The 68714-nt window shown below is 41.9% G+C and overlaps 15 protein-coding genes and 3 pseudogenes across 15 annotated transcripts; 10 read left to right on the top strand and 8 right to left on the bottom strand.

Annotated features, from left to right (window-relative positions):
• The first annotated feature begins 11429 nt into the window (after positions 1 to 11429).
• Positions 11430 to 11900, top strand: LOC136129682 (histone H2B type 1-L-like). The gene has a single exon (XM_065885996.1). The coding sequence runs from the start codon at positions 11433 to 11435 to the stop codon at positions 11898 to 11900; it is 468 nt and encodes a 155-aa protein (XP_065742068.1). The 5' UTR covers positions 11430 to 11432.
• A 6806-nt stretch (positions 11901 to 18706) lies between these two features.
• On the bottom strand, positions 18707 to 19018 carry LOC136129343 (histone H4). The gene has a single exon (XM_065885567.1). The coding sequence runs from the start codon at positions 19016 to 19018 to the stop codon at positions 18707 to 18709; it is 312 nt and encodes a 103-aa protein (XP_065741639.1).
• Positions 19019 to 21848: 2830 nt separating this feature from the next.
• On the top strand, positions 21849 to 22484 carry LOC136129204 (histone H1.4-like). The gene has a single exon (XM_065885369.1). The coding sequence runs from the start codon at positions 21849 to 21851 to the stop codon at positions 22482 to 22484; it is 636 nt and encodes a 211-aa protein (XP_065741441.1).
• Positions 22485 to 22712: 228 nt separating this feature from the next.
• On the bottom strand, positions 22713 to 23127 carry LOC136129131 (histone H3.1-like; annotated as a pseudogene).
• Positions 23128 to 25882: 2755 nt separating this feature from the next.
• LOC136128986 (histone H2A type 1) lies at positions 25883 to 26275 on the bottom strand. Its single transcript, XM_065885054.1, has one exon. It carries the CDS (start codon positions 26273 to 26275, stop codon positions 25883 to 25885), a length of 393 nt encoding a protein of 130 aa, XP_065741126.1.
• Positions 26276 to 26592: 317 nt separating this feature from the next.
• LOC136128798 (histone H2B type 1-C/E/F/G/I-like) lies at positions 26593 to 26973 on the top strand. Its single transcript, XM_065884713.1, has one exon. The coding sequence runs from the start codon at positions 26593 to 26595 to the stop codon at positions 26971 to 26973; it is 381 nt and encodes a 126-aa protein (XP_065740785.1).
• Positions 26974 to 31344: 4371 nt separating this feature from the next.
• LOC136128794 (histone H2B type 1-C/E/F/G/I-like) lies at positions 31345 to 31725 on the bottom strand. Its single transcript, XM_065884710.1, has one exon. The coding sequence runs from the start codon at positions 31723 to 31725 to the stop codon at positions 31345 to 31347; it is 381 nt and encodes a 126-aa protein (XP_065740782.1).
• Positions 31726 to 32051: 326 nt separating this feature from the next.
• Positions 32052 to 32444, top strand: LOC136129006 (histone H2A type 1-B). The gene has a single exon (XM_065885086.1). The coding sequence runs from the start codon at positions 32052 to 32054 to the stop codon at positions 32442 to 32444; it is 393 nt and encodes a 130-aa protein (XP_065741158.1).
• A 935-nt stretch (positions 32445 to 33379) lies between these two features.
• LOC136129123 (histone H3.1) lies at positions 33380 to 33790 on the top strand. Its single transcript, XM_065885234.1, has one exon. The coding sequence runs from the start codon at positions 33380 to 33382 to the stop codon at positions 33788 to 33790; it is 411 nt and encodes a 136-aa protein (XP_065741306.1).
• A 5308-nt stretch (positions 33791 to 39098) lies between these two features.
• On the top strand, positions 39099 to 39410 carry LOC136129344 (histone H4). Its single transcript, XM_065885568.1, has one exon. The coding sequence runs from the start codon at positions 39099 to 39101 to the stop codon at positions 39408 to 39410; it is 312 nt and encodes a 103-aa protein (XP_065741640.1).
• A 2818-nt stretch (positions 39411 to 42228) lies between these two features.
• On the bottom strand, positions 42229 to 42606 carry LOC136128825 (H2B.U histone 2-like; annotated as a pseudogene).
• Positions 42607 to 44022: 1416 nt separating this feature from the next.
• LOC136129140 (histone H3.1) lies at positions 44023 to 44433 on the top strand. The gene has a single exon (XM_065885255.1). The coding sequence runs from the start codon at positions 44023 to 44025 to the stop codon at positions 44431 to 44433; it is 411 nt and encodes a 136-aa protein (XP_065741327.1).
• A 3762-nt stretch (positions 44434 to 48195) lies between these two features.
• Positions 48196 to 48569, top strand: LOC136129316 (histone H4). The gene has a single exon (XM_065885530.1). The coding sequence runs from the start codon at positions 48198 to 48200 to the stop codon at positions 48507 to 48509; it is 312 nt and encodes a 103-aa protein (XP_065741602.1). The 5' UTR covers positions 48196 to 48197; the 3' UTR covers positions 48510 to 48569.
• A 5199-nt stretch (positions 48570 to 53768) lies between these two features.
• Positions 53769 to 54080, bottom strand: LOC136129345 (histone H4). The gene has a single exon (XM_065885569.1). The coding sequence runs from the start codon at positions 54078 to 54080 to the stop codon at positions 53769 to 53771; it is 312 nt and encodes a 103-aa protein (XP_065741641.1).
• A 4659-nt stretch (positions 54081 to 58739) lies between these two features.
• On the top strand, positions 58740 to 59545 carry LOC136129143 (histone H1.3). Its single transcript, XM_065885259.1, has one exon. The coding sequence runs from the start codon at positions 58789 to 58791 to the stop codon at positions 59452 to 59454; it is 666 nt and encodes a 221-aa protein (XP_065741331.1). The 5' UTR covers positions 58740 to 58788; the 3' UTR covers positions 59455 to 59545.
• Positions 59546 to 59740: 195 nt separating this feature from the next.
• On the bottom strand, positions 59741 to 60126 carry LOC136128989 (histone H2A type 1-like; annotated as a pseudogene).
• Positions 60127 to 66595: 6469 nt separating this feature from the next.
• Positions 66596 to 67058, bottom strand: LOC136129105 (histone H3.1). The gene has a single exon (XM_065885201.1). The coding sequence runs from the start codon at positions 67056 to 67058 to the stop codon at positions 66648 to 66650; it is 411 nt and encodes a 136-aa protein (XP_065741273.1). The 3' UTR covers positions 66596 to 66647.
• Positions 67059 to 68095: 1037 nt separating this feature from the next.
• LOC136128813 (histone H2B type 1-L-like) lies at positions 68096 to 68476 on the top strand. The gene has a single exon (XM_065884738.1). It carries the CDS (start codon positions 68096 to 68098, stop codon positions 68474 to 68476), a length of 381 nt encoding a protein of 126 aa, XP_065740810.1.
• Positions 68477 to 68714: the final 238 nt, after the last annotated feature.

Genomic DNA, 68714 nt, shown 5'->3' with positions numbered 1-68714 from the left:
TTTCCTTTTAATTCTTTTTTAAGAGTTTTTATTAGGAATGATTTATGAAGTTTTGTCATCTGATGAAATAATGTCCTTTTACTCCTTTAACCTTTTGCAGTAAAGTACATGTAGATTTTCTAATGTTAATCTATGCTTCCAGTCCTAGGACAAATCTTATTTGGTCATGTTGTATTATTATCTTAAATAATGGCTGGATAAATTTTAATATTTTACATGGATTTTAAAAATCTCTACTATTCATATTTAAATCATTCTATGATTTTCTCTTTTGGGTTTACCTTCATCAGATTTTGTCCTTAAGGTTATGGTAGCTTCATAAACTTCACTGTAGGGCTCTCCTTTATTATTTACTCCTTTATAATAAATTATCCCCAAACTGAGCAGCTTAAATCAATGGACATTTATTATCTCATTCAGTTTCTGTGATCAGGAATCCAGAAGTGACTTAGCTGGGTGGTTATGACTCAGGGTCTCTCAGGAGGTTGAAGTCAAGATGTAAGCATAGGCTGCAGTCATCTGGAGCATAGGCTCCAGACTGTAGCTGGAGGATTCCCTTCCAAGATGGCTTGAATGCCATCTTGGATGCCAGACAAGTTCCTAGTGGCTGGTGGCAGGAGGAACTCAGCTCCTTGCCACATGGACCTCTCTGGAGGGCTAAATGGCGCTTCAAAACACGTTAGCTGTTATCCCACAGAAAGAGAAATTATATAGAGAAAGAGAGTGCCAGGAATGCCTTCTGCGACCTAGTTTTGAACATCACACACTGACGCTTCTGCCACTTTCTATTCTTTAGAAGCAAGTCACTTAAACCTAGCATATATTCAGAAGGGGAATTAGAATCCACTTTTGAGGTAAGGATATTTTAAAAATTTGTGGACATACTTTAAAACCACCACATCATTCTTTTTATGCTTTAAATACTTGAATGTAAAAAGTATTTGTGCTTTAAAGATTAGATAGAAATAAGTTGTAAAATCACCTGAACTTAATACCTTTATGCTTGGTAGATTTTTAGGAATTCCAGCAACCTAGACTATAATAGACCACTATCCACAGAGACAAAGTCAATAAAACTCCCACATGATGTCCTGATGGACTTTTCTCTGAGATGGTAAAGGACAAAATAGCGGCCTCTGCAGTTAAATAAAACATTATCTCAGCACATAGCAGGTATTTTTTTTTTTTTTTTTTTTTTTTTGCGTTAAGCGGGCCTCTCACTTCTGTGGCCTCTCCCGTTGCGGAGCACAGGCTCCGGACGCGCAGGCTCAGCGGCCATGGCTCACGGGCCCAGCCGCTCCGCAGCAATGTGGGATCCTCGCGGACCGGGGAACGAACCCATGTACCTTGCATCGGCAGGCGGACTCTCAACCACTGAGCCACCAGGGAAGCCCAGCAGGTACTTTTTAAAATATTGAATGAATTGAATTAACTCATCTGAGAAATCCTAAACTGCAATCAGGAAAGCAAATCTCTGGTGCACGAATATTTTGGAATGTCCAACAAACTAATACGTTTGGTCTTTTTGGAAAAGAAAACAAATTAAAGAAGAAAATAAATATAGTAAAAAATTAAAATTTCAGAAAATACTGTGGTATATGAAAATAGGAGAAAATAGGGCTTCCCTGGTGGCGCAATGGTTTGGAGTCTGCCTGCTGGTTCAGGGGACACGGGTTCGAGCCCTGGTCCGGGAAGATCCCACATGCCAAGGAGAAACTAGGCCCATGCGCCACAACTGCTGAGTCTGCGTTCTACAGCCCGCAAGCCACAACTGCTGAAGCCCGCTCGCTTAGAGCTGGTGCTCCGCAGCGGGAGAAGCCACCGCAATGAGAAGCCCGTGCACGGCAAGGAAGACCCAACACAGCCAAAAATAAATAAATTAAAATAAAAAAGAAAATAGGAGAAAATAATAATATAGAAAATGGTAATGAAATTTAAAATTGACAAGAAATTAAAGGTAACATAAAAAATTTATTTAAAATATAGGAGTGAAGATTGATGATGAGTAAAAAAAATACAATGTTTAAAGTGTAAGGTAACAGATTAAGAGTTAGCAGAAACTCCATAAAAGAAGAAACTAAAGTGAAGAAATCAGTTATGAAGGTTTATAAGGAGATTCTTTTTTTTTTTTTTTTTTTTTGTGGTACGCGGGCCTCTCACTGTTGTGGCCTCTCCCGTTGCGGAGCACAGGCTCCGGACGCGTAGGCCCAGCGGCCATGGCTCACGGACCTAGCCGCTCCGCGTCATGTGGGATCTTCCCGGACCGGGGCACGAACCCGCGTCCCCTGCATCGGCAGGTGGACTCTCAACCACTGCACCACCAGGGAAGCCCTATAAGGAGATTCTTGATGTGTGTCAAAATGTCCTAGCAAATTGTGCCATGGCAGTAGTTAGCGTATTTATTTATAAATCAATTTATTTAAGAGATAGTCATTGAATGTGTCTGGGCTAGTCACTGGCATGGGCACTGGAGATACAAAGAGAAATAAGGTTGTCCTTGACTTCCAGGAGCCCTCAGTTTTGTAAGATCGTCAAGGAAGGTTACAGTTAACTGCTTTCATTTCCCTTTATCTTTCACTAAGGCCCAAACAAGTGTTTATCACTCTTTGGAAGTCTGCAGTTAGGTGAATAGACTTAGGCTCAAGTGGGAACTACCAAATTCATTAAATTAAGGCAAAAAAAATCATCCCAATTTTTGAGTGATAAAAAAATATAGTAATATTAATACCATTGTGGGGCTTCCCTGGTGGCGCAGTGGATAAGACTCCACGCTCCCAATGCAGGGGGACTGGGTTCGATCTCTGGTCAAGGAACTAGGTCCCACATGCATGCCGCAACTAAGGAGCCAGCAAGTCACAACTAAGAAGCCCACCTGCCGCAACTAAGACCTGGTATAACCAAATAAATATTAAAAACTGCATATAAAAATAATAATAATACCATTTTGACATAGTGCAGAGCTAAGAACAGTCCATAAGGCTGCACTCACACATCTGACACCAACTTCAGGGGTCAGAGGTCTCTCCAAAATTACCCTCAGATTAGATAATTTATTAGAAGGACTCACAGAATTCACTAAAAGCTATTATACTCAACGTTAGGGTTTATTATAGCAAAAGAACACAAAGCAAAATCAGCAAAGGGAAGAGACACATGGAGCAGAATCTAGGAGGGTTCCAAACTCAGAACTTCCGGTAACCCTTTCCCAGTGGAGTCATGGAGTGTTAACAACACCTTCCTGCAACAATGTGTGACAACACAATATGTATCGCCAACTAGGGAAACTCACCCAAGCCTTGGTGTCCAGACTGGATCTTTAGTATCCAGTTCCTCTGTATCTAGTACAGATATGGCATGGCCCAAAGCACCCAACATAAATGATCCTATTACACTATCCAGTGTAGCTCAATGCCTCCTGGTAAACAAAGATAATTCTTATCATGCAGGACATTCCAAGGGCCTACAGATCACATTCCATCAAAGGGCAAAGGCCATACCTCCTTGGAGAAGGTTAATTCTGAACAAAGTCATAAGAAAAACTATATTTTTACAATTTTGAATTAGATATCTATCGACTGTAACTTGAGTTCTACAACTATTTGCTTTTTACGATTGTTCTCTCACATATTTCTGCATACTTAGATCAACTGTGAACCCAGAAATTATAAGGAGATTTCTTTTGGAAGACTAATTTTTGTACTTTATTCAGATGAACAACTTCAGCAGTCTTCTCGATTCATACTCCCAACTTCCCTCCAAACCCTAGCTGCAGGAAAAGAAGACTTAGGAGAGGTAGAGTTCAACTTTGGGAAAAGTTTGGGGAAAGTTTCATGTTGGTGGCATGGGCATTTAGTGCTAAATAGAAGAAAAGGCTCCTTTACATGAAAAGCAGCATTTGAGTGGCTCTTCCTTTCATAAACCATGAAATTTGCCATCATGCACAGGGAACAGGAATTGTAGAAAACTAAAGGAGTCATGCTTTAGAATTTTGTTTAAAAGTTTTAACAGTGAATGTTAAGCTGTATTTCATAAATACAAAACAATATCACAGCCAAATTATAGCTATTTTTTTTTAGGAAAGAAGGAGGAGGAGCATGGGGAAAAGAAGAAAGGTGAGAGAAAATGAGGAGTCAGAAAAAGAATGGAAGAAGCAAACTACTACAAAAGGGAGGGAAAGGGCCTAGCGACCAAAGAGAAGCCTATAAAAGACTGTGATAGGAGAGAGGCAGAGGGTGGACAGGCTTAGTCATGTGTTTCAGCTGGGTATAATACCTGTTACATAACTGAAATATTCTCCACATTTCTCGGGTTTTAGGTTGAGTGGATTAATTAAAATGGTATCATATCTGGGAGACTTTCTCTGACCAGCAGATGTAAAATGGTACCTCCCTATCCCATTTTTTACTTTTCTCCATTCATTCTTCTTTGTTATACTTAGTACTTATTGACATAAGTTTGTTTATTATTTGTTTCCCCTCCCCATTCTCAAGATTGTAAGCTCATTGGAGCAGGGTTAGTCTTTTTTGCTACTGACTCCCTAATGCCTTGACTGTTTCAGACACAGTAGGCTCTCAGTAACCATTTGCAGCACGACATAATTAATTACTTAATTAAAATACACATACGTCTGCAACAACAGGAATAGAGGCCAGATCTGTTTGTTGAAATGGTTCAATTGAATGAGTGACTCTTCTGGGTCTCACTTTCTTCATCTATACAAGGAGAATAATAATAATGCATTACTTCTTAGAGTTATATTAAGGATTGAGATAATTTGTGTAAAGCTCTTAAAACAGTTATAGTCATTTCATAAGCACTTAGCAGTTGTTAGCAATTGTTATATTTTCCTTAATCTCTGAATTAAATGAAAATCAGAGTGACTAATTCTCTTCAGGTCAAAAACTAAAGGGGGAGAATATAAGCTTTTGAACTATTTGAATTCCACCCCAGTAAGGGTAGTTGGGAGATTTGAAACAAAGACTACATTATTGAGAAATATCTCTTGACTGAGCATGGTTTGAGTCATTACCTGTTGATGCTAATAATGACTAAAGTGTAGGTAACACTGGAGCAGAGATTCCTCATAGCACATTATACAAGCATATGTAAACAGAACCCTCTTCTTTGTATAGCAGATATTAATGTTGATGGCAAAATGGCACCTAATATATAAACCTTTTTTATTTCTTCAATCAGGGGAGAGATATGAGTGCAGAGAAGAAATGAATGCAAACAGTAACTGAAAATGAGAACCTGGCCGTAGAAGTTACGAAGAATGATGTCTGACCTGCCTGAGATGATAGATTAGTGTGTATATCCCACCAAAATCCTACCCATCCTGATTTGCTGCACAGTGACCTATCAAAAGGAGATCACTACCCGAGTGGAAGAGCCTAAACAAGGTGTTTTAGCTTTTTCATTTTATTTTTATTTACATTATAGAAACAGAATTTACTTCTGTTACAGGCGTAATTACTGGGAACTCATTATTTACCGTGGACTACCTTTGCTGGGGGAAGTCTGAAAGGATAGCAAAACATTTGTAAATGAGACGCTATATTTAATAAACTCTATGGATAATTGAAATTCCGCTTTCATTGTTGATTCAAATTCTTCTCCTAAGGTCTTCCCTTTCTGGACAGGCAATTTATTTATATTTCAGTTTATTTTCTGGCATTAAGTTCTGAGTGGGTAAGACCTAAGAACTGTTTTGGCTCTGTTAACGATCTCGAAGGTAAAAACTTAGTTTAGCTAAGCTGACATTTAAGAGGTCACCTTCAACATCTGAATTAAGGGGAACACATTACTTCTCACCTGAAGGATTTTTTTTCTTTTTTTTTGGCCGCGCCTCGCGGCTTGCGGGATCTTAGTTCCCCAATCAGGGACTGAACGCGCGCCCTCGGCAGTGAAAGCTCGAAGCTCTAACCATTGGACTGCCAGGGAATTCCCTTGAGGGAATTTTAAAAACAGATTGCTGGGCCCCACCTCACAGTTTCTGTTTCACTAGACCTGGAGTAGGATCCAGTAATTTGCATTTCTAAATTATGAAGGTGGTGCTGATGCTGCTGGTCGGGGATCACACCTAGAGAACTGTGCTTTAAATTACGACTTGGGATGTCCCTGAAATGATACTACCAAACAGCCGCACAAAACTGAAAAATCACCTTGAGATTTAAACTGGAAGTGTCAAGTCCTGAAAATTGGCACCTCCTTCCGGTACAGCCACGCAAGGGTGGAAAGAATAACGTTGCGTTCCACGACCGGCCTCTGTCGGCTCCCGCCCGTAGCCACGCCCCCCCACGCAGGGTTTGTCCAAGGGCCGTCCCGCCTCGCCGCTCCACGCCGGCTCCCTCATTGGATCGTCTCACCCAACCTCACGTTCTGCGGCTTCTCCCAGAGCTCCACGTTACGCATACGCCACGTTACGTCACTTCGGCTCCCCCCCACCTCCCCGCCGCCCCGGGGGTCTCCAGTAAGCTGCAGGCTTCCGCCAGCCGCTTGCGCGCGCGAGATTTCGCGTGGCAGCCACCTGCTGATGCGCAGGCTTTGCCAACCCAGCTTTTCCCCGCTGGATACTGGAGAGTCCCAACAGTCCATGAGGACACGCGCAGATTAAAACGGGGAACCGAGCAGTTTGAAGACCGAGAAACAGGGCAGCAGCCCTCCGGTAGTTTTTTTCTCCTCTCTCGACTTTTTCTGAGCTGACGCTCTCCCTCATAACTAATCCCCAGGACACCTTCCTTACACCACCCCTATTTATTATCAACACATTTCTAGGGCACTTTGTGTGAGGATTAAGTGCGTGTATATGTATGTGTGTGTGAATTATTATTACTTCGCACTTGAATAACTATATGTGTTTTAAATTTCATCTTGAGTTGCACGAGGGGCCTACGTTTATTAGGCTACGGTAGACACAGACCCTACGGCCCACAGTACTTTTAGAGGCTCACGAAAATATTTTAATTTCTTCTAAAATCAGAATTAAAAATGAACTTTTAGGTCGATGAAAACGTTCTGTGTAATACTAATATTTTAGTGTTTATATAATTTTAATAATGTTATTATTTTTCTTATAATTTTTACGGAGGAGAGGGCCCAGGAAGGCAAAAGTGCATAGGGCCCGCAAAACATAATGCAGCCCTGGGCGCAGTTTGCGCACAACCATCTCCCAGTTATTTACTTAAAAAATTTTTTTTCTTTTGGCATACACCTAGACACATTTTCAAGTGCTTTCCAGATGTTAACTCCTTTAATACTCGTAACACACCTATGAACTATTGTTATCCCAATTTTACCCAGATAGACTGAGTCACTTAGAGCTTAAAATAATTTATCCAATGTCATCTAATTAATAAATGGCACAGGGGATTCTGACCCAAGCAGCTTAGCTCCAGGGTCCCTGCTCTAAATCATTGCACTAGAGACATTATCTCTTGGTAACTCTAAGCAATCCGAATCAATCATAGCAGGTAAAATTTAAAGCAAACTAGCCAGGCTACTTTGAGCCCTCTTCTTGCCTTTGCCTACGAAGATTTGAACAAATGCTTAATATAGTTTCTGACAGCTCAAGGTCTGATGATCCTAGCCTCTCTTAGGTTCCCTGCCCCACTATTTCTTTTTTCTTTCTTTTCTTTTTCATTTGTTTTATTTTGTTTCGGAGAATCATCTTCACTATTTTTGCTCATTAACATGAATTTTACAGTGCTTTACCAAAAATACAGTGCTGTTTTGTGGCATAACATTGAATTTTTAGCTTATTTTTGAGTTTATGAACATTTTAGCATATTGAGTCATCACAAAACAAACATAGTGTAGTGTATATCTCTTAATTTGAGTGAATCTTGTTTTGTATCCTCAAATCGCATTTCATAGTTTTATTCATACAGATGTGGAATATTTTTTCCTGGACTTAGAACCCTTAGAAAGTGTTGTTCTGTTGTAAATGATTTCTGGTTTTTCTGTTTCAGTTCCAGAAAGGCCATGAATTTTTATGTGGTGCTCATGTAGCAACCAACGCTCTTAAGCTCTGTAAGGTCTAATTGTTTGTTCATAGATTTTCATGAATTTTTACAATGACATATTATTGTCAGACAATAAAGATAACATCTTTTCTTGTTGCATCCTTACCCTTCTTACTTGTACTTGTCTCATGGTATTGGCCAGACCCTTGGTGCCATGTTGAATAGGAGTAGTACCACCAAACTTTTGTCTTTCTTTTGACTCTTTGGGAATCATTCTAAAATTACACTATTAAATGTTGTGCTCACTGTAGCTACTCCTTATGAAGTAAGTAGCTACTCCTTATTCTTCTAGTTTGGTAAAAATGTTTATAAAGGCGGAGTGTCATATTCTAACAAATATTTTCCCAGTATCTATGCAAATGATAACAGTTTTTCTCTATTAATTTCTTACACTGGCAGATTTGATGTTAACCTTTTCCTCCATCCTTGGAATAAACCCTATATGATATACTATTTTTTTTTAATAATATGGTCTCTTGGTTTCCATTTGCTTGCATTTCAAATAGAGCTTTTTTTAAAAAAAATGAATTTCATGAGTAAAGTGAGACTATAATTTTCTCTTGTCTCTCTCTTCCTTTCTCCCTTTGTTTTAGGTCTGTGTTGTTCCTGTCCAGTTTAGGTAAGTGTACACAATTGCAAAAGAAAAAAAAGGAGAGCTATTTTTCTATTGAAATGGCTTCTGTAAAATAGGGATTATCAATTACTTAAATTCATTAATACCTGTAAAACCCAGTTATGCTTGATATCATTTAGATTGAAGAGTACAGGAGAGTTTTTTTTTAACTGCCTGTCATATTTCCATAATCATAACTTGTTTATTCAACCCATTACTTAATTTTTTTCTTGAAAATTATCCTTTTCTGTTAAGTTTAATTTTTTGTAAAAGTTATTCATAGCATTCTTGTGGTTCTTTATATCTCTTTTTTGGTAACTACTTTCCCTTTTCTATTTCTATGATTTATTCACACACACACTCTCTTCTTTTTTCCTCATTAGTTTTTCTAGATGTTTGTCTATTGTTGTAAGGTTTTTCAAAGAACAAGCTTGTGGTTTATGGATTATCTCCATTTTTTTCTTTAATTTTTTTTTTTTTTTTAATTTCAGGTCAGGGTTGACATATTTAAAATAATATGTCAATGTGAAAATCCATGAGAATCTATAAACAATGAGATCTAATAAGAGCTCAAGAGGGTTGGTAAATATGTGCACCACATAAAAATTCATGACCTTTCTATATATTAGCAATGACCTATCTGGAATTGAAATAGAACATCATTCACAACAGTACAACACATTCTAAGAATTCTAAGGCTGATTCTTTCTACTTTGATTTATTTTCCTGTTCTTTTTTTAGCTTTTTTTGTTGAACACCTAGTTTGCATATCTTTAGTGTTTCTTGTTCCTTAATATATGCATGTAATATTATATATTTCCCTTTTAGTACAGCTTCAGATACATCCAACAAATTTTATATGTATTATTCTCATTCTTATTTATCTCATAATATTACATAATTTCCCTGATGATATTCTAATCCATGGTATTTAGAAGTGCACTTTTAGTTTTCAAGCATATGGGAAGATTGTTTTATTTTTACTATCTTAAAAAAAATATTTTCTGTTGCTCTTTAATTAGCTGATAAAAGAGTGCCGTATATATGAAACTGTTTTTTTTGTATCCATTGTGACTTTTTCTAAACTCGGTGTTGAATTTTTGAAATTATTAAATGTGTGCTTTTAAAAATTGGACAATCTCTTTGTGCTAAGTGCAGGAATCACAGATAGATCAAGTTTGTCCATTGTGTTGTCCAAATCTTCTATAACCATACCTGTTTTTCTTTGCTTGTTATGTGAATTTATAAGAGTAGTATAGGAAACCTTGCCCTACAGCTGTAAACTTGAAGTTCTCTTGCTAATTCTTCCAGTTGTTGCTTATATAGTTAGTGGTTGTGTGGTCAGGTGCATATAAGGTCCTGAATGTTACATCTTATCAGTGGATTTTTATTTTATCATTATGAAATATCGCTCTTTTTTATTTCTAGTTCTATTTTTTTTTAATTTAGCCTGGTTTTGATGGCCTCTTGTTCCTTGATTGTATTATTACATTTTTATTTCTTCAAACTTCCAGTAAATAGTTATTTTATAGTCTCTGGTAATTTCAGTATCTGAAATTCACTGCCCGAGGGAAAGAGAGGCAATCTAAGGCTCTTCTTTGTTTGGATGCCTGACCCTCCACAGTGTCTGTTTTCCTCTTCGATTTGACAACATTTACTATAAGCTTATATTTGGACATTTCCAAGTTCCTGGTAGAATGCCTGGCACGTAACAGATGCTAAATAATTACTGAATAAATAAATCACAATCAATCTGTGTACAGTATATCTAGAGAACTTGGGTTCACGAAGCTTCCTTTCTGAAGTGGTTTATGTTTGCCTTCACAAGTCACTAGGAGGCGCTATGAACCTAGGTTACTAATTTCAGGAAGCTTTCACTGAAACACGGCAGGGGCGGGGGGGCGGAAGGTTGGGGAGCCTGAGGAATGTCAGGAAGAAATGTCAAATTCAGGGAGGACACCTCTCTGCAGAAAGGAAAGATGGTACTGAAAGAACTAAGAAGCCGGTTTCAGACGAAGATGATGATGATGATGGTAATAATAATAATACATTTAAAGTAAATGTGTTAAACACCGGATTCTTAATTTTTAGTAAGTTTTTGGGGTTTTTGTTTGTTTTATCATTTCACTAGTTAGACTGAAGAACTATTTCTGACCCTCCTTTGTGGCCAAACTGGATGTGATTTGCTCCTTTCCAATTCGAAGGTTTATAGCCATATAGGCTACGAAATTCTTTTCTTTCTTATCTCCCTTCAAGTGATGGAATTTTATTTCCCTGCCCTTTGTTTTTATGCTGTGTTTCTGCATTTTCTGTACAGTGGGAAACACTGTACTCGGAATTGTCTGGATCACCGCCTATTTTTTCTCAGTTCTTCCTTTCCCTCTCACTGGATTCAAATGTAAAGATACAGCTTTTCCAGGAGCTGTAAACGGGCCTTGCAAATCAGAGACTAACCGTGCCTCGAGCTTTGCCTCCTTGATATTTCGAAACCCTGGAGAGAGTTACTTCTAGTTTTTAAAATTAACAAACTAATTTGAATTGTTATAAACGAATCAGAACTCATTATAAAATAGGTTAACTAGATTAAAGAAGGTGGCCTGATTGCTGGAAAACTGTCTCAGGATATGACCAGTGAGACAGTATATCTGGAATGATTTATTTGCGTGCAGACCTCAAGACGAACGAATCAGCAATTGCAGAACTAAGTCTTCATTTGCATAACGTTGTCTACAAATAAGCAGGATCCGGTGGAACAGACACCGTTTTCTGTTCTTTCAGAAGACATCGACGGTATAATGCCTGAACTAGTGAAGTCTCTGGCCCCAAAGAAGGGCTCCAAGAAGGCGGTGACCAAGGCCCAGGAAAGAGATGGGAAGAAGCACAAGTGTAGCCGTAAGGAGAGCTACTCCGTGTACGTGTACAAGGTGCTGAATCAGGGCCACCCGGACCCCGGCATCTGGTGCAAGGCCATGGGCATCATGAACTCGTTCGGCAGTGACATCTTGGAGCGCATCGCGGGAGAAGCGTCGCGCCTGGCGCATTACAACAAGCGCTCGACCATCACTTCCAGAGAGATCCAGACGGCCGTGCGCCTGCTGCTGCCCGGAGAGCTGGCCAAGCACGGTGTGTCCGGGGGTACCAAGGCTGTCACCAAGTATACCAGCTCCAAGCAAATGTTTATAGCCACTTTTCAGAGCCATTTCACTTTTTCACAATCAGAGCTGCGCACTAGCTTGTGCGGTTTCGTGAACTCTGGGATTTAAATTAGTGTCAGGGGTAATGCTTAGCAAAGTACTTAAAAAGTAAGCGATCCTCGGGTGGCAAATCTACTGTATATGGTTTCTGACAACTGTTCTGCGTACGAGGGTTCCCAACGGCTAAAGCGAACGTGCACTGAAACCACTTAGTGCTAACCCCAACCCTTGGAGCTCTAGGTCACCTTTATAAAATTTGTACAGGGTGCTCTCTGGGCTGGAATCGGTGCTTTGTGAAGCTCTGGTCTTGGTTTTATGTAAAGCGTCAGGCTGTAACGTCCAGGAGACCACAGTTATGTTTGAAAATCCCACCGTCTAAAACCGGAACTTTCTTAGTATGACTTTGGAGGGTCTCCCGCCTAGGTTCATTTGTGTGGATCTAATTCCTTTTCCTCACACTCCCTCACCCCCAGCCCTTTGCCTAGGGCTTTCAAGTCCTGGCTGAACATTTTATCTAAGATTCTTTACAAGCATATTATGTTGGGTGGCTGCAGCTCTCCAGTAAGGGGGAAATAGTTACTAACTTTTTATTTTCTTTTATCTCTTTCCTGGTCATTAGATTTTTGTTTGAAGAATGCAGTCTTCTCCCCACTCTCCTGACTCGTTTTACAAACTAGACCTGTAAAATTCACAGAATTCTGTATTCAGCCGCCTGTCTTCTCACTAGAGTAGCCACATAATATAAAGATTGGCTCTGCCGCCTCCAATCTGTCCTTTTCTGTCCCTGGTGAGCTCCCTTCTGAGCTCATCGCCCTATCCTGCCTCCATATCTCCTCCCTCTGCTCGGTTCAGAAACTGGAGGGATCCTGGCAAGGAAGAAGAGAGGGACCCAGGGTCGGCTCAGAACGCAGAGAGGAAGAACTGTGGAAGTAGAGATGCTTTTTAATGTTGTGAGCTGAACACTAAGATTTGGAAGCCTACGGTTTGTGATCGCATAGTGCCGAAGAGATTAAACCCCGGGAAATAAAGAGCAGGGCTCTTCCCTCATTTCTCCGGAAACTGCAAGGTAGAGGTGTCCTTCAGGAAGTCAGGTGAAAAAGGTTCAGTTGAGGGCACTTCACCCATAAATGGAAATGCCAAATCCACCCAAGCATTGCTATCAGTGTCCTTGAGAAACACTCCTAGCCAGCCTCCAGGGCCAGTCTATCTGGTCTCCATTTTATTGTCTCAAAAAGGTAAATAATAAAATAAGCACGAAGATACAAACAAGTCTTTATTTTCAGGTTGCTGAATTACGATTCGACTGTTTCTGATCACCTTAACTTTAGTCTGAGGTAATTCTGAAACTCCTCTGTTCATAGGGTATTTAGTTTCCATTCCAGAGTCACTGTGAGGGCTTTTTGTTTTTTACCTGCTCACACAGCCTTTGGATAATCACCCACCTCACAAAAATCAAAAATCTGTGCTATGGCCCCAAGCCCTGAAAATCTGGCCCTCACCTAACTCTCCAACCCAACCTCAGAGGATTCTTTTTCTTCCTTTTGTTTTGTGTTTCTTCATTGTTTTTTGGTTGTTTGTTTTTTTTTCCAGGGCTTTGCTGTTTTTCTCTGTCTGAAATGCCCCTGATTCCACATCCATCCCCAGCGCACACACATTTATTGATCAACAACTTCAATTTCAGCTTAATCATTATTATATCCTTGGGGAAGCTGGCCTCCATTGTTAAAGGCTCTCACAGTCACAAACAACTGGATGTATACCCAGCCCCCCAAATTTGTCATTACTAAGGGGACATGGGACCCTTAGGATTGATGTGGTTGAATCAGAACCCCATTCCTGAGGCTAAGAGAGGGACTCTGCCTTCCCTGGAGCACAAGGCAGGGAGGAAAGGGACACCTCAACAAAATTGAGTCTATATTAGAAAGGAAGAGGGCAAATGACTTTTGGCAAGGCACTTGCACTGCCTGATGTAAGGGCCTTCTAGACAGACAGAAGGAGCACCCACCAAGTTCATTCATATTCAAGTGCCAAGCACTAAATTAGGTACTGAGGACATAAAGCACTTGAGTGTGCATCAGAATCACCCAGAGGGCTTGTTAAAGGACAGATTGCTGGTCCCATTCCCAAGTTTCTGTTTCATTAGCTCTGGGGGAGATCTGAGAAGTCGGCTTACTAAAAAGTGCCCAGCAGACACAGTGCTGCTTATTTGGTAGGAGGCTTTGAGAACATCTAATATATGGTGAAGAACAAGCTACCAAAGCCCCTGCCCACATGAGCTTCCTGGTGGCAAAGATAAGTGTATGATAGAAGAAGGTGAAGGGTGTAGATGTCAAACAGTGAAGTTTAAATTTATTTTGGAGACGACAAAAATTTATAGAAAGCTTCTGAGCAGGGACTGACATAATTGGCTCCAGTGTTAGGAAGGTGTCTCTAATGGCAGTAGAGAAGGGATTCCATTCAGTATTTTGTCAAATATTGATTGGATTTCCTCTGTGAGAGGCCTTAGTTACAGCGGTGAGACAGACAGGCTGATCTTCTGGGGCTGATATCCAAGTGGGAGGAGAGAGATAATCAACACGTTGATAACTCAGCAAGATATTTCAAATAGAAGTTCTGAGGCCTGTGAAATTATTTGAAATAAAACCACGTGCTGTGATAGTAACTACGTGATGCTTTAGATAAGGGAACCCACAACCCAGGGAATAAAAGTTCCAGGCCAAGGCAGGGAGGAGTTTGTGCTCAAGGAATATAAGGTCTGTATGCTAGGAGATTAGTAAGGTAAAGGGGTAAAAATGAGGCTGGGGATTAAACAGGTACCTGAACATATTGGACCTTACAGGCCAAAAGGGCACCCAGATTCTTATTGTGTCATGGGAAGCTCTTAGAATTTTTAATAACTCTAGCCACTATGGGGAGAATGAATTTTATGGGATTAAAAGTAGAAAGAAGCAGGGAATAAAACTGAAAGCTTATTGCAATAATTCTGGTGAAATTATTAGAATTAGATTTAGGAGGAGAAAGTCAAAAGGATTTATTGAAGAGTTAGGTTTTATGGGTGAAGAATCAAGTAGCTAACATTTGTTGAACCCTTTATATGTTTAGGAAACTATGCCAAGCTCTTTAGAAACATAAACTCACTTCATCTGCTCAACATACACATTATCTAGATGCAACTTTTCTCTCCTTTTAATTGAGCAAAGTGTGGGGCTGGTGTTAGACCCAAGGCAGTGTGGCTCCAGAGGTTCTGTGCTTATCTACTGCCCTGCAGTGCTAATAAAGTTCTTGGATAATCAAGAATTCTAGGAGAGGATGAGTTTTCTGAGACTGGAACATGACAATTTTTAAATCCCCTTAGCAACTCCATTGCAGATATCAAGTGAGTAGTTGTATATGTGAGTTTGGAATTCAAAGGCAAATGGGGACTGGACATAGAAATTTTTGAAAATTTTGGAAATAGATATTTTAATGTCAGCATGGCATGAGATTGGAGATTACCCATAGATGAAGGATAAAGAAGTGAGTTTATCCTGGAGGCATTCCAAACTTTAGAGAAAAAGAGACAGCAAAAGATTCTAAAGAGTGACAAGTGAGTTTGGGAGAAAATCAGGAGAGCGGAGTCAAAAAAGTCAAGAAAATAATGTATTTCACCAAGGAGGACATGACCAAGTTGGTGTGATGTCTAGAAGGCTAAGAACAAACATGAGCTTTGGGTATAGTTAATAGAGATCCCTGGGAACTCGGGTTATGGGACTGAAGGGCGGCCCAGACACCATCTGGGACAACTTCAGTACTCAATTATTACTTCTTTCCTAGGAACAGCTCCACTCAGGGCTGAGCGCCATGTGTGGCCATTATGTTTTTACCCTCTGTCTTGGGCCATCATATTTGATCGATGCAGGCATCTGCCCAGCTGGATCAATCAGATTTGTTTTCCTAGAAATTAGGAAAAGGAACTGAAGAAAAAGATAGGACCGAGTATTCACTAATTGCTTAAGTGTGGTCAGCAAACTTAACTTTCAAGAGAATTTTTTTTTGTTTAAATAATCTGGAATTGTTTTTTTTTTTTATGTTTACATCCAAAAGAACTTCCATTAATGCACTTGCAACTTCTTAAGAATATATGTAAACTATATTTGTTAAACATATGCATAAACACATAATCCTATGTTTTCACTCAGTCCTCACGAAAATACGAAATTTCGCCTACATTACAGATAAGGGAACAGTGGTTAGTAATTTACCACAGACCACAAAGACAGAAAATGGTAATTCAAGACTTCAAGTGTATGTCTTCATGGTTCAAAATGCCACTTTCTTTTTCTCTGGACCTCTGAGGAATGTCATGAGAAATAAGAATGCTTATAATAGCAATAATAGTAGCCCAAACATGGAGCATTAACCATGTGCCATGCACTGGCCAAAATGCTTAACAAATATTTAATGTTATTCACCCCCAAACATGTAAGATAGGAACTACTGTTACCTCCATTTATGAGGAAACAGAGGCATAGAGCGGTTGGTTAAGACACAGAGACAAAGAATAAGCATCCCTCTGTACAAGCTTTCCAGCTCCTTTTTATCTCTGAAAAGGGGTATTGGGAATGTTTCTTGTAAACTTAATAAATGATTTATTCGATGACATAGACCCTGTTGAATATATTTATCAAGACTAGCAATGGAAGACAAGTTCAAAGGGCCTTAAGAAGAAATTCATGGACTTCCTCCTTAATCAGGCTAAAAAATAAACACCCCACTGTTTTAATTTACTTTTAAATCTCATGAGATACAGTCATTTTGGGCCTTCAGGCCTCTGAGAATCAAAATTTTTCCAAATGGGCTATCTTGCATTCTGAGTTATGAAGTGTTAAGACCTGATCTAACTTCTCGAGAATATATAGGTCTATTGCACATAGTGAATAAATGGTGACAAATTTACTCTTTTTCAATGTGTTCTTTATGCATTTTGTCTGTCCTTTCCTCTCTAGCCTTAAATTTTGGATCTTTACACCTCAGACTCTAAAATCCTAGACTCCAAGCTGTTGACAGGAATCCATGGAGCTCTGGGAATTCCTTTTATGAGCCCCATGAAATATCTATCTATGTCCAATATGTGTACTTTTTACCAGTTTCTCAAAGGAGCTTCTGATCCACATGTTGTTAAGAACTACTCTCCTCGGGGAAACAGTACTCTGAAATATCCAGATTACAACTGCTTAAGACATATGGATAGCCCGCCCACCCGTCTCTAACATGTAATGAGCCCCTATTCTGTGTTCTGTCTAGCATGGAACACAGTGGAAGAGATGTCAAGGAGAGAGGCTCACTTGGCATTAGCTTTCTTTGAAAGAGCTTTCTGGCCAATGGAAGGACAGTCATACTGGTAAATAAGTTGAGAAAACCGTATTTGGTATGATAAAGTTAAGTTGCTGTAACAGAGACTCAAAAATAAGTTAGCTTAAAGACAGTCCTGTTCATGGAACAGATACACTATGATTAGTCCAGCTCTGTGAGGCAGCTCTGCCCCTCCTGATCAATCAGGAACTCTTGTTCCTTACAAGTCATTGTTCTGCCACCCCTAGAGCCTGATGGTCTCTGCTGGGTCAAACAAGATCAGCACCTTCATAGCTGGCAGGAAGAGGAAAGGTTTTAAAGCCTGGGAGTGTCTTCTACTTACACTCCAAAAAGAGCACTTAGTCACATACTCCCGTCTGCTCCCGGACAAGCCAGCAAAGTTATCTCACACTAGGGAGCCACCTGTCCAGCTATACCTTATTATAATACAATGAACCACTTTCACTGGAAAGAAATACCAGTTGTATCACAATAAACCGAGATGTTTTCACAGAATAAAGCCCATTCTGAGGACACCAGAGAATACAGTGGCATGCTGACAATCCTGAGACTGTAGAAAGTTTACAGTAGGTAAGAAAAGGAAATGGGTAACCCACTTGAGAACTGCTCATTTTGCCTCATTTCCTGATGTGTAGAGAACAAGGTGGGATTTGACTCAGGAAGACCTGGATTTGAAAGGCCCAGTCCAGCACTTTTTGTCAGGATACATGTTATGCAACTCTCATCTATAATTTAAGGTAAATGTGCTTGTAATCAAGTCTAAGAATATTCAAGATAAAGAATCAACATAAGTTGGTAAACATAAACCTGTATATTTATATCAAGCATTTATATCAACCTTAATAAAAGCTTCTTTTGGATTGAGAAACCAGTAGCTTTGGACATGGGAAGACAGCTCAGAGAAGCAGAGACAAGTTGTCCTGTCTGCATTCCACTTTTAAACAAGAAGAAACCCCAAGTACTCTTTTATTTTACTTAAGTATAGTTGATTCACAATGTTAATTTCCAAGTACTCTTATTGTTTCTCTGGTAGAACTTGACTGCCTTCGACATATTTTATGTTGATTGATCATCCCCCTTTCTCCTCCACCATTTATCATGTGATATCCAAGAAGGCAGACTGTTTTAATGTCTTCAGCCCACAGAAGTGTCTACGTCCCATTTTCCTAGCATCAGGGTTTACCTCTTACCTCTTCTGTGATGTTCTCCACCTTTTTTCACTGACAGTTGTGCAAAATGTCATCTGCAGTTTACTGTCCTGTTGGTCTCCTAGCTATAAGCACACTAAATACATCGAATATACAGTTCGACCTGAGGTTATGGACGAGCTTTAGCGACCTACCTGAAACATACAAAAAAAAATCAGATAAAATCACCTTAAATCTACAGATTGTAAACAGTACTTGACCCAAACATCTTAAAATATTAGAACAGAAAGCGCAAAACTCTTTTGAGTGAAAGAATAGGTGGCCCTGAAAAGGGCCTTTGGTTTTAGTAGGCTCAGGGAGATGGCAAACAGGAGTTCAGCCACCAAAGCCATAAAGAGTGCGGCCCTGCCGCTTGAGCGCGTAGACCACGTCCATGGCGGTGACAGTCTTGCGCTTGGCGTGCTCGGTGTAGGTTACAGCGTCCCGGATCACGTTCTCCAGAAACACTTTCAACACCCCACGGGTCTCCTCGTAGATAAGACCAGAGATACGCTTGACGCCACCGCGTCGGGCTAAGCGACGGATAGCAGGCTTAGTGATGCCCTGGATATTATCTCGCAGAACTTTGCGGTGGCGCTTGGCGCCACCCTTCCCCAGCCCCTTTCCACCTTTACCGCGCCCAGACATCCCGAAAGTACAGCGATCACAGCCGCAGCGAAGTGATCTCCACAGCGCCACTTAGGAGTTTTATAGTAATGTGACGGACCTGTTTGAAAACTGCAAGAGCAGGGGCGGTGACCACATTCAGTTCCCACCCTTCGCTTATTTGTCCCTTGCTCAGAGCTGTGGCAACTATGAGGGGCGCCTGAAGCGACTGTGGATCCTGGAGTTGGGATTTAATAAATGCTCCTATATATGGGTACGTGTGTTTGTGCATCCGTACAATACGGGCAGCCGTTAAGTGGGGCAACAGATCATACACTTTCCACAAAGAAGCCTGATACTTGTTCTTCAGTCTTTCCAAAATATGAAATAATCAGTTAGTACACGCTGTTGTCCCTTAAAATGCTTTAAATACGGTTTTAAATAAATCATATCTTTATTGTTTAAGCTTCCATTAGTTTTGTCCATTTATGTTTGGTTAACTAAGCAGAGCTCTTTGGTATGCAGGCTGGATGACCCCATAGAGGGAACTAAAAATATAAGGTTACACGTTTAAGAGGTCAAGTCAGGTTAAAAATCACTGAGCGCTACATTGGAGATTTATAAATATGTATATCCCAAAGTGATAAAAACCTTGTTCTGCTGTAAGTCTAAGATTTATGGTTTGATTATATATTTAATTGTGGACAGTTTGTATCTGGCATTGTATCTGTCACTGCATTCTATTTCTGCAACCAGGTGGCATTACAGTGTCCGGTCAAGCTCTGGAGACAGCCTTCTCTACATACTAACTTGTGACCTTGGGCAGCTTACACTCAGTTTTTTTCCTTTCATCGATAAATGTTTAAGAAAGTGTAAATTATAGAGCACTTGAATTTAAAAGAGATAATCCAAATTGCTTAAAATAATATCTGTAAGTAAATAATCACTCAGCATTTTTTATCATGACATATTATAGTGTCATGTCTGCTCCCAACTCCTCCACTCAAGATTCACTCCTCTAAAGTGAAAGTCTAAGTGATTATCTAATTTACTAAAACCTTCTTTTTGAGGACTCCTCAAAATAATAAATACCTAAAGATTTAATTTCTGGTTAATTCCCTGGAGTTCCAGCTGACTTGGATAGCTTTGGCTTTTTCTCCATGGTCTGTGAAGAGGCCCAAGTTCATCAAAGCGGTTCCAGAAACAAATTCCAGAATGGCGTTCTTAACCTGGGCTATATAGATGGATTCAGAGCATCTGGAAACTTGTATTGAACAAAACCTCTCTCTTTGTCTTTACTTTATACTCCAAGTGAACCTTAGCATTTCCTCCACTTGTGAATGCAGGCAACAAACAGTGTGAGTGGCAGGACCTGTGCTATATTCATAACCATGTTGCAGTTGCAGCCGTCAATATCTCAATCTCTAATATTGTTTAAATATATTACACCTTCTAAACTGTAGTAATTCTTGGTCATATGGGTAATCTTGTTATTTAATGTATTAATAAAGAAGCACATGTTAATACTTCACCAATTTGGATATTTGATAAATTTGATAATGGTATTTTAATACAACTGTTTTCCTTTGTAATCCTATGTATATTATCTTAAGCACTGAAAAGCATTATTCTGGGAAGGGACTCATAAGGTTTATCAGAAATACAGAGAAGTCCATGGCTGCTTCAAAATAAACATATGTTAAAGACAAACAGTCTGAGGCCTGAAGAAGAAAATCAAAGTACTTTCTACCATCAGTCTATTTCCTACTGAACATAACGCATAACCTATAATGTGTTTCCTATAAACCTATATCCTTGCTTAAATAAGAAAAGTAGTAATGAATATAAATGCTTTTCAATTTCCCTCTCAAGGGAATTCTATATAAGTATGTGTGGGAGTACTGTGCGTGTGTATATTCCTTAATTCTTTTACTTGGATACTTTGCCAAAGTTTATCTTCCAAAGCATGACAGAACCCTGAACCCAAGAGCTTGTGAACATTTCAATAACTGATCCTTCCTAATAAAGTCAATGTAAATAAGTGAATCTGTAAAGCCCCATAAAGCGGTCCAACTCTATTTTATGCCTGTACCTGGACCTCCTCTGCCATCAGCTAGTGCAACACAAGCCCAACTACCACGTCAAGAGGATCATTGATTATTGCTTTTGCTATTTTCCTACATAAATTTTGAATGCTTAAAGCCCCCAAATTAACCAACCCTCTAAATAGTCACAAAAAGCTATGATAAAACTTTTCCAAACTAAATAATGACTTTTCTTATCAGATATTGCTGTTATTCCAAGCAGCCTTTACTACAGTTCTTGTACAGAAATCCTGAAAGAGCCTGTGTTATTTCTCCTCATATGAAACAGATTTCCCAGGTAAATGTCAAAGAGAATCAAGCAGTTGTTGAAGGCATGAAAAGCCAAAAACGTATAGAATGTCCCTTGAGAGCAAGCTATTGAAGACATAAAGAGAAGAATTTATATTATAAACAAAACTCAAAAAGTTGTCTCTCTGACCTGTGGATCTGTAGGAGTGTCGGGGGATTTTGAAAAAGGTTGAGACCAAAGTGATAAAAACTGGAAGAAGAAACTGTAAAGGTCTCAAAGCTTGAGCTGTCCCGGTTCATTGTAGAATATAACTGGTGTGGTTCCTCCACAGGAGATCTTTAATTTTTTGCTTTACTGAACTGTAACAAACACAACTCCGAGACAGAGCTGAGACTAGGTTGCTTTCAAGCTGGAAGCCAGCTGGGAACCAATCAGCGCGCAGTGGCGCTGTGTGTATATATAACACACACATTCTCGGTCTGGGTACTCAACTCTGAGTCTTTAATTTTTTTACTGTTAGGCATCCACACCAACAACCATGTCTGAAACCGTATCTGCTGCGCCTCCTGTTACTTCTGCGGAAAAGACGCCTGTGAAGAAGAAGGCTCGCAAGTCTGCTGGTGCCGTGAAGCGCAAGGCGTCCAGGCCCCCAGTATCCGAGCTCATCATCAAGGCTGTCAGCGATTCCAAGGAGCGCAGCGGCGTGTCCCTGGCTGCGCTCAAGAAGGCGCTGGCAGCTGGCGGCTACGACGTGGAGAAGAACAACAGTCGGATCAAGCTGGGTCTCAAGAGCCTGGTGAGTAAGGGCACCCTGGTGCAGACCAAGGGCACTGGCGCCTCGGGCTCTTTCAAGCTCAACAAGGAGTCGGCCACCGGGGAAGCCAAGCCCAAAGCCGAGAAAGCGAGCGCGACCAACCCCAAGAAGGCTACTGGGGCAAAGAAGCCCAAGAAGGCCACAGGCGCTGCCAGTCCGAAAAAAACCGCTAAGAAGACCCCGAAGGCAAAGAAACCATTAGCAGGCACCGGGGCCAAGAAAGTGGTCAAGAGCCCGAAAAAGGTGAAGACAGCCAAACCGAAGATAGCCAAGAGTCCAGCCAAGGCCAGAATTCATAAGCACAAGGTAGCCAAGCTTAAAGCGGTCAAGCCAAAAAAGGCGGCCCCCAAAAAGAAGTAAGAAAAAAAGACTTGAGTACCTTAAAGGCTCTTTTCAGAGCCACCCAATTAATCTTAAAGAACTTGTAACGCCATTTTTGCCGGAGGCGGAGGTTGGGAGGAGCGGTTTTATTTCCTCGCTCGGAATGGAGGTCCCCAGTGCACAGGAATCTTTCACAGAAAAGGTGGTTGGCTCTGAAAAGAGCCTTTGGGTTTTTCAGAGGTTGGCACTTAATCGGGAGAAACAAATCTACGCCCTCTCCCCGCGGATGCGACGGGCCAAGTGGATGTCCTTGGGCATAATGGTGACGCGCTTGGCGTGGATGGCACACAGGTTGGTGTCCTCGAAGAGCCCCACCAGGTAGGCCTCGCACGCCTCCTGCAGCGCCATCACGGCCGAGCTTTGGAAGCGCAGGTCGGTCTTGAAGTCCTGCCTGATCTCGCGCACCAGGCGCTGGAACGGCAGCTTGCGGATCAGCAGCTCCGTGGACTTCTTCTGGTAGCGGCGGATCTCGCGCAGGGCCACCGTGCCGGGCCGGTAGCGGTGCGGTTTCTTCACGCCGCCCGTGGCCGGCGCGCTCTTGCGCGCCGCCTTAGTGGCCAGCTGCTTGCGCGGCGCTTTGCCGCCGGTGGACTTGGCGAGCGGTCTGCTTAGTACGAGCCATGACAGATTTCCCGAAAGCAGCTAGCTGGTGGAAAAATGAAAGCCTGCCCCCCGCCCCACCTCCCACTGGTGTATATAAAGAGTTCCGTTCTGATTGGACAAGGCATTTGTTCCTTGCGGCTCGCAGTGAAGGTATTGGTAGCGAGGTTCACTCTCCGACATCAGCCTCCCTTTGAATGGCTGTTTTCAACCCTTTCTCACCTTTATCTTCCTTATGCTGTTTCTTTACAATGTTCTTTGGCTTTTCTCCGCAGAACTTAACACAAATTATTACAATGCTTAATCTTGTTTGCAGAATAAAAATTTTAAACTTTGGTACCTGAAACTGGCTTTCTTTTGATCAACTTTTTGAAAAGGCGTGTTGGATGTGATTGGCCAAGAGATTTTTATACCCTCATTCAAATGTAGTAAGGCTAATTTTACGTCAATTTCTTGTTTTCTCTTTTTAAACTCTTAGAGATTTTTTAAAATAACAAAATCCTTTCCTTTTATTTCCCCTTTTATATTACAGGTAAGTCGTGTTTTGGTAGATTATATATATGAATTTCATTTCAGGATAGTAAAGGGGATAGTTACAGTATTTGTTATAGAAAAAGAGTGTTGGGTCTGATAGAATTGAGGACCATCAGTTTAGGGGTCCAGAGATCATATGAAAGCAGAACTCCAGCCCCCTGAATACATCCTCCTCTACCTTCCCCATAAGACTTAACGTGGCTTGCCCTTAAGTCTTATGATGAGCCCTTGCACTGCATTCCAAGCTATCATGCACCAGTGTCAGTTTTCTGGCTTGGTGTAAGACCTGTGGCCACAGGAGGAGAAAGGGATCCCTACTATTAAGATGCATTGTGTTTTAAAGATATATGTAAGTTTCAGATTTTACAAAAACTAAAGAATTTACACCTATATAGCTTGTGATCTGATCATATGTCTGAGGGTTCTTTAGGGCCATATTCAAAAAGAGAGGGAGGGGAGAGAGGAAAGGAGAAAGAAAGAAAACTTTTTGGAAACGATTATTATTATTTACTATTAAGGAATCTACTTGTATGACTACCATGAATCCCAGGCTGGGTTAACAGTGAAAAGTTCTGGAGGTAACTACACCCCACTCTGGACAGTCTGGTCTCTCTACCACAGTCTTCTCTCTCTACCTCAAATGAAAGCCCAGCTGCATGAGTCCTCAATCTCTGAAGTCCTCTTCATGGAAGATGCCAAAGCCAGCTGTGTGAGAGGTTTTATCAGAGGAGAGGACGACTTTGTCCTCCCAGAAGACAAACCCTCTGCTTTCTGAGGCAGGTAGCAACCCCAAACCTGCGCAGGCCTCAATTCTTGAAGATTTTCGGAATGCACTAAAACCATTAACTCTGATTAATTTCATGCTTGCTATTATATTAACAAATGTTTACTTTTCACTAACTATAACATTCTCACATAAAAGCACCCCACTACGTTTCACAATTTCAACTGAGCTTCGTGTAAAATGGTGTTAAGAAAAACTCAAAACTTGTAAATGGTACACAAGTATGTCCCGAAAAGTCATGCTGAAGCCTTTGTTAAGCTCTGCCTAAACAAATTCTAGCTCCAGGCTATGCAGTATTGTATTCTTTTTTTTTTTTTTGTATTGGAAACAATTTATTAGGAAAAAATATGGAAGCTTTTTTTATAACAATTTTGATAAATACAAATGTTGACAAATCAGAGTGTATAGAGAGCATATTGGTTATTTGGGAAATTGTATCATAAAATGGATGGGCTCCACAAATTCTTCGATGTACTTGAAAAAAAGAGTGCTAAGTCATTTTGGGCTGTTGTCACAAAGTACCATAAACGGGACGGGGTGGGGGCTTGTAAACAACAAAAATGTATTTCTCAGTCCTAGAGGCTGGAAGTCTGAAATCTAGGTGCCGGGATCATCGCCTTCTGGTGAGGACTCTCTTCCGGGTTGCAGACTGTCAGCTTCTCATTGTGTCCGGCTGTTCGGCCACGTCCCAGTCGGGCAGCGGTAGGTCAGTGGAGCGGAGTCGGCCCGGGTCTCCTCCACCCTGAGGAGGGGTCGACCGGCACCGCGCACGAAGCGGCCCTGGCGGGAGGGAGACCAGGGGGTCGGGGGTCTGTGGGGAGCTTGACTCGCAGTCACTTCCGAGGGGACGCTGAGCCCCCAGAGCTGGGGGCTCACTGGCCTCCGCACTCCAACGAGGGGGTGGTCAGGAAGGAGGGACGCTGTCCCTGGGGCCCAGTATTTACAATGAATTAGGGCCCAGCTCAGTAGAGTTGAGACTGGCTATTAAAAACAAGTATGAATTACAGATCAACTTGTCCCACCAGGATGCAAAACAATTCCTTTCAACATGAGATAGTACTAAAGGAGTGGTTTAAATGATCTTGTAGGTCACCAACTAGATTTGCACCTAAACTTTCAACATTTACCAAGTATTATTCTACCATTATCTTTTTCTGAGGTTTAACAACTGAGGGCTTGCAGCATTGATGGACTTAATTACTTGTGATACAAGGTCTCTCTATATCATTTTTACTTAGCTAAAGAGTACTTTTTTGATTACTTTAAAGAGTATGATTAGTTTGCATTTCATAAGAGTGTAAACACATCTTCTAAGTTGACAAAATGTGATGAGAATCATTTTTAACAACCTGCTTAAATAAGGAAAATGTAAGCCCTTTTAATGAATACGTGGGTGGCTCTGAAAAGAGCCTTTGGTTAAGATTGATTCCTCAAAGATCAAGGATTTGAATACTGCAGTTTACTTGCCCTTGGCCTTGTGGTGGCTCTCAGTCTTCTTAGGCAGCAGCACGGCCTGGATGTTGGGCAGGACGCCGCCCTGAGCGATTGTGACTTTGCCCAGCAGCTTGTTGAGCTCCTCGTCGTTGCGGATGGCCAGCTGCAGATGACGCGGAATGATACGCGTCTTCTTGTTGTCGCGCGCCGCGTTGCCCGCCAGCTCCAAGATCTCGGCCGTCAGGTACTCCAGCACCGCCGCCAGGTACACCGGCGCGCCGGCCCCGACACGCTCGGCGTAGTTGCCTTTACGGAGCAGGCGGTGCACTCGGCCCACAGGAAACTGGAGCCCAGCCCGAGAAGAACGGGTCTTAGCCTTGGCACGAGCCTTCCCACCTTGTTTTCCGCGTCCCGACATCTCATCAATCTAATCAAGGTGCTTAGCGAAGAAGCAGCGAAACGAAAGTACAAATTTTCTTAACAAATGAGAAGCAATTATACTTCGAAGCCGAATCGTAAATTACACTGTTTGATTGGTTAAAAGGGTCTAAACGCTTGCAACCAATTAAAAAGGAGACCTGCTGTCACATAATTTGCATACCACCGAACAACGTGGAAAATTTATCCAATCAAAGTGTAAAGTTTTACATACCATATTTGCATACTAGCTCTACAAATATCCTGAGTGATGTTTCCACGACATGCTTTCTTCTTTAACTTGGCGTGGTGTTCGTCATGCCTGAGCCGGCCAAGTCCGTTCCCGCCCCGAAGAAGGGCTCCAAGAAAGCGGTGACCAAAGCCCAGAAGAAAGATGGCAAGAAGCGCAAGCGCAGCCGCAAGGAGAGCTATTCTGTGTACGTGTACAAGGTCCTGAAGCAGGTCCACCCGGACACCGGCATCTCGTCCAAGGCCATGGGCATCATGAACTCCTTCGTCAATGACATCTTCGAGCGCATCGCGGGCGAGGCGTCGCGCCTGGCACATTACAACAAGCGCTCGACCATCACGTCCAGGGAGATCCAGACCGCCGTGCGCCTGCTGCTGCCCGGGGAGCTGGCCAAGCACGCCGTGTCCGAGGGCACCAAGGCTGTCACCAAGTACACCAGCTCCAAGTGACCCCAGCAAAAAAGTGCTTTTCGTGGTTAGTCTCAAAGGCTCTTTTAAGAGCCACCCACTTTTTCAGCACAAGAGCTGTAATGATTCGGTTCTAATATAACTGATAATAGACTCAATTTTAATTTATTGAAACGAACTTGTTGCTAACACTTGAAGTACACAGCATTTTGTTTTGAAAATAAAATATGTATTTACTTTCTAGGTAAATGGTAGCATAGCCTTCTCTTGCTTTCACTGCTCACTTTGGCTACAAGGCTAGCCAAGTGTGGACATGTAAGTATCATTTGAACTGCTGTGATGTAGTGTGCCCTACGAACTGACCCCATGAAAAGCGAAGAGGATTTAAGAAATCCTCTTAAATCCTTGGCAATGCCTTGTTAGTGCTGTGTGGTAGTAAGAGGAATATGTACATGCATTCGATTTGATTAAAGCAGTATAACTTTTCTATGTATTAATGGGGAGCAGCACAGTTAATGTGCATAAAATTGAAAAACGAGTATCACTGGTTCCAGGATAGGACCATTTAATTGTAAGGAGAATTTTTCCAAGGTTTGGCTAATGAAAAGTTAGACCATTGCCGAACCCACTGGCAGTTCAGGAAAGAAATACCCTTAAAATATTTTGGTGCCTCCTCTCCCTTAAATTATGTTATTTTCTCTCAGGGTGGATGTTATGATTATTTTGCCCTAGTCAGAAAAAAAAAATTTTTTTTTAATGAAAATAATTCATACCACCACCACTCTTCTGTCCTATGTATACATATATAACAGTCATGAAAATTGACACTTTTCTCATAATCACAAACCTGCTTAAGTTTATAAACTGCCATAAATGGCATCCCATATGGAACAAATACTAAGAATGTATTTACAACATATTTTTAGGATTCCAACCCTGGTAGGAAAAAAGTACTAATAGTCTATAATCTTGTGTAATTAATGACTACCAGGCTTCCCATTCCCAACACAACACATAAATATGCACACACAACATACACAAAAAAATGCATAAACATTCAAACAATACATATAAAGAACAAAAGCAAAAATTTTTTAAATGTAAAAGAATGAAAACTAAAAATAACAGATAGCTGTATTTGAGAGTTTATGTTATTGTAAATAGTCAATTTTTGCTTTCTGTAGTCCCAGAGGTAAACATCTACACCAGGTCTATATGAGCTTTAGGGGAGTATATGAAATCCAAGAAATTACATACAGTAGTGTGTCCATATGTTCGTCTTCCCACCAGAACCGAAAGTATATAGCATTCTGTCAAATTCTAAAAATACTCTCACTTACTGTGCTAGGCAGAATGATGCCTCCCCACTTACGTCTTACCTTTTAATCTCTGGAGTCTGTGAATATGTTAGGATACATAACAAATGGGAATTACGGTGGCAGATGGCACTGACTTTAAATAGGATTATCCTAGGGAATTCCCTGGAGGTCCAGCGGTTAGGGCCCCACGCTTCCACTGCAGGGGACATGGGTTCAATCCCTGTTCGGAGAATTAAGATCCCACATGCTGTGCTTGGCCAAATAAATAAATAGGATTATCCTAGATAATCCAAGTGAACCCAATATAATTACAAGGGCCCTTAACAATGGAAGAGGGAATCAGAGTACAAAACCAGAGAGATGGCAATGTGAGAAGAATTTGGTCAGATACTGTTGGCTTTCAAATCTAGCAAAGGGCTGTGAGCCAAGGAACAAGGAAAATCCTCCAGGAGCTGGAAAAGACAGGAAACAGATTTCCACTGTTAGAGGCCCAAGCCCTCTGACACCATTTTAGTTCAATGAAATTCATTTCAGAATATTGATCTAAAGAACCATAAAATTATAAATGTATTGTTGTAAGCCACTGTATTTGTGATAATTTGTCAGACCACCAATTGAAAAGGCACTCACGTTTAAGAATTATTGATTAATGTATTCAATGAGCTTTAAGATTATAACTACATATGTTTAAATTTAACAGTGTAAGTATAAAAATGACTATAGATACAAGTAAATTCTTCCTAAAGTTGCAGGCTCACATAATTTTGACATTGTTTTAATTTTAACAGCGGCAATTTACATTTCCTTTTTGTTCTTCAATTTTTATTTACTTTTGGCTGCGTTGGGTCTTCGTTGCCGCGGGCTACGCGTGGGCTTTCTCTAGTTGCAGTGATCGGGGGCTACGCTTTGTTGCGGTGCGCGGGCTTCTCATTGTGGTGGCTTCTCTTGTTGCAGAGCACGCAGGTTTCGGTAGTTGTGGCTCACGGGCTCTAGAATTCAGGCTCAGGCTCAGTAGTTGTGGTGCACGGGCTTGGTTGCTCCGTGTAGGATCTTACAGGACCGGGGCTCGAACCCGTGTCTCCTGCAGTGAGAGGCGGATTCTTAACCACTGACCACCAGGGAAGTCCCCTACGTTTCCTTTTCAGCTAGTGTGTCTAGGGTGTCTGATTTTAACAGCAGAAAGTCTAATTTCATGGAGCAGCACTTTGTTCATTCATTATAGTATTATTACTTCTGATTATAATACTATATCAAAAAGCTTGTCTTCATTATATGTAAAGTGTAGGAGTAATGGGAAAATTTACCTCATAATGTCCATAAATAACTTCATGAATTGCAAATCAAATTGTAATGTTTGCTTTCATTGTAACTACTGCATTTGTTTACACAAAACTGTCAATGAGTTGGTTTCAGTAATATCCTTTTTTGTTTGTGTTTTGTTTTGTTTTTGGCCATACCACGCGGCTTCTGGGATCTTTATTCCCCGACCAGGGATTGAACCAGGGGTCAAAGCAGTTGGAAGCGCGGATCCCTAACCACTGGACAGCTTGGGAACTCCTATAACATTCTTTCTCTCTTTTTTTTTTTTAATAAATTTATTTTATTTTTGGCTGCGTTGGGTCTTCACTGCTGCACGTGGGCTTTTCTCTGGTTGTGGCGAGGGGGACTACTCTTCGTTGCAGTGCGCGGACTTCTTATTGTGGTGGCTTCTCTTGTTGCAGAGCACGGGCTCTAGTAGTTGTGACACACGGGCTCAGTAGTTGTGGCTCGTGGGCTCTAGAGCGCAGGCTCAGTAGTTGTGGCGCACTGGCTTAGTTGCTCTGAGACATGTGAGATCTTACCGGACCAGGGCTCTAACCCGTGTCCCCTGCAACTGGCAGGCGGATTTCCTAACCACTGTGCCACCAGGGAAGCCCAACATTCTCATTTTTAAAGTAAGGAACAGAGGCTGTGAGAACCAAAGATTATTTACCTCACAGAACTCAAATTCCAACCAATGTCTTCTGATGCAGTTTTCTTTCAAAGATGTCTAGATAGAATTCAAAAACACTTCACATGTACAGATTTCTCAACACTTTAGGAAGTATTTTTGCATGAATTACCTCCTCTCCCAGCACTAGGCTACATCCCTTTTCTTGGTGCATTTCTTATTCATCTTTCATGATGTGTCCCGAATCAGCCAAAAAGGAAGACATGGTTAGGCTAGGAGATGAAGCTCCAAATCCCAAAGGCCTGCATGCCGCACTCCAATTCGACTCACTTCTTTTGTCTCCTGGAATAAATGCTTTACCTACCTGGGAGAACTGATGGTGATAAACCCTTCTGAGATCGAGAGTAAGGAAAATGTATGATTATCAAAGTGTCTGACGCTGAAACGAAGTGAAATAAGCAAAAGGTTTAAATCAAGGGAGGCTTGACACCATGCATTAGTCAGTGTCCAGTCAGGAAAAGAGAAAACTCTTGGTTATTTTTACAAAGATAATTTAATAAAAGTTACACAGGTTTTGGAAGGAAGAGCAAAACCCGAGCTGAAGTGTTTCAGAAACAACTGAAACTGGACCCCATATAGGGGTCTGGGCACACAGGAGAAGGCAGAGGTACTAGAATGTCGAAGTTTGGAGCGCAGGCCAGATGGAGGTAAGGCTCTGAATTCTGTGGGGTGGGGCATGATTCTGGGAGTGTAGGATCCATTCTGGGGAAAGGGCCGGGGGAAGCTGGGAACAGAAACCAATTCCTGGTACCAGAGTGCCAAACTACGGCTAGGATGGAAGAGTTCCCTTTCCTAATCCCACCCAGCCAGCCTCCCTTGCTTTCGTAATAGAAAATAAGGCGTGGTGGACAGAAACTCTTGGCTTTTTTAGTATAGAATATAGGAAGGTTTGGGAAAGAGGTGAAACAGAAAGAGCCTGTTTTAATTAGCACAAGGGCTTCTCTATACATAGACTTATTAGCAGAAACAACTCAGCCAACTCCAGTATCTAACTGCGTTTAGATAACATGCCCAAAACGGGCATCAAGAGGGCATCACAGCTCCTCACATGAAAATGTAAGTGGCTCTGAAAAGAGCCTTTGTTTTAACAGCACCTATAAACATTTACTTGGAGCTGGTGTACTTGGTGACAGCCTTGGTGCCCTCGGACACGGCGTGCTTGGCCAGCTCCCCGGGCAGCAGCAGGCGCACGGCGGTCTGGATCTCCCTGGACGTGATGGTTGAGCGCTTGTTATAATGCGCCAGGCGCGACGCCTCGCCCGCAATGCGCTCGAAGATGTCATTGACAAACGAATTCATGATGCCCATAGCCTTGGACGAGATGCCGGTGTCCGGGTGGACCTGCTTCAGCACCTTGTACACATACACGGAATAGCTCTCCTTGCGGCTGCGCTTGCGCTTTTTACCATCTTTCTTCTGGGCTTTGGTCACCGCCTTCTTGGAACCCTTCTTCGGGGCAAGAGCAGACTTAGCTGGTTCAGGCATACTTGCCGAAATCGAAACGCACACTAAAGTATGACTCTCATATGCCTGCTTACGTCTAGAATCTCGTCTTTTATAGGCGACCTATGCAAATAAGGTGTTCAAGGATATCCAGAACTGATTTGATAATGCATTAGTGACGAGATTATGTAAATTTACTTGCATCACATCTCCTTTCTTATTGGTTGTCTAGTAAAAAGACGATTTTAACCAATCCTACCTCGCATTTGACAATTCCACCCAGCTCTATAACTGTCATCTTGTTGCTCCTTATAGAACATTTCTTTTGCGCTTTTCTTGTGGCTGTTTTTCCCCTGCTAGCACTCAGTATGTCTGGGCGCGGGAAGCAAGGAGGCAAAGCTCGCGCCAAGGCTAAGACCCGCTCATCGCGAGCCGGGCTCCAGTTCCCCGTGGGCCGAGTGCACCGCCTGCTCCGAAAGGGCAACTACTCCGAGCGGGTCGGTGCCGGGGCCCCCGTGTACCTGGCGGCGGTGCTGGAGTACCTGACGGCTGAGATCCTGGAGCTGGCGGGCAACGCGGCCCGCGACAACAAGAAGACGCGTATCATCCCGCGCCACCTGCAGCTGGCCATCCGCAACGACGAGGAGCTCAACAAGCTCCTGGGTCGCGTGACCATCGCTCAGGGTGGCGTCCTGCCCAACATCCAGGCTGTGCTGCTGCCTAAGAAGACCGAGAGCCACCACAAGGCCAAGGGCAAGTGAAACGTTTAGCAGTTCTTCAGTCCCCGTTCCGAAAATCAAAGGCTCTTTTCAGAGCCACCCACTTTTCTCCCGGAAAGCGCTGAAATACTTCGTAAGTGTAGGAGACGTGGTCAAGTCTTAATGTGTAGCTCCGCTTAAATTTTGTTCATATTAGCCTGTTAAAACTCTTGCATTTAAAAATGGGAAACCGCTCCCATGTTTGCCACAAAGGGGCTAAATTGTTAGCCGTTGGTCACATTTTATGCACCATAAATTCTTAGAAAAATTCATGAAACTAGCTTTCTGCCATCCCTTTAACTGAAAAGATGCAATACGTTTGTAAACTCACATAAAGAACCCCTGTTAAGGGAATTCTGTGTAAGGACATAAATTTGGGCTTGTAGGCTATGGATAACGTATATGTATGTAAATGACAAAGAATACAGACCATAATGCCTCATGTTAAGTGGTGGTTTTGCATGTACACGAGGTATATACATTATTACATATAATGTATAGTCAAACGAACTTGGTGTCAAAAAGTAAAATATGAATAAAATAAATGAGAGAACAAAGGAGGAATAGCTGACCAATGACATGTCTGGGCGGGCTTTTTAAATTCTGCGAATGACGGCATTATTAGTGAGAATTGTTTAGTCCATTGGTCGTTTCTCCTTTGAGAAAAATTCAATGAATGAAGTACACTAAAATCTCTACTAAGTGAAACCTTACTGTTATGGACTCAATTCAAAGTGGACTATAAACTTGAAATAAAATTTCGATAACTCATTTAATCTTTAATGGAATCCAACCATATTTCTCCTAAAGGCAACGTGAGAACCAATTAGATCACAGCGCGGGAACTAGGAATCAGACTGATCTGCGGCCATACATAAGGTCACAACCGGCACCAGCACCATACTACTCTCCAGCCAGTTTCCTTTTCTGTTATCGTCATGGCGCGTACAAAGCAGACCGCTCGCAAGTCCACCGGCGGCAAGGCGCCGCGCAAGCAGCTGGCCACCAAGGCGGCCCGCAAGAGCGCGCCGGCCACGGGCGGCGTGAAGAAGCCGCACCGCTACCGGCCCGGCACGGTGGCCCTGCGCGAGATCCGCCGCTACCAGAAGTCCACGGAGCTGCTGATCCGCAAGCTGCCGTTCCAGCGCCTGGTGCGCGAGATCGCGCAGGACTTCAAGACCGATCTGCGCTTCCAGAGTTCGGCCGTGATGGCGCTGCAGGAGGCGTGCGAGGCCTACCTGGTGGGGCTCTTCGAGGACACCAACCTGTGTGCCATCCACGCCAAGCGCGTCACCATCATGCCCAAGGACATCCAGCTTGCCCGCCGCATCCGCGGGGAGAGGGCGTAACCCAAGGCTATTGCTTACTCTGAACTGAAAAATGCTCTTTTTAGAGCCACCTACTTTGTCGATAAGAACTGTTGTAATGCTTTCCCTTACTTTACCTCCCTAGGCAGTTAATAAACAATAATCGGAAGAAAAACCTCTCTCTACTCTTTTTTTTCTGCCTTATAGCAGGATATAAATTCTGTACTGGAGACTGCACAGGCTGTTCAGACCAGAGAGGCTCCAGAGGACTCTTAACAAACCTCGCTGTTAGTTTCCTCCCATATATTTACCTTCTCACACTTTGCTGCCGTTAGAAGCCTAAAAGTGCTTTTCTTTGTCCTGTCATTTCTCTACAAATCTAGTCTTTGTTGAAGATGCTATGTAAGCTGGAGTTATAAGCCACCTCTTTGGATTACTTTCTCCTGGGTCTCTGCTACTGTGTGTATGAAATATACATGTTAATAAAGCTGTTTATTTTTCCTTTGCTAATCTATGTTTTGTTACAGGGGCCCCAGCTGAGAACCAAGATGTACAGCGGGAAAGTTCTCGACCACCACCACCACCACCCGCCCTCCACCTGGGAAAAAGAAAGAAGATTGAATTAAAATCAAACGAGCAAATTTAGATGGAAAAGGTTTATTGTCCTATGGTACAATTATATTATTACCTTTACGTTATCTTTTCTACTGGAAAGAGATAATAGTCACCTCTAATAGACAAAAATCATTGAAATTTTCAATATCCTATAAATTAGCATCTAAATTCATAGACACTTCACAGATATTAGACCCTAATAAATAGTTAAACAGAAACGCCTTCCCGTAGAATAACTAAAAAACACTTGGGCAGGCTTTCTAGACTATGTTCTCATATGACAACAAAACGAAATTCAGTCGGTTCCTTTACCTTAATTTGACATTTATATATATCTTAACAGATTTCAGAGTTGTTCTGTAGTGACCAGAGCCTTTCCTTTATCCTCAGTGAGCCCATGCCTTATAAAGAATATGCCTTCCTGTCTGCAATTTCCACCTTCCTGTATGCTGCTTACCAATGATGATTTGCCATGACGTTGAGTGACAAGTGTTCAATTTCCCGGGCCTAAAGGAAAAGAACCAGCACCTCTCCTAAATCCCCCTTTATTTCCAATCAAGTCACAATTACATGATATCTCACTTACATTTTTTTTCAAAAAGGCAAAATCATGATTCAGCAAATAAAAATTAGTATGTGTCAAAGAGCTTCACTTTTCAATAAATGAACCAACAGGTAAAATGCCGTGGTAGGCTCAAAGAACATTTAAGAAATTAGGATATTTACAGAAAATGTAACAAAGAAATGTTAGAACAGGATTGTTAGATTAGTTTAAAATAAAATTATTTTATTACCCAATAGGTCATAAATCTTCCACTGGATAGAAATTACTTGCCTCTCTGCCAGTTAAGTAACTTCACTAATTTTGGTACCTACAGTCAATAGTAAATAGTTAGGTGGTCTGAGTACATTTTTATAGAATCCTTGTGTGGCCTATAACCTTGTATATTGGACATCATGGCTCCTCCTTTTTTCCTTACTTCCAAGTCTCAGACAATTTTTCTCACACTGAGGCAGGAGATAGATGAGCCCCAGGCTGAGCAGCTGGAGTTTGTCGCCTGTGGCCAGATACTCCAAGACAAAGATAATAGCTGGAGCAGAGAGGAGCTGAGTCCTGCCCAGATAAAAGATAAAGAGACCACATATACCTCATTCTCAAGGTCAAGGAAACCTTCCAGACTACACATGCGCAGAAACACTCCCTGGAGGTCAAATAAGGAGGGGTCACCACCCCATAGTAAGTGATGTCAACCTACCCATAAGCCTCTTCGCTAGAATCCATCTTGGCTAAGAGATGCAGGAGCACACGTGGCAGGACCCTGAGATAATCCAAATACGACTTAAAACCAAGAAAAGCAAGATGATTGGTCAAAAGAAACCTGGAAGAGATGCCCCGTATAAGTGATTTAAACTACTGCAAGCACTCAACATTCTGAGTTCACCCAGGTGTACCTATTGAGAAATGGAATATTTCCTGCCATATCAGTAAACAAAGGATGTCACAGCAGAGCTTGCAGCCCTCCAATGTGAGCTGGTGAGCCCTGAGGGAACTTAGGAAGGAAAGAATACCTGCCATCTAGCAGCCATCAGACTGCAGCCACTCCATACAGTGAGCCCTGAGGAAACTCAGGATGTGAAAATACAGGATACGTGTCCCAGACAGCTGAGGTGCATATCAAAGGAATGAGTTCGGTGAGCCCAGACTCTTGCATCTTCCCATACATAGAAAAGAGCTAAATTCCTTAATTTGAGATATCTAGTTTCCTTTAATTAACAATACTCTTTTGATGTTCCTGACTACCTGCCCTTTGTTGCAAAATGTCTATAAAACCTGGCTCTCCCCTAGCCTCCTAGAAGCAGTTCTCTCAGGGTTACTTGATATGCTGCCTCCCAGGCTTTTAAGTCCTAAAAATCTCCACCGAATAAAACATAACTCTCAATTTTTAGGCTGTGAAAAATTTTTTAAGTCCACACTATTCACAAGTACTCTTTTTCCTCCTCATAAACACTTTAGTTGTTTCACTACTTTCCATCTCTTTGTGGGAATTCATTTCTGAAAAACCAGGGGGCCAGGGGCCTTGTCACTGGCCACTGTCCCTGGTGGTCTGGTGGCTAGGATCCAGCACTCTCACTACCGTGGCCTGACTTCAGTCTCTAGCCCGGGAACTGAAATCCTGCAGGCTGAGGCCACCCAAGATCAACACAGTGAATCGTTACCAAAAAAAAAAAATATATATATATATATATATATATACACACACACATATGTATGTATATAAATATATATATAAACTTTCGAGATAAATTTCTATGACACACCATGGTGTAACTCCTTGACATTCTTATTTCACTCATGCATCAGATAATGGACACTTTAACTTATTATTCTTTCTAGACTCCAAAGTAATTTACCTGATTTTTTAACCTCATTCTTTCTTGGTCTTTACCTACTTTCCAGGAATAGTAAATTGTTTTCTGGCCTTCCTTCTTTTAAGGAAACGCTTTTGTACTTCTACTAAATGATTTCTTTTCTTCTTTTGTTTTATAAAACCACTGAGTGCACAATCTATCAAACAATCTATCAATCAAAGAACACTCATTGCTTTCATAATCAGTTCTGAATGTTCCCTCTCAAGAAACACACTTTTGGGGGGAAAAAAATAAGCATAAATTTTCAGGTACGCTCCATTTCCTGATATTCTGCCCTTGAAGAATTCTAAGGTCAACAATTTTTCTAGTATTCATCTTTTCTTGCCTTGGTAAGTAATGGTTTATTCCACAAGCCTGCCTTAGTTCTCTAATGTGATTTTACTTTTTAATTTATTTTTGCAATGCTTCATTCTAGTTGAGACGAGTATCTGTAATTGGGTTTCTTAGAAATACATTGAACATCCACTGTATTCCAAAGCCCATGATAGCAAGGTTGGATACAGATCAAGAAACAGAGAGGGAAAAGGAAAAATTCTAGAGCACCACTGACCAAAGAAAACAATGCAAGGCAAACATTTAATGAAAAAATTTTCAGTAGCCACATTTCAAAAAGCAAAGAGATGCAATATTTTAAATAATACATTGCATTTAACCCAAAACATCCAAGATATGTTCATTTCAACATGTAATAAATATAGAGCTATTATTAATGCAATATCTTACATTCTTTTTTTCAATCTAAATCTACCAAATTGGGTTTATATTTTAGTCAATCTGACACTAATTTTTTACTGGAAATGATTTGTATTTAAATTCCATACAGTTTATTGTTTAAAATTAAGTTCACATGCCCAGGTTGTTCAAACATACCTAAAAATTTCCAATAATTGAAATGGAGTATCAGCCTTTAAATTTAAATTAATTAAAATTAAGTAAAATTAAAAATTCAGCTCCTCAGCAACATCAATCCCATTCCAAAATATATATATTTATATATATATATGAATATATTTTATATATCATATATAATAAAGGCTCAAAAGTTATTCCTGACTACTTTATCAGACAATACAGTTTTAGGGGGAATTGTGTTCGGAGCGTGGAGATGGCAGTGGAGACTGCTGGTTAAATTGGGGGAGTTATATAAATTTAAATGTAATGATGTAAGTTTAGCACTGACTTCTTAAATAAAAAGTTTGCTCACAAAAAGATGGAGATTAGGAAAGCAACTGAACATAGGCCCAGATGGCAAAATACCAGATTGAGAGATTTAAGAATATTGAGGAGAAAGTCAATCTTTGGAGCATGAAGATGGAATTTCCGCAGGTAATTACAGTAGTCCTCAATGACTGTGTTGAGCATTTGACCAGAAATTTACTTTTTGATTTTCAGAACACCTTTGTGATGTCGGGGTTAACATTTCCATTCTACAAATGAAGAAAATAAAGTAAAAATAAGAAAACACCTGCCACAAAACAGGTCCTGGACGTCAGAAGGTGAAATATAGCAAATACTGAGGGCGCAAGCAATGGAGTCATACCTCCCAAAAACAAACACTCCAGCGGGAAAGCCTTGTTGCCCAATGGATTTCAGAAATTTCCTCGCTCCCTAAGACAAGTTTACCACCATAACTATTTCACCTTCATTTAAAGTATACAAAAATGCTTATCTGCGGGCTTCCCTGGTGGCGCAGTGGTTGGGGGTCCGCCTACCGATGCGGGAGACGCGGGTTCGTGCCCCGGTCCGAGAGGGTCCCGCGTGCCGCGGAGCGGCTGGGCCCGTGGGCCATGGCCGCTGGGCCTGCGCGTCCAGAGCCTTTGCTGCGCAACGGGAGAGGCCACAACAGTGAGAGGCCCGTGTACCGCAAAAAAAAAAAAAAAAAAATGCTTCTCTGGAAAGAGAGAAGCCAGGGACTCGTTTCCATTTCAGATATGCGTTTAAAATGAGAGGCAATGTATAATTTCGGTTAATGACTTGGCCTAAATATCCAAACTTGAAAAACAGATGCTGGCTTGATAGGTACAGTTATTTCACTCCCTTGATAAACAAGAGAATTTTTTTTAATGCCCTTAAACAGAACGTGTTAAACTGAATTCTGAGAATGAGCAGACAAAGCAATCTTCTCTTTTCGGCTCCGCCCCACTGACTCTCGGGCATGGTGGGCGGGGATAAATTAGTTTACGAACTAACCCCACCCCCTACCCACCCTCATTTGTAGTTTTCAAAAAGGTCCGCTTCCGGGTTTTAAATAGGAATTTCGGTGTGCTCTCCCTAGCTGAGTACAGTACCTGATCTGGTCTTAGTGATGTCTGGACGTGGCAAAGGCGGGAAGGGCTTGGGTAAAGGGGGCGCCAAGCGCCACCGCAAAGTCCTGCGGGATAACATTCAAGGGATCACAAAACCTGCAATCCGTCGCCTGGCTCGTCGCGGTGGAGTAAAGCGCATCTCAGGTCTTATTTATGAGGAGACCCGCGGGGTTCTGAAAGTGTTTCTGGAGAACGTAATTCGGGACGCGGTCACCTATACCGAGCACGCCAAGCGCAAGACTGTCACGGCCATGGACGTGGTCTACGCGCTCAAGCGCCAGGGACGCACTCTCTACGGATTTGGCGGTTAAGTCGGCACCCACAAACTAACTTTCTGTAGCAATGCCCAAGGCCCTTTTCAGGGCCACCTAACTACTCGCTTGAAAGAGCTCGTTGCCCTGAACTGGTGTTTTCAGGTTTTTTTGTAAGGAACTTGAGTTCCGAAGTTTGTTAGATTTTGGGTGCAGTTGCTTTAACGCAGCTCATGTTTGCATAGGTTTGAGTGCATCAAACGTTTACACCGTGTTGCAGTTTTAATGCCACACGATGGCTTTTCCAGTGTAGAACCCTTAAGCGTCCCACATTGTTTGAATAGCACTTCTGATTCTTAGGAATTCTCGGTCTTGCAAAATTAACCAGTGAACTTTAAGATTTTACTAATTTATTAGATTTTCCGAAATACGGAATTACTGTTTGACAGTAAGCTATGAATAGTGTTGGGAGACAAATATAGGTAATGCCTTATTGGCCTGCTCAAATCTCACTCAAAACTTTGGTAAATTTTAAATATTCAGCCCCTAGTAGGGCAACTCAAGGGACAAGGTATAATGAAAGAAGCTAAGACTGAACTGTAGAGAGTGAAGGCACCCATGAGGAGGCCCAGGTGGCACATGGGCCATTTCTCCTCTCCCTTAAAAGCATTTATATTTGGATTATATAAACGGATTACCAGATGTTTTTTAATCTACAAAGAATTTGGGATTTGTCTCCTGCCTTTTCAAATCTATTCCCTGGTAGTCTGTAATAAAGCAACAACTTTAATTCATATCAAGAACCCTCCGGTTTCTTTTCTCAACTATAATGTCAGAAACCGAGCTACATGGACATCTAGCCCTGTGCTGGGACTCCGCCACACCAAAGGTTTTCTCATGTTGTCAGTATTTGCAAAGGAAAAGGGGAAAGAAGTCCCCAAAGTAATAAATGAACAAATTCTTCTGTGTCTTGGCTTCAAAAGAAAGTCACTGGCAGAGGCCTGTTTAAGAGGACTTCAAGGTATTAGGTGCCTTTTCCTTACATAGTTTTCCTGCCTGCAGGCCATTTGAACCAATCCCAGTACTGTGGCGGCAGGGGTGTGGGGAGGGGATTGGGAAAGAAGGAGCAATTGTTAGTTAACTGTCTTTTGGTCCTGCTGGGTTCTGTGATGGTCTCTTAAGGTGGCCCCCAGGATTTCCCCTCTTGAGGTTCACTCTTGTGTGATGAAGTCCCTTGAGTGTGGATGTGACCTGTGAATTGCTTTTAACCATCAAAACAGGTGACCATAGGTGACAGGATGTAAAAAATTTTGTGTATATGACTATGTTATCTAGGATTGTAACATCCTTGACTCTTACATGCTGGTTTTGGTGAATCAAGTATCCCTGTTGTCAGGCCCAAATGACAAGAAACTCACAGGGCTATTTAGGAACTGAGGGACGCCTTCAACTAACAGCCCATAAGGGCTTCAAGCCAACAGCCAACAAGAAAATAAGACCCTCAGTCTTAAAACTACAAAGAACCAACCAGTAAATTAGTTTGGAAGTGGATATTTCCCCAAACATCCAAGAGACCTCAGTCCTGCATAACACCTCAATAGCATCCTCACAGAGGACCCAGCTAAACCCTGCCCAGACCCACAGAACCTGTGAGATAATACATGTGTGTTGTCTGAAGCTAGAAATTTCAAGGCAATCTGTCATGCAGCAATAAAGACAGCCAACACATTTGGCATGTTCATCAATCCATGTCATCGAAAATAACAGATATGATGAACTGAAACTTCAATCTTTATCTAAAGGAAGACCTACATTTAAAGAAAGAAAAGTGTAATGTGAACAACATTGTTTCACAACTATGTGAACCTCTACTCACACACCCAATACTGATCTGGCACATACATTGGTAGTGTCTTGCTGGCCGCCCAAATACCAACTCTATAAGCCGTGAAAAGTACTAAAAGCAATTTATCAGTCATTTTGCTTTCAGCAATACAGAAATTATCAAAATATTAACTCAGGAAAACTGTATATTTCATTCCATATTCTCTGTTCTCCCTGCACTTGTACATCTTCTCTTACTCCTGATTTTGTTTCTTCTTTTTTTTTTCCTCCTGTGTAAATGAATACAGAACCTAACACTGACTGAAGGCAAGGAATACAAAAATGAAATATAAAATAAAAATTAGTCAAATTGAGGATTTCAGACCCCACTTCAGCACCATGTAGGGTTGATCATATCAATAATAGCCTCAAGACAAAATAAAGTGAAAATCCTTTCTTTTTAATGCAAATTTGAAAATTCACCTTTGAAAGCGTATACTTGTAGTTGAGATTAAACTCTGAGGTTCCAGTAAATACCCCAGGCCTAGTCCAGTATATACTGTATAACTGAGATTCTGACCCTTTGTAAAGTACGAACACCTTCTCATGAGTTAATATTTGTGAAGCACATAAAATTATTTTGTTGTAACATGGGCATTATATTTAAAACAAGGAACCCAAATACAGGTACTAGCATTACACAACTTTAAGTCCACAGATACTCACTCTAAAATTTTCAATCTAAGCAATGACTGGCTACAAGAACAATTTAAAGATTTTAAGAGATAAAAACACAAAACCCAGAATACTACAACTTTCTACCAGTTCCTACAACACACATTTCAAATTCTTTGCTGCACTGGAGAACAAAAATTCAAATAAACCTCTCATACTGCAATACTGTTTCCTGCGCTTTAAAGAATGACTGTAAAAAAAAGAAAAGAAAAAAAACATGTTTTTAAAATACTGACAAATCTTGATATTATAGCTCTCAATATGCAAAAATGAGTGGCTCTAAAAAGAACCATTGAGAAATGCTAGAGGCATAAAAAATTTACTTGGAGATGGTGTACTTGGTGACAGCCTTGGTGCCCTCGGACACGGCGTGCTTGGCCAGCACCCCGGGCGGCAGCAGGCCCACGGCCTTCTGAATCTCCCTGAATGTGATGGACAAGTGCTTGTTTTAATGCTCCAGGAGCATTGCCCGCGATGCAAAGATGTCATTGACAAACGAGTTCATGATGCCCATGGCCTTGGACGAGATGCTAGGGTCCGAGTGGACCTACTTGCAGCACTTTACAGACATAGGCAAAGATAGAATAGCTCTCCTTATGACCGCACTTGCGTTTCTTGCCATTTTTCTTCTGAACCTGAGTCACTGCCTTTTTGGAGCCGTTTTTTGAGTTGGGACAGAGTTAGCCGGCTCTGGCATGGTAAACAAAGTAAGCAAAATTGGGGGATTAAAAGAACGAGAACAAAAGGAACATCGCGAGTATTTTTATCAAGGATATACAAACGAACACTCACAAAGCTAAACGTTGATTGGACAAAAGCTGACCAATAGGTTACTAGTATGTAAACTAGGATTCAAAAACTCCCTTTTTTATTGGATCAAAAACGAACACTTTTGTATATTCCTATAGGTTGATTTACAGCACTGTTATGAGACTATAAATTCATTCACACGAAACAATCAATTTCTTTTTAATTAAATGAAAGTCTTCGCGTTTGGATGCGGAAACCAGGTAAGGAAATCCTGTTATCTAGCCCAGTCCAGTCCTGACCGCAGCTCTGTCGGGTTTGTCAGGGACACCTTGGGACCCTCGGAAGGAGTCCCGAAATGCCGGCCCATTGCAGTGTTATCAAGAAAGACTCGGTCGCCGCCATCTTTTTTAAGGTTCCACATTGCAAAGCTTTTCATGACGGCTCTCACCGTTAGACCCAAGGTGACATTTTAAAAATGCATCAAAGCCAAACAACAGAGCAAAATTACCAGTTGTTTTGTTTGCTTGTTTGTTTCTCTTTTTTTTTGCGGTACGCGGGCCTCTCACTGTTGTGGCCTCTCCAGTTTCGGAGCACAGGCTCCGGACGCGCAGGCCCAGCGGCCATGGCTCACGGGCGCAGCCGCTCCGCGGCTTGTGAGATCCTCCCGAACCGGGGCATGAACCCGTGTCCCCTGCATCGGCAGGCGTACGCTCAACCACTGCGCCACCAGGGAAGCCCCAAATTTCCCGTTTTGAGTCAAACACACTAAAGATCCAGGGATTCCAGGATATTGGGATTTTGCTGCGTGTCCCCTGAATAATACAAAATTTCTTACATCTTAACAGTATTTCCTAGAAGACCACGTTACAGTGAACTAGATGTTTACGGTCGGTGTGGAATAGGATTCATGAGATGCTTAGACGATGGATTTTTAAATAGGGGGAAGGTCTTGGGACTAAGATCCGATGAAAACGGGTTAACTGCAGAAAATGGCGGGTGTCTAAAGTCTAAACTTTTCCGAACACATTCTATTTTGTATATCCAAACAGGAAAAACGTTGAAGAATATTAAATTTGTAATGTGTTTTTGGGCAATACTTGAGTGTGTGGGTATTATCGATAAAACAACTCGGAAAAAAAAAATTTTTTTTTTAAGGGTCTGGGAAGATGTCTGCTAATTGAAATTCACCAATCCCAAACTTGCACCTAATGGATAAACCAATCCTAAATCGCTCGGAGCACTTCCGGAATTTAGCCGCGGATGACTAACAGGAATTGCCCGCAATCCAATCAGAGTGATCCTGTTCCTGTATAAATATAGAAGCAAATCTACCAGTTTAGCCTCTTTATTTTGGAGATAAGTAATGGCGCGTACAAAGCAAACCGCTCGTAAGTCGACCGGCGGCAAGGCGCCGCGCAAGCAGCTGGCCACCAAGGCGGCCCGCAAGAGCGCGCCGGCCACGGGCGGCGTGAAGAAGCCGCACCGCTACCGGCCCGGCACGGTGGCCCTGCGCGAGATCCGCCGCTACCAGAAGTCCACGGAGCTGCTGATCCGCAAGCTGCCGTTCCAGCGCCTGGTGCGCGAGATCGCGCAGGACTTCAAGACCGATCTGCGCTTCCAGAGTTCGGCCGTGATGGCGCTGCAGGAGGCGTGCGAGGCCTACCTGGTGGGGCTCTTCGAGGACACCAACCTGTGTGCCATCCACGCCAAGCGCGTCACCATTATGCCCAAGGACATCCAGCTTGCCCGCCGCATCCGCGGGGAGAGGGCATAAATTATTATTGCCAACTTAAAACCCAAAGGCTCTTTTCAGAGCCACCTATAATTTCACTTTGAGGAACTGTATCACAAGGGAGTAGAAAATCCCCCCGACCCCCACCAAGGCAAGGCTGGAGGAGGGCAGAACTTCCTTCTCTCCCAAGTATTCCATGTACCACCCCAGGAAGGAACAGTCACCCCTGCACACTGTCTTGCATGTAAGAACAGGACATTGATTCCTGAAACTACTTTTCCTCTGCAATCCTTAAAGTTATTTGAGAAACAGCCAGGGGAAAATAGGTGATATATAAATATTTTTATCCTCTTAACCCCTAAAAGAGAAATAAACCTCCCATGTGAAGATATCCTTATCCCAGTATGAGAATAGAAAGTATCCTTAATAGAATTTGGGAATTCAACACTAAGAAAGCTGTATAAGCAAACTTCATTTGTCTGCTACCCCAAGTACAAGCTATATATATGTGTGTGTGTGTATATATATATGTGTATATGTATATATATATATATATATGGCATATATATACATAATGTAAATATATATATATATATATATATATATATATATATATATATATGTATATATGTGGCCTGCTTTGGTTACTTCGGTGGTCTCATTTCTGAATGACCTCTGCGTACAAATTGTTTTCTTCCCCCGTTAATCTATGTCAATTTAATTATTAGACAAGGCAAAATAATTCAAATTTCCCTCTCCCTGATACAAGAAGTCCAGGGATGACGTCAGGTATGAGAAAAATGGTGGGTCCTTGAGCAACCTGGAAAGCATGCTAGGGATGCTTTCTGTGGCATGCACACACATACACATGTGTGTGTACATGAACATGAACATATTCAAGGACCCAGGCTGAGTACTACTGGAGAGCAGCTTGGTGTTAACTTACTTGCTTCTGTGATGAGCAATACCTCCTCTGGTAAAGGTCGTCATACTTCCTGTACTGAAAATAGAGACCTGGTACCCAAAACATGGGTTGCATGGGATTTCCAGAGTTCAACTTCCAGCAGCACCACCGGCAGAGTGGGCAGCAGTGCTGTCAGTGATACAGTTGGGCATAGCACTAGTGCACCAAATCTGGGGCCTGAACTAATAAGTATGTTCAGCACATCAGGAATTCATAGGTTGTTGCAGCACATAACTGAAAATTCAGATTGCAGAATGTGTCTGCACCCTGCATGAGAAACATAATATAGCCACTAAGGCAGAACTTAGGCTTTGCCATAATCACCTATTATTCATCCTCAAAGAACCAATGAGACAAGAGCTCCCAACTTTCCTCTAACAAATGCGGAATCCTAGGACAAACCCTAGAGCAATGCCAGGTTTGTGGATTCAGTCAGGTTTTACAGATGTTGGCAGTGGGAACGCCCAGCCTTATTCCTGGGTTTACTCCCCGGTGGGGGGGATTAGGCAACACTGGAGGCTCTCCAGGAGCTAAGTGAATAGCTCTGCAGAAAAGTGAGAACACACGTCCCACGGCAGGAACCAAAGACACTGGACACCAACAGTTTATTTAACAAACGTTGCAGACTGTTACTGGAGCAAATCCTCAGCTACAGAAACCAGAAGTCACCTTCAGAAACAGTGGGGATAGCTCAGTGCAATGTTTTTGAACCTTGAAGCAAAACTGCAAGTGTTAATGGCAATGCAATGTGATTTCTATGTGACTATTGAAAGGCTTATTAGGCTCCCAGTCATCATCGCAGAACTTCAGCCATTTTAAAAAATGTAATTTTCAGGTGGAACGCAGGAAATACAAAAAGCAAACCAAAACTGGGGGTGGGGGACAGCTGGGGAGAAACAACAAAAATCCTCTGCGTGAAAGTCCATAACAGCTTTATTTATAAATTAGAAACAACTTAATATCTTTCAACTGGTGAATGGTTAAATAAATTCTCATACACAATGCAATGCAATCCTACTCAGCAATAAAAAGGGAGGCCATTGATACATGCAACTACCTGGATGGGTAACACTTAGTGAAAAAAGCCAGTCTCAAAATGTTGCATCTTGTATTATTCCATGTATATAACATTCTCAAAATGGCAATCCTAGAGGTGGATAACAGATTAGTGATCGCCCCAGGACAGGGGAGAAGTGAGTGGATGTGAATACAAAAGTGTTACATTAAAGAGTTCGTTGGTGATGATGGAACAGTTTTGTGTCAGCGTTGAGATGGTAGTGACACATAAAATTGCACAGGGCTACACACACACACACACACACACACACACACACACAAATGGGTGCATGGAAAAATTGGTGAGAGCTGAGTAAGGCCTGTAGGCTAGTTAAAAGTACTTTGCCAATGTCAATTACCTGGCTTTGATATTATAAGATAATAAGATTTCACCGTTAGGGGAAACTGGGTTCGAGGAACTCTAGGTACTATTGGAGCAACTTTTGTGAATTTAGTTATTTCAAAATAACAATGTAAAAAAAGCTGTGATCTTTCTTTAGCAGTTGCTACTGTGTATTGCTTTGGCTCCCAAGGCTTGTTTAACAAATTAATGTTCTTTTTTTGGTGTGTTTTGGTTTGTTTTTGCATAAATAGCAGTGTTTTCCTTTCTTCTGGCTGTTCTAGTGATGACGTGTCCATTGAACAGCAGTTTGGTTCGTTTATGTTGGTGTGTGATTTTTTAGCTATTGCTGCCACTACCTCAAAAGTAAATTGAGTTTTCAAATTTGATATTTGTAATCTCAAATTTACTGATGGGGTAATTGGTTGAGCTACTGCTCAGCTCTTAGGACAGTGTGCTTGGTATATCATAGTGTGAAGTAAAAATAATCTCTTATTTTGAACATTCTATTTATTCCAAGGACATCATTTAAATCATAGTGCTCGACAATTTTTTTTTTAATAATATAATAATCTAGGAAAGATCACATTTTTACTTCTGGCACTTGCATAAAATCTCTTTGCCTAACATTGGCGTTTATGATAGCTTTGCATGAATTCCATGCACCAACCACAGTAAAGGACAATCACCCCTCCACCCTCTGTCCTCTATATAAGAACAGGGTATTATTAGCCCCTGACAATTTACATTCTTTTCCTCTGCAATTGTTCAAATTTATATGCTTAATCTGTCTAAATGAAAGCACACTGTACAAACTGGTGTTATATTAGAAATGTTTTGAAATCTTTCCATGTGCCTTAGGCCTGTCTGTATTATAAATACTTTGTTTTTAAGAACAAAGTCCAGGGCGATAGAAATTTATTGTTCACGAACTAGATGCTATTTTGTTTACAATAACTCCATTATCAGTAGTATTGATCCTATTTTATGGATAAGGCCACTGAGTCTCAGATAGATTAATAAACATGCCCAATAATAGTTTGAGAGCAGCTTGCTTATGGATTCCAAACCCAAAGCCTGGCGTGGTTGCTTGTCAATGTATTTGTAAATTACTTTGTTTTGGGAATTTGGGCTTAAAGGCCAGTGGCAAAGATCCAAGAATATATGGAATGGATAAATCTTTAAACACATACAAACATACTTAAACGAGGCAATTCCCTTTGTGTATACGTTTGATGCTTCTGTTTAAAGATTCTTATTTTCTGAATACCAGTAAAACGCCCTAGCCCTTGTTCATTTCAGGTCTTAGAAGCAAGGGGCGGGGACTCAGTACGGTTTCCCGCCTTTCTGGTCTTACAGTTTTCACAAAGGTCCGCACAATCGCTACATAAGGGGCTGCAGGTTGTTAGCGTTAGACTCAGTCGCCGTGCTTAGTTATTCTCTGATATGTCTGGACGAGGCAAGGGCGGGAAAGGCCTGGGAAAGGGGGGCGCTAAGCGTCACCGCAAGGTTCTGCGTGATAACATCCAGGGCATCACCAAGCCCGCCATTCGCCGTCTGGCCCGGCGTGGCGGTGTGAAGCGCATTTCCGGCCTCATCTACGAGGAGACCCGCGGGGTGCTGAAGGTGTTCCTGGAAAACGTAATACGGGACGCTGTCACCTACACCGAGCACGCCAAGCGCAAGACTGTTACCGCCATGGACGTAGTCTATGCGCTCAAGCGCCAGGGACGCACTCTCTATGGCTTCGGCGGCTAAGATTGACCTTTGTAAGGTTTTTCTCTTTTCTATAGCAAAGGTAAAGGCCCTTTTCAGGGCCACCTACCTTTTCTATGAAAGAGCCCACACTTACCATTTCGTGGTCTATAGAGTAGTTTGGTACAGATGGGAGAAGTGAAGCACTAGAATGTTGATTAGACATAGTTTGGTCTTCAGTCCCTAAGGTGTTTTCACAATACTGGAGGTGTTACTATCGCTGTTCCTGATGTATAAGATTAACTCGGGACCAACAGGTGGCTAGTGGCCAAATGTGGCCACGCAGCTGGTAAGTAAAGGGTCATGGGTTCTTTGAGTAGAAATAAATATTTGGGGTGTCCACAGACACTAGAGTACAGCTCTTACATGGCTTATATACTAAATTAAATTATGAAAATGTGACAAGACAAAGGAGTTTGGGCTAGAATAGTTAATGGTAGAAAAGGAACTAGGAAGATAAAGGCTAGTTTAACAATGCAGAGTTCTCTGTTTTAAGCTTCCTATCTGGTGATAATGCTATTTTCTTCCTGGTACAGGGAGGGAATCTTCCATATGGGAGTTTGATTTCCTGTTTTCAGAAGGAAAATAGGTCAGAGTGCTGTTTTGCACCTGCTGTTTTTCAAGTGCCTTTAGCTCAAAATAACTCAAGCCAAAGTGGCATATTTTAGGGTGGCATATTCTGCCACGCTTCACCTCCAAGCACACTACCAGGCAACTTTCCCAGAGGTCACAGAGCAGAAGGGGTCACAGACCAAATTAAAATGCTTAGAAATTTTAATCAATTTAAACCATGTTGCAAAAAGCATGGGGAAATAGATGTACAGCACAGCATACTTAGGATAAGACAAACAGGTGGAAGGTCCTCGCTAGATGAATCCTGTTATTTACACAATGTTCATATAATCTCCTTTGCTCTCTGCCACATCAGCCTTCCTTCCTGATGATGGGCCTCTGAGGACCAGAGTTAAGTTGAACAAGAGGACTGAGCAGGTGGAAGGCAGCTGGGCCAATCACACACAGTTGCTCTATTAAACAGATCTAGGGGTATATTTGCTTGGTCTATAGTTGCCACTCACCAATGGGTTTTATCTGCATCCTATGGGCAGAGGTCAAGTGGGTGGCTGACTTATCAAGTATGAGATGCCTCATAGATACTGAGAATTTTATGTGCCTCATGAATGTGTGGTGCCTACTTGGTCCTTCAATCCCATCCTCTGCTCAGCACACGTTTATCTCTAGTCTCTGAGTCTAACGTATACTTAGATGTAACTTAACGTATACTCAGTCCTTCGCAGAACTGAGCACTCTTCAATAACATAGTGAATCCCCCTTACACCTGCCTCCTCTCCCCTCACTCTTCCCTGCTCTTTCCTCAGCCAAATATCTGCTACTCCTTCTGGGCCCAGCTGTCATATTGAAACGGAGCAGGACAGTATGGTCTATGCCCCCATGTTCTCAGCCTGACTTTTGTCTGTGTAAAGGCTTTAGCCAAAGAATAAGTTTAATCAGAGAAGTGAGAAAATACAGAAACAAAGGAAAACTGTCAAAGAAGACCAAATAATAATAGTTTAGTCCTTAAGCATAGTCAAGGACCTTTAGTTCCTCCTCAAGGGCTATAGTTAATGTTCTGAGCCACATCCTGTGAGCTGCCTTGTAGGTACTGAAACCCCCTCCAGGTGGAAGAAGTTAACTACATGATGACCAGACTGCAGCCATGACATAAGCTGCCACAAATCCGAGAAATGGCCTCAAAGAAATGGGAACAAACCGACCCTGGAAGTAAAGACTAACTGTACTTAATGATCAAGATGATGCTGGTCAGACCACCGCATGACCAGTTTCAAGATGACTATGAGAGCTGACTGTACTGTTTCTGCATGTAGCGCCCTCCCTCAGCCTGGAAAAGCTCTTGCCCACTGATTGTCAGCTGGGGGGAGTCAGCCTTTGGACAGGCGTTCGCCCTCCCCCTCCCCCCACCCCAGTTGCTGGCATCCAAAATAAAGCAAACTTTCCTTTCCACCAACCTTGCCTCTTTATTGGCTTCTGAGCAGCGAGCAGCCAGACCCCATTTCCGGTTACAATATGACCTTCTTCCTCATATCCTCATCGTTCCCTTGCCTGCAAAGGGCTCTAAGAATGAAATTTCTGACCATAAGTGTTCCTACTTGAATATAGTCTCTCTTTTATTATTTTTTCTAATTGTTTTTGTTTAACCTTCTGGTTCAACCAAGCTATAAATTACTGGAAGTTAGAACTAAGCTTTCTTCTTTCCTGGTGTCACTCATATATCAATGCATAGACTGAATATTCAAGGAGGATACACTAGCTTGGGGCAAAACACAATTACACCCTTATTGTGTAGCCTTTGCACCCAGCGTTGGCAGAGGCAATCTGCCACAGGCCCTGAGGGTGTGCCAAGAATGCCATTTATCAGAGCTGAGGAACCTTAAAGAATGGGATAGTGGCTGTCCCCAGACAAAGAGCGGATTTGCTTAGTACACTCAGTTCAATCCCCCAAGCTGTACCCTGGCTGTGATGCAAACCCACTGTGTGTGCAGTATCCATCTGGGCCCCTCCAGGTCGCCCCTGTGGGACCTGATGGACAAGGGGATCCAATGCAAAGTTGCTGCTTGATGTGCTGTGCTGTAATAAAGCCTCTTGTCTCTGACCTAGGAGTGTTGTGTCTACTGCCAGCAGCCATGAAAGACTTACAGGTTATCTTATTATCTTGTAAGTAGGGTAAGATCCCAGACTCTTCACAAACTCTGACACAAAGTGAAGAAAAAGGAGAAGAAGGAGAAGGAGAAGGAGAAGGAGAGGAAGGGGAAGAGGAGGAAGGGGAAGGGGAGGAAGGGGAAGGGGAGGAAGGGGAAGGGGAAGGAGAAAGAAGGAGAAGGCAGCGAGGTGGAGAGAGAGGGAGAGGCGGGAGGAGGAGAAGGGGGCGGAGAGAGAGAGAGGGTATGAGTGCAGCATTTTATTCCAGGGAGCTCCTTAATAGCTGTCTGCCCCTCTTGGTGGCACTATCAGGCCTGGAATAAATGTTAGGCTTGTCCAGCCTCAGAATCTCTCTTTCTTTCTTTATCTCTCTCTCTCTCTCTCTCTCTCTCTCTCTCTCTCTCTCTCGCTCTCTCTCGCTCTCTCTCTCGCTCTCTCTCTCGCTCTCTCTCTCGCTCTTTTTTCCTACACGGCATGATGAAATTTGCAACTCACTCAGATTTCTGCAGTGGGAGGGAGTGATTGTAGATTGGGAATAATGCAGGCAGAGAGACCTGTCAGGCCACTATAGGGATTAGAAAGCTGTATAGAAGAAACAAAATTTTCCTCTACCCTTTTAGGGTCTCTAGCTGGGCTTGAGAATTAAGTTGACATAAGACAGGTTAACATGAGAAAAACACACAAATTTTATTTAATCTTTTTACATGTACATGGGAGTCTTCACAGGAAAATGAACACCGAAAAAGCAGTTAAGCCTAAGTGCTTATATACTAGGTTGAACAAAGAGTAGTAATTGTGAAATAGCAATTAAAATATATGGGGAGACTAAAGGAAGATAAGGATTATTTTAACAAGGTCTGTTTGTATCGATTCTCTCATCCTGGACTCCCCATTTCCGGTGATAAGAATGTTCATTTCCTCCTGGGATAGGGATGGCACCTTTCACATGGGATAATTATCTGCTTTCGGGAAGAAAAGGGGAGATCACAGCCCCATTCTTTCATTAGCTGTTTTTCAAGCGCCTTAGCTCAAAATAATCCTTATGCCAAAGTGGCATATCTTGGGGTGGCATATTCTGCTCCATTTCAGCTGATATTCAATTTTCGGGGTGCCAAGATGTCTCACCATTTATGGCACACTCTGGAAGAGACGGCTCAAGGAGGATCTATGAACTGATAATGGAGAACAAGAGTTTGTTAATTGAGTGGAACCACAGAACAGAGGAATAGGACCCAAAGAAGCAAACTGAGAAGGATCATGGAGAACAATAGGATCTGGGTTAGGAAGAAAGGTACCACAAAACACTGTGAGAAGATTGTGAAGGCAGGAGTAATAAACAGGGTCAGATGTGCATGGTTTTGGCCTTTCGAAGGTCACTGGTAACTATGCCAAGGATATATTTAGTGAGTGATTTGTGAAGAAGTCATATAATCATGAAAAGACATGAGGATAGTGACTCCAGATTACCCAAGGCTTGGAGATTTGATAAATGGAAAGGATCTAGTAATTGACAGAGGTATGGATTAAATTGAGAGACACTGAAACATATTTATATGTAGATGGGAAAGAGCCAGTAGAAAGAGGAATAAAACTTTAAGCTGGGATATCACTATGATTAGATCAGAAGGACCAACTAATCTACTGTGCAAGTAAGTTATTGATAGTGGAAGTGGGCTCCATTAATAACTATCTTAACAGGGACAGAATGAAACTGTCCCTGGGTGTGTGTTCACCCACACACCAGGGTGTGTTTTCACTGACACAAACACAAAGCTTCTGGGAGTGAAAGATTTAGAACACAGGTGGCAGGATGAGCATGAGAGGGCCTGAAGAGCACCTCTTCCGCCTGGTGGGAAAATGGAGAGGTAAGGATGCAGTCAGAGGTGGGATGGCCATAAGGTCACATTGTCAACGTTTTGGAAACAAAGCATTAAGAGTGATGACCTCTTAGTCATGTTAAGAGTTCCAACGCGTCCTCAGGAGTACACTAGATAAGACAAAATTTTACAATGTCTCTTCCACCCGATTTGAGTTCACTACCTATGGCTCCATCTATCCAGAGCTATCTGCGACGTTTTCTGTGGGAAGAAGGCTGCTTAAAGGCCCCAGGTACCCTCTTCAGGACACTAGGTGCTGGGTCACTGGGACATTCTAGACAAGTTAATTTTAATGTTTTGGGGGGGTAAAATGAACTCAAACATGTTGAAATTCGAAAACTGATGCCACGTCAAATGCAATTCACTTCTGTTGAGTAAAAACTCCAGCAGTTCCACCGCACGATTTTGTTTTTGGCATGTCTGAGCCGCCATCTTGAGATGATATCTAACTCTGAAAAAAGACCAAAAAAAACGCGACAGCCGGCGTCTACAAAGAGAAAGCGACTGCCTTAATTAAAATCGGTACCCAGCATTAATATAAAACATTAAATATTACCTTTGTTTCTCCTTTGTGCTAGTTAGCAGCCCTTCATGTGACCAAGTGGGTGGCCCTGAGAAGGGCCTTTTGTGAGTAAACTAAGAGCTTCACAGCCAAAGACCGCAATGAAACTTAGCCGCCGAAGCCGTAGAGAGTGCGTCCCTGGCGTTTGAGCGCGTAAACCACGTCCATGGCGGTGACAGTCTTGCGCTTGGCGTGCTCGGTATAGGTGACAGCGTCGCGGATTACATTCTCCAAGAACACCTTCAGCACCCCACGGGTCTCCTCATAGATAAGACCAGAAATACGCTTCACACCACCACGCCGGGCGAGACGGCGTATAGCAGGCTTGGTGATGCCCTGGATGTTGTCACGGAGAACTTTACGATGACGCTTGGCGCCCCCCTTTCCCAGACCCTTTCCACCCTTGCCTCGACCAGACATGGCTCACAGCGACTCCTAACCTCTTACCAGCGCTTAACAGCGGGCTGCAGCCTCTTATATATCAGTTTTACGGACCTATTAGGAAACTGAAGCGGCGGGGGCGGGAACGAGACCTCTGCCCCCGCCTCTTCCCTTCCTCACTGGCCGTCTGCTATTGCCTAGCAGGGAAGGGGGCGGGGAAATGCGACTCAGTATCTGTTTCCTGTTTCCTGGTTGGGGTCCAGAGTCGCTGGTTTTGTGGACTCTAGTCGTGTGCCTGTGGGTTTTCTCGATTAATATTGTACAAGTCTCCTCACCACTTTTATTATTTAGCAAAAGGAGGCAGTACCGCCACATTTGTCTGCAAAAGGGAGAGAAAGCAGAATAAAATTAATTTGAAAACATGAAGATACTTTAAAAAATGTAAGTATTCTTAAAAACTCTAGTAATGCTTATTAAGTTTGGCTGATCCTGAACATTTCCGTTTGGCGAAGCGTTTACATAACCATCGTTTTTCAGCATTCCTGGTAAAGAGGGATATCTAGTAAGGGGAACCAACATTAATTGAATTTCCGCTCTTTTCTCCCCAATTTATAAAGCACTATTTACATTGTGAGGATGAAGAATCCCAGGATTGAAGACCTAATCCTGTTCTAATAAATGGTATTGTTGGGGGTAGAACTGAGGCCTTCTGATTCTGTGGTCTTATGTCCTTGCCACCTACCACCGAGCTATGTCATTAAAGCATTGAAGATACATCAGGATGAATAAGTTTGCAAATTAACAGAATTTTAAAAAAATAACAAGAGTGAAATACTGTCCAAGTAAAAAGGGTAACTGAAGTTCTACACACAGATAAGTATTGGTTAATAGACAAATGCCAACATTACTCACAGTCCACAAATTCACATTGAGTGCCTTCTATGTAACTAGAGGTGATTTAAAAAAAAAAAAAAAGCCTTCTCTGCTGGTGCTTACCATATAAGCGGTCAGAGGATTATTAACTTCCTTGAGTCACAGACTTTTTGAGATTTAGTTCAGGTGCAGTTACCTATGGATTTAGACATTGTGATCTCCCCTGCTCTCCTTTTTGAGGAAGTCACTGAACAAGAATCATTGATTCATTGCATTCATTCATTCAACAATTTAGGGTCTACTATACGCCAAGAGTGGTGTACAAATACCAGGTTTACAAAGACAATCACACATTCTTTTAAAGAACTCAAACTCTAGCTGAAGAAAGAGAAAAGTAAACTCGGGGTGAGGGGCCATGTAATCAGCCCACCATCCTAGATTCATCCTGGTAGTGATGGGTGGAGCAGTCATATCCCAGCAACATTAGCATCACCTGGGAGCTTGTTAGACATACAGAATTTCAGGACCAGCCCCAAATCTACTGAACTAATACGACATTTTTAAGATCCTCAAGTGAGTGGTTTGCTCATTCAAGTTTGAGAATTGTTTTAGAGCTGTGCTTTCCTGTATTTGTATTAGCCACTATCCACGTATGCCCATTTAAATTAAAATTAAATAAAATTAAAAATTAATTTCTTCAGTCACTCTACCTTTAAGTAAGTGCTCAATAACCACAAGCAAGTGTAGTTGTTGTCTGTTCTATAGTGCAGTTACGGAACATTTCCATCATTGCAATAGGTTGCATTGGGCTGTATTGTGATAGAGAACTTCTTCTGGAGAACTTCTAGCCCAGACTGGGAAAGAGAGTGTGGTAGGTACCTGAGAATGAGGCTTGCTGCAGGAAATGAGGATTGGAGTATCTTTGAGGTATAATAGAAATTAGTCACCTTCTGCGTGTACCAGATATTACAGATACACAGAGGGACATGTAAAAATGAAAGTGGAAGTTTGAGAGTAGTAGTGTCCTTTTTAGGAAATAAAATGAATAATATTGATATATAGTTGTGCTTGAAGGGGAGTTTCAAGTGGTAGAGTGTCCTCAGGTGAGACCATCTGATAGGAAATTAAAATAGATGTGATTTCTCATTACCCTTCTGAACACATTACATTGTAAAACAATGCTCTATTTGCTCTATATCCCTTATTTTTAATTTGGCCTTTTTGATATTTAGTCAACATAGTCACTCTTCTCCTTAAATGTTTGAAATTTACTGAATTTTGGAACACTTAAGTACAGCCCCTGTGGATTGCCCTGGTGAGCCCTACCTATCTCTTTCACAGTCATTTACTATGGTGAGTGGGGGCTTGACACCAAAATTGAGAGAACATGAAGTTGTGAGACATCCATCACTTGTTTAACTTTAGTTTTTCTTATTTATTTTTTACATCTATAAGGTAAAAATAGTTCAAGTCTTAGTCTAGCAGAAAGTCAATGGTTTTAGAATATATACAGATTTAGGATTCAAAAGTAATACAGACAACTTTTTTGGGGGCTACCAAGTAATAGGTGAAACTTTTCAACTTTATAGTCCCATGGGGTGATCCAGCTTTCAAGAACCTTGTCCATGCTACAGTTAGAGCATAAATACCTGGATCTCAAGAGATAACAGTACCTACACACAGTACAGCTCCATCCTCCTATACACATCTAGGGCAGAACTTTTCAGGTGAAATCAAGTCTCAATTATTGCCCTCCAGGAATGGCAGAGATTACCTATAAACAATTAAGCAGATGACCCTGAGCCCCAGTGTCTTCTCACTTATTTGGAACCTAAATAGCCATGGGAACCGGTAACAGTTGCACAAGAAAGAAATGGTGGCATCGGCTGTAGAAAGAACTTTTCACCTATCTTAAATTGATTACATACAACTTAGGGAACAATTCCAACAAGTATTCAACAACTGATTTCATGACTACAATGATCATCAAAATAGTAAAGGTTTAAAAATCTGAATTTTAATTTTATCTTTAGGTCTAGATAGTATTAGGCTCTGGGCTGAAAAGGAAAAGGACGTTATGTAATATTTGTTACTATTGCTATTGACAGTGATGATACTGAGGATGACAAGTAGCCCCATCCTCCAGACAAATGTAAAATGCCTTCCCTGGGAAAATTGGAATGTTCTAGATCCAATCCTATAAGCTTCCCTCTTTACACACTGTATTTGTAATTGGTATATAACATGGTCTCAAGTCCCAGAGACTTAGTTACAGACAGTGCCAGCCAATAATGACTATTTAAAAGCAAGCCAAGTCATTTTTATGGAATTAGTTCAGTGCAAAGAGATGACATCTTTTAAGTTGATTATCCTGTCTTGGAGTTATATGAAAAAATTCTCAAGTCACTATTGAATGTAGGCCAGAATAAATAGATTTTAGGAAGTAGGGGTATTTATTTAAAAAAAACACAACACCAAAATACTTTTCTTGTTTATTTATTTTGACAAACATGAGGTTTAATTTCAGTATCTGATTATTTGGTGGATATTAATTTTGTGCTTAATTATCCAATATTTATCGAATTCCATTAGCTCTCTGTGTTACAAAGAGATGGAGTAGTAAATCAGTCATGTTTGCTATGAAATATTTATTCAACTCCTTAGTGGACACATTCAGCCAATTAATTTAGGTCATGATAGCCCAGTTCATATTTTGTTAGTAAAAATCCCAGGGAAACTTATGAAGATTCAGTAAGTGAGTTTAATGAGAGTTTTTTTTTTACTTTCTAGTCCTCTGTGTCCCTATTTGCAATGTTGAAAAAAGATAAATCAATTTTGTATTTTAAGTATCATTTTGAAATATAGGAAATATGTACATAATTCTGTGCTAAATAATGGAGGAAGAAAATCTTATGGACGGAATATCATTAGGCAATATACAATTTTAACCCACTTGATCTTACGGAGTTCTTGAGCTCAGAGCTGGTAAAATGATGTAGAACTGCCAATCTGTTGCTTCATGATTCACTTTTCTTCTTTGTAGATGGTGTGATTGATCTCTAATGCCCATTCTAGGTCAGAAAAATCTATTATACTAATTTTTAGAGCAGGTTGGTGACTCTATTTGGAGCTGTTTATCTAGAAAATAAATGGAGCAGCCTCACACCCCATCCTTCCAAAAATGTTTAAATCACCGAAACACTGGGAGCAAACCCAGTTTACACACTGGTCACTCAAATACTTTTTTAAAAAATCTATCCTTTTAAAAATACTTATCCATCTTGTACGTAGAATTTTCTACCCCAGTGCCAATTCCCAGTGCTTAGAGCAAACAAGTTGCAGGAGAGCTGTGCTATTGCTCCCGCGAAAAAACCGATTTTCCTTGTATATTTGAGTAAAAATGAGGTTATTTATATAAGGTTGAAAAGAAAACAATGTGTATGACAATGCCCTGGAAGAAAGATTTGCAAAGGAAGCAGAGAGAACTAGTAATTTTAAGGAAAATCTGAAAGTTGTCTCAATTTGACCGAAGTTTCCAAGAGAGTTGGGGGAATCAGGAAAGTTTCAGGGGGCCGGCTTTGAAACTAGGTATAGCAAATAAGGCAGGAACGAAGCCTGAAGAGTCTCGGATCAGTTTCCCCCAAATCCCTAATTATTTCGTGCCCAGACTTCTTATATTTTTCTTCTTTTTTAAGGGGCAAAAAACACAGCCATTCGGCAGAGCCGAGGAGCCCTTCGTAGCAGCGCGGCGCACGGAAAAGGCAACCAATCATCACGCAGCTACTCTCTATATAAACCCCCAGCCGGAGGTTCCCGGGACACGCCGTTCTGACAGTTTAAGCTTAGTTTTTGTCTTAACTGGCTAAACAGAAAAATGTCGGAGACTGCTCCAGTTGTCCCTGCTGTTCCCGCACCTACAGAGAAAACACCTGTTAAGAAGAAGACGAAGAAAACCGGCGCAGCTGCTGGAAAACGCAAGGCGTCCGGGCCCCCGGTGTCCGAGCTCATCACCAAGGCTGTCGCCGCCTCCAAGGAGCGCAGCGGCGTGTCCTTGGCCGCGCTGAAGAAAGCGCTGGCGGTCGCTGGTTATGACGTGGAGAAGAACAACAGCCGCATCAAGCTGGGTCTTAAGAACTTGGTGAGCAAGGGCACCCTGGTGCAGACCAAGGGCACTGGCGCCTCAGGTTCCTTCAAGTTCAACAAAAAGGCGGCCACCGGGGAAACCAAGCCCAAGGCTAAGAAGGCAGGCGCGGCCAAGCCCAAGAAGGCTGCTGGGGCAGCTAAGAAGCCCAAGAAAGCCACGGGCGCGGCCACCCCCAAGAAGGCCGCTAAGAAGACCCCTAAGAAAGCCAAGAAACCGGGGGTGGCTGCTGGGGCCAAGAAAGTGGCCAAGAGCCCGAAAAAGGCTAAGGCAGCCAAGCCGAAGAAGGCGGCTAAGAGTCCGGCCAAGGCCAAAGCCCCCAAAGCCAAGGCAGCCAAGCCTAAAGCTACCAAGCCCAAGGCTACAAAGGCTAAGAAGGCGGTCTCCAAGAAGAAGTAAATCGGTAGCGGGACGTCCTACTTTGAAAATCTCAAAGGCTCTTTTCAGAGCCACCCACCAATTTCAGATAAAAGAGCTTAGCCGGATATGTTTCCGTAGGTAACCAACAAGCCTTGTAATAAGGTAAAATTCTTTTTTAAACTTAAGCAATTATTTTAAACTTGCCGCCCTAACGTGATTGGCTATGCGTCAGGGTGCGCGCGCACCGCCACGTTCAGAGCTCTCCGAATGTTGTGATCACAGTCCTCTAATGATAGTGGCTCTCAAAAGAGCCTTTGCGGCAGATTCACTTGCCCTTGGCCTTGTGGTGGCTCTCGGTTTTCTTGGGCGGCAGCACGGTCTGGATGTTGGCAGGACGCCGCCCTGAGCGATGGTGACTTTGCCCAGCAGCTTGTTGAGCTCCTCGTCGTTGCGGATAGTCAGCTGCAGGTGGCGCGGGATGATACGCGTCTTGTCGCGGGCCGCGTTGCCCGCCAGCTCCAGGATCTCGGCCGTCAGGTGCTCCAGCACCGCCGTCAGGTACACCGGCGCGCCGGCCCCGACCCGCTCGGCATAGTTACCCTTGCGAAGCAGGCCGTGGACTCGGCCCACGGGGAACTGGAGCCCGCCCCGCGAGGAGCGGGTCTTGGCCTTTGCTCGCGCTTTGCCGCCCTCTTTTCCTCGTCCAGACATGTTAGGAAAGAAATAGTGCAGCTTAAGGAAGGGGTTATTATAGTCTCTGGATGTTTATAAAATTTCCATTCCCATTGGTTTGCAGAGGCTATTGAGAGAGTTAACCAATCAGAACGCACTTCTGGAGTTACTTGCATGGGCTCCAGGAGAAAATACTGCACCAGTTAGAGGCTGAGATATTAAGACTTGTATTGATACATACTTGGAAGCAGTTGAAAAGCTTGGGTTTTTCCGCTTGATGAATGTAGTCCTATTTGTGCTATTGTTATTCTGCCTAAATCTGCATAATTGTTGCTACCACCCTGACACCAAGGGATAGAAAAAAGTAAGCTACCCCTGGCGGTTTATAATTTACCCTTTTCTTTGCCAGATTTTTTCCCCCTCAGATGTTGACAAGCCCCAGGGAGTTGGGTTGGTGGTCTAATATCTTTTGGTGAATAGGCAACAAACAGGGAGGCAGAAACAAGTAAAAACCGTTGATAAAGGGAACGAGGTTGCTTAGAGAGCACCTTGAGCTGGAGTAACCAGGGCAAAATAAATGGCTCTAGGAAGATGGGTTGACCTGATATTACATCATTTCCCCTTCATCCCTGTTTTTGTTGTTGTTATTTTCTGAGGAAGGCCACTCGACTTTATTGGCAAATCTTGACCAAAATCTGAGTTCTGCAGACCATTAGGGGGTTGTAAACATGGATGGGGAAAAATTACATCTTTATTTTACCAAACTCTAAATGCAGCTAAGCATTTCCTTCAAGTGTATCTGTAGGCAGCTTATCACAATGGATTTTGCAGTGCCTCTGACTTTTTCAACAGTGGCCATCACAGATGTTTTTGGATCACTTTGAAGATATTGCAGATATCTTGAAATAAAATTTACATCATTCTGATTCCTTGAAACTGACATTTGTTATTCCACCTGTTGTTCCTTGTTATTTGATGTGACTAATGAAACACATTTTACGTAAAAGAAATACATTCTGACAGCTGTATTTTAATGTGGCTAATTTTCTTATCCTGTATGCTTTAAGTATTTTAAAACATTGTATTGAGAAGATATTTGTTTACAGGTTTCTCCAGACTATCCATAAAGTCCACTATACAAAACAAGTCATGAGTCCCTGAGCAGCTCTTCAGTGGCAAACACCTCATGGTTGAAAGACTTCATCTTATTTCTTTGTTTACAACATACCCAGCGGCCCTCACCGCCCCCCCCCCCGCCCCCAGCTACACATACACACACACACACAACTTACTGGTTAATAGTTTATTAAACTTTACTATTTAAACTTTCTTTAAAAGAAAAAAAGGAGGTAGCCTGTGATTACCTTTCTAGCTTTTCTAAGCAGGAGTTCATCTTTTCCCCATCACAACTGTATTCCATACTTTCTTCTTTCTAGAAAGGGCCAAAAAACCCTCCTCTTAGAAGACTGGTTTGGTTGAGAAGGCGATTTGGATAAATGGGAAGATGTGAAATGGTTACTCAGAAGAATCTTTTTGAAAATAAGAGATTGCATCAAGGGGGAAAGATAAGGAAGGGGGAAGAGACCTGTGACGTCTTTAATACCCAGAATGAGAGAGTTTGGCTTTTGATTATGAGTGATGAGGAATAAGTGTTATGTGGGAATGTGACATTCAGGAAAATGGTTACTATATAGTATCTCTGTAGTTCGTTACATTTTACAAACCACTTCTATGCCTGCCTCACTATAAAGCATTTGCCGTAGGTATAGCTAAGCTGCTTGATTATTGTTAGACTGCACCGCGTGGCTTGTGGGATCTTAGTTCCCGAACCAGGGATTGAACCCAGTCCATGGCAGTGAAAGTCCTAACCACTGCACTGCCAGGGAATTTCCTAAGCTACTTGTTTTAAAGTTAAGAAAATTGTGGCTTAGAAAGAGGAAATGACCAGAATCACCTTGTCAATAAATGATGGACCTGTGTCTCAAACACAAGTTTCTTTATTCCTAGTGTCATTTTCTGAGCACTGCTCCCCATCTATTACGTCAACTGGAAAAGGAGTAGAGTTCTCTATTTCCTTTTTAGGCTCATCCAGAAAAAAATAACATTCATGTATTTCTATTTTAGGCCCTTTATGAGCTATCCAATTCACAATCACTTTGGAATGTACCAGAAGGGATTAAACACGATTCAATCAATGCTCTTCTAGTTTTACACTGGTTTATGTAAATTAATATTCATATTCCTTTCCTTGGGACAGTTTCTAATTTACAAGGAAATCAGAACTTGTTTAACTCTTCCTCCATCTCCCAAAATTTTTGTTGCAGTTAAAGCAGGTTAAAATGAACATCTTGGGATGGTCTTGATATTCTGCAGCAGGATGATGAGGGATCAGGAAGCTCATTCCTAGTCCCTGTATTTATTTCATCAGTAAACCACATCCCTAGGAGGGTCTCCTGAAACACTCATCCTTGCATTTCTGATGTTCTTTTGCTAAACAAAGGTGGTCTGTCAATCACAGTGGCAAAAACCCAGGTTTAGAAAAACTCAACAGATCTACACTTAAAGATGGCAAATATCAAGCAGGAGCCTGTGTGAGTAGTTGTCTCCAAAATATACCAAAAAAAAAAAAAAAAAAGAAAGAAAGAAAGAAAAAAGGATGTCTTAGCATGGAAGGTGTGAAGGGCATGTTCATATTTTCTTAGCTGCAGGGGGGTACTTATGCATATGGCATAGGTGTAAGCCAAAAGTAATTTTGGGGGCCAGGCTGAAATCACTACTTTCTCCCTTCTACTTAGTAATTGCCTGACTCCTTTTAACTGGAAGAGGCAGATGGAATTCATGTCACTGTGTGGAGGCCTTGATTACTCATGTCACTCAGTCACTAAATCAGGTAGATGTTTGAATAAATTTCAGTAACTGACAGTTTCTCCCCTCTCACATTCTCTCCTTATCCTCTCATACCTGGATGAGTCCATTGTTTCTTAACCAGTATCCTAAACAGTTTCTTGCTAACTGGTTCTTCCTAACAGGTTCTCCAGCCCCTAATTCCTAAATTCTGGTCATTCTGTCTTATAAAAATTGTCATTCTTGCCTTAGGTTCAAGTGAGAACTTTATAGCCTTTTTTCATAATGATACTTTCTGCTCACACTAACCAGCACTAATAACTGAAATTTACCTTTCTATTCCTTTTTGTTGTTGTTTGTTTTTTGTTTTTTGGACAACTTTACTCATCTGCAATTCCTTCTCTCCTTCTACCTGGGAGAACCTTTCCAATTTCATCTCAAGTTCCAACTGCATGAATAAATTTCCCTAATTAGAAAAATCTAGTTTCTCTGATAATGTGCTTTGATGACATTAATAATTGGGTACCATTATTGTCAATGGAAAATTTATAATGCATCTATTCTTTTCTGTCATTAAACTAAACCCTAGGTCATTAGTCTTCTTTATCTTGTTTTCCCACTACTCTAGGTGTTTTTTTAATTGACTGAGCTTTAAAATCCTGTCAAATGGGTAGGATTACCCCCATAATAATCAGATCCAGTGATTTTCTGTTTTTCTGTGGAAAGCTAAGGGTAATAAATCTCTCTGCCCCTTCTATGACCCTCCTCATGGCTTGATTTAGGCACTAGCTCCCTTACTTTCTGAGGTATGCCATCCAAGGTGTTGGGGTTACTGAAAAAAAAAACACCTTTGCAGGATAAAAGTCTTCAGATGTAAAATACCAATATTTACCTGTGTACATATGGGGTAGGCAGGATGTGGAAAAAGAATGGCATTTCTGATTTATCTTAATTTTTAGCTATCACTTCTATAAAATAAAGCTACTGGTCACTCAGAGATTATATACTTGTTTTTAAATTACGTGTACTTATAGGCAACCAGGTAAGCCTGAAATGGTTATACAACTTAATTTTCCAACAGGTACAAATAAAATGTGACATGATTTAGATTTGTGATATTTCCCCAAGAAAATCAAAATTCATTAAAAGAATCTCATGTTAAGCACTACCATTTCAAGGTATGCCTTTAAATTTTTTTTTTAAAAGTGTGTGTGTGTGTGTGTGTGTGTGTGTGTGTCTTAACAATCAAGATCATTGTTTGGATGATGGACAGAAAGGCTAAAAATTGTCCAAGTTAATGTTATAATTTTACTGCTGTGCATCAATTATATTTCTGTGCAATTGGCTGTAATAATTGTAGTATAATAGAACACAGTTTTATATGATCCTGTACATTTTCAAAATCCACCCATTTCCTTTAACATATTATGAAAATGTTAAGATAAACGTATCAGTCTTCCTATGACAGCTCTTCCAAGGAATAAAGCCTCAGGGGTAACTGTTGAGGATCATACGAATGCTATTGTTTAATGAGCAATGCTAAAGGGGAAAAGTTTGGCTCTATCCTTTTTAACTGAAACTTTCTTAGTTTCAGTTTCCTCATCTGTAAAGAACTAATAGAATAATAATTATGTATATTAGTAGAGAACTATTGAATTTACCTTATATTTTGGAGACTTCATAGACTAATACATGACTTCTGGCCGACTCAGTAATGCAACCACTCAATTAATGTTGATTATTTCTACGTGGTAAAACTATATAGTATTAAAGTTACATGAACTCTATCAATCTTTTACTTCTGTAATCAGGAATAAACTGAATGGTAATTCCTGTTTGTTCAATCATTTTTATTTTAAATTCCAATTTGACTAATTTCCTGAGGGTTTGTTTTAGGCAAAGGACTGTTCTAGATGTTCTGATGGATTTAATAATACAACTAGGTGTTTTCTGTGCCCCCTTGGTCCTCATATCTTGACATCCACCATCTGGTGAGACAGAAACAGACATTAAAAAACTTACTGTGCTAGAATCTCAAAGAAAGTACAGGATATGGGCAAGTACATTCTAATATGGAATGCCTTTATGTAGCGTTACAAATATCTAACACTCCATTATTGGAATTATGAATAGCTAAACTTTTTTCCTTATATGGGTCCAGGCTCCCCAGTTCTCAGCACCCGAGTCTCAATGCCTGACAGACTTCCAAGAACAAAGATTTCTTTCATAAAACCTTTAGGACTTACAATGGCTAACTTGGCCTGTGTATTTATTTACAGCTTTGTTTCTGTTAAATTTATCACCTGACCTCTTTCCTTACTGATCCTCAAGGGGAAATAGCCCATTAAAAAACAATAAATTAATAGAAGGATCTCAATTTTGTAGTTAAGGATGCCTCACCCATCTTGAACCTGAAATTTGCTGAAGTGTTTGAATAGACATAAAATCCTTCCAAACGGTCTACAGTAACCCAATTAGTAACAACCTTTCTACATTTCCAAATAACAGGCTGTATAGTTTCAGTACAAAATTCCTTACTTTTTTCCCTTCAGCTACCAGTTTAGACACAGTGAAGAATTTGTTACTTCCACAAGAAGGGAATATCGTTTCAATACAGAATAACATCACACTGCTGTTTTGTAGGGATGAGAAGAAAGCGAAGACAATATTTTCTGCAATAGAGAACTCTCAAGCTTACAGCTGATTTTCATGTTTTACTGACAAATATGAGGTACTTTCATAAGATTTGATCTAGAGATTAAGATAGGGAATTTAGGAAAACAGAAAAAGGCCCCTTTAATGGCGGCTGCTGAAAGGCTCATGATTCCTGCATTCGAGTTCATTCCATTTTTTCCTACTCAGAGACCCACCCAGCTGCCCCTGTTGGTTGCTTCGGCCCTTTGTAGAGAAGACCTGGTGGGTAGAGACCGCCACCAAGTTCTCAGGAGCTGTCAAGGTCTTCCCTTTGGTGATAAAGCTAATAACCTAAGCCTTGGCTCCGTTTTAGGGGTGGTCGTGGTATATCCGTGACAATTCTCAACAGGTCCTTGTGGTTGCTAGTGAGCTGGGCCTCACAATTCTGGTGAGCAAGGGCACCCTGGTGTAGACCTAGCGTTTAGCCACGCCTAAATGTACCAAACCTACACAAAATACGCCAAACGGGGGTGTGCAAGTAAAGCCATGGAGGCAGTTCCTACACTGAAAACTTAAAAATAACATAGGCTTTTTAGGACTTCCCTGGTGGTGCAGTGGTTAAGACTGCCTGCCAATACAGGGGACACGGGCTTGAGCCCTAGTCCAGGAATATCCCACATGCCACGGACCAACTAAGCCTGTGCACCAGAACTGCTGAGCCCACGCACTGCAACTACTGAGTCCAGTGCTGCAACTACTGAAACCCTCAAGCCTAGAGCCCGTACTCTGCAAGAGAAGCCACTGCAATGAAAAGCCCGCGCACCACAACGAAGAGTAGCCCCCGCTCGTCGCAACTAGAGAAAGTCCATATGCAGCACTGAAGACCCAATGCAACCCCCCCAAAAAAAAACCCCACATAGGCTTTTTAAAGAGCTTAATTCCGAAACTCTCCACAAAGGTCTCTCGGGACTGCGCAAAATTTGTGCTCTTAATGACCAAGTACTACGGCACCTTTTATATGATCAAATGTTTGGCTCTGAAAAGAGCCTTTGGGTTTCAGTTATCACTCGATTAAGGCCAATTCACGCCCTCTCCCCGCGGATGCGGCGAGCAAGCTGGATGTCCTTGGGCATAATGGTGACGCGCTTGGCGTGGATGGCACACAGGTTGGTGTCCTCGAAGAGCCCCACCAGGTAGGCCTCGCACGCCTCCTGCAGCGCCATCACGGCCGAGCTCTGGAAGCGCAGGTCGGTCTTGAAGTCCTGCGCGATCTCGCGCACCAGGCGCTGGAACGGCAGCTTGCGGATCAGCAGCTCCGTGGACTTCTGGTAGCGGCGGATCTCGCGCAGGGCCACCGTGCCGGGCCGGTAGCGGTGCGGCTTCTTCACGCCGCCCGTGGCCGGCGCGCTCTTGCGGGCCGCCTTGGTGGCCAGCTGCTTGCGCGGCGCCTTGCCGCCGGTCGACTTGCGAGCGGTCTGCTTAGTACGAGCCATAGTGAGAGATTGCAAACACTGCTACAACTACAAGCCGTGCTGTTCTTGCTCTTATTTATACAGGCGAAGTCCTCCTGATTGGTCCGAATCTTCAAATTCCGCGCCGTGAATTAAGTAACTGGATAGGCCTTGTGATTGGATACCAGGTCTCACTTTAGAAAATCTAGATCTATTGCAGTACGGTCTATATTTTCTGGCTTAAAGTCCTCCGCCATTTATTCACCCTGTATGTTACATGTTTTATATATACCTTAATTGGTTTTGTTTTAATCCCCTTGTTCGGGATTAAGTTTGGGAAGAGACGAAAATGAACGTTCCAGAGTTCTGAGCCCTTTCAAAAACTACGGTTTTGAATGTAATTGATCGAGTCCAGTTTCGTCACTTATCAAAGGTTCTGATTTTGAATAAACGTTTTATTTTAGCAATGCAAGCACCATATTACCTAATTCCCAGCTCTCCAACAAACGCTGGCATCACTTCCAGACACTGTTCCTAGAAAACATGAAAATACTACCGCCGTTGAAATGTGACGATCCTTAATTCTTCGTAAAGCTTAAGTGTTGCCGACTTTGATCAAGCCGAATTGGAAATGCCAATGGCATAATTTTGAAAACATTTATGTATTTAGCTAATTTCTATGTTCTCTTTTCTAGAATTACTAACCCGGTAACTGAATTTTGGCAGAAAACTAGTCATAAATTTGTATGGGGCGTTTGTCTCTTTAGGTCCGGATCTAGAGAGAAACAAGGCTCACAAGTAGATACTTACGGACAAGACATTAATTTTTTGCACTATTTTGAAAACGAAAGTTATTTTTTCTGACGGTGGGGGGGGATGTCTAGTGTTAGTTCCACTTAAACAGCCAATCAAAAAGCAGATTTGAAATCACCTTATTTGCATAAAAGGTTTCTACTGGCTGATTTGACCCAATCAGGAATTGAGATAGATTAAGCACCTATTTGCATAGAAGCCCTACAAAAATAGGCCAACATTGTAACAGGTGTTGTCAGTTTTCGTCTGTTTGATAACTTTACACCATGCCTGAGCTGGCTAAATCTGCTCCTGCTTCCAAGAAGGGATCTAAGAAGGCAGTGACCAAGGCGCAGAAGAAGGATGGCAAGAAGCGCAAGCGCAGCCGGAAAGAGAGCTATTCCGTATACGTGTATAAGGTGCTGAAGCAGGTCCACCCGGACACCGGCATCTCGTCTAAGGCCATGGGCATCATGAACTCGTTCGTCAATGACATCTTTGAGCGCATCGCGGGCGAGGCGTCGCGCCTGGCGCATTACAACAAACGCTCGACCATCACCTCCAGGGAGATCCAGACGGCCGTACGCCTGCTGCTGCCTGGGGAGCTGGCCAAGCACGCCGTGTCCGAGGGTACCAAGGCTGTCACCAAGTACACCAGCTCCAAGTAAATGTCTCCAGGTGCTGTTAAACCCAAAGGCTCTTTTCAGAGCCACTCACACTTTCAAAAGGGGCTCTAATGCTGCATACTATTCGTTTCTAGAGAGAAGTAAGGTCAGGTTTGAAAATTAGGCATCTTTACCATTCTAATTTCTTCAGAAATAGGGGTCTTTTTACTGAGAAGAAATAATTTTAGCGAGCACAGAGCAGAGAAACGGTTTTAAGAACTGAGAAGTCAGTTTCTATTAA

This window comes from Phocoena phocoena, chromosome 10, assembly GCF_963924675.1.
Source record: "Phocoena phocoena chromosome 10, mPhoPho1.1, whole genome shotgun sequence".
In the NCBI taxonomy this organism is placed as follows: Eukaryota; Metazoa; Chordata; class Mammalia; order Artiodactyla; family Phocoenidae; genus Phocoena; species Phocoena phocoena.
The sequence above is the reverse complement of the archived record's forward strand: the minus strand, read 5'-3'. Positions and strand labels throughout refer to the sequence as shown.

Bases quoted from the DNA above. Each gene is read 5' to 3' on its own strand.
- LOC136129682 (XM_065885996.1), top strand. From the start codon at position 11,433: ATGCCTGAACTAGTGAAGTCTCTGGCCCCAAAGAAGGGCTCCAAGAAG.
- LOC136129343 (XM_065885567.1), bottom strand. From the start codon at position 19,018: ATGTCTGGGCGCGGTAAAGGTGGAAAGGGGCTGGGGAAGGGTGGCGCC.
- LOC136129204 (XM_065885369.1), top strand. From the start codon at position 21,849: ATGTCTGAAACCGTATCTGCTGCGCCTCCTGTTACTTCTGCGGAAAAG.
- LOC136128986 (XM_065885054.1), bottom strand. From the start codon at position 26,275: ATGTCGGGACGCGGAAAACAAGGTGGGAAGGCTCGTGCCAAGGCTAAG.
- LOC136128798 (XM_065884713.1), top strand. From the start codon at position 26,593: ATGCCTGAGCCGGCCAAGTCCGTTCCCGCCCCGAAGAAGGGCTCCAAG.
- LOC136128794 (XM_065884710.1), bottom strand. From the start codon at position 31,725: ATGCCTGAACCAGCTAAGTCTGCTCTTGCCCCGAAGAAGGGTTCCAAG.
- LOC136129006 (XM_065885086.1), top strand. From the start codon at position 32,052: ATGTCTGGGCGCGGGAAGCAAGGAGGCAAAGCTCGCGCCAAGGCTAAG.
- LOC136129123 (XM_065885234.1), top strand. From the start codon at position 33,380: ATGGCGCGTACAAAGCAGACCGCTCGCAAGTCCACCGGCGGCAAGGCG.
- LOC136129344 (XM_065885568.1), top strand. From the start codon at position 39,099: ATGTCTGGACGTGGCAAAGGCGGGAAGGGCTTGGGTAAAGGGGGCGCC.
- LOC136129140 (XM_065885255.1), top strand. From the start codon at position 44,023: ATGGCGCGTACAAAGCAAACCGCTCGTAAGTCGACCGGCGGCAAGGCG.
- LOC136129316 (XM_065885530.1), top strand. From the start codon at position 48,198: ATGTCTGGACGAGGCAAGGGCGGGAAAGGCCTGGGAAAGGGGGGCGCT.
- LOC136129345 (XM_065885569.1), bottom strand. From the start codon at position 54,080: ATGTCTGGTCGAGGCAAGGGTGGAAAGGGTCTGGGAAAGGGGGGCGCC.
- LOC136129143 (XM_065885259.1), top strand. From the start codon at position 58,789: ATGTCGGAGACTGCTCCAGTTGTCCCTGCTGTTCCCGCACCTACAGAG.
- LOC136129105 (XM_065885201.1), bottom strand. From the start codon at position 67,058: ATGGCTCGTACTAAGCAGACCGCTCGCAAGTCGACCGGCGGCAAGGCG.
- LOC136128813 (XM_065884738.1), top strand. From the start codon at position 68,096: ATGCCTGAGCTGGCTAAATCTGCTCCTGCTTCCAAGAAGGGATCTAAG.